At 33.8% G+C, this 72089-nt stretch overlaps 1 protein-coding gene across 3 annotated transcripts; it reads left to right on the forward strand.

Annotated features, from left to right (window-relative positions):
• The first annotated feature begins 14562 nt into the window (after positions 1–14562).
• On the forward strand, positions 14563–42613 carry LOC105045994 (DEAD-box ATP-dependent RNA helicase 20-like). Of its 3 annotated transcripts, XR_012141644.1 has the most exons (15): positions 14564–14925; positions 25072–25164; positions 25281–25445; positions 25605–25700; positions 34757–34831; positions 35220–35381; positions 37689–37769; positions 37969–38067; positions 39810–39905; positions 40714–40845; positions 40945–41019; positions 41230–41319; positions 41461–41535; positions 41773–42031; positions 42219–42613. XR_012141644.1 is itself a non-coding variant. In XM_010924458.3 (14 exons), exons 1-14 carry the CDS (start codon positions 14614–14616, stop codon positions 41947–41949), a joined length of 1728 nt encoding a protein of 575 aa, XP_010922760.2. In that variant the 5' UTR covers positions 14564–14613; the 3' UTR covers positions 41950–42259. The 3 variants fall into 3 exon arrangements, 1 of the variants encoding a protein (XP_010922760.2); XR_012141645.1 differs by lacking the exon at positions 39810–39905 and having other exon boundaries at positions 14563–14925; XM_010924458.3 differs by having other exon boundaries at positions 41773–42259.
• Positions 42614–72089: the final 29476 nt, after the last annotated feature.

Genomic DNA, 72089 nt, shown 5'->3' on the forward strand with positions numbered 1-72089 from the left:
CAATGATCTTGAATTTCCCTAGCCTACTAAACAAATTACTTATACATATCCGAGGATCTTTAATTACTACACTAGGCCAACTAAATATAGTGATCTTAAATCACTAAAGATCAGATCATCTTAGAATTTGGATCATCAATGATCTTACATTACCGTGGTGATCTCAGTTGAATCACCAAACGCCCCCTATGGATTTTGAATACATTAATTGGAGAGTCGTGTAAACAAGTTTTGCCCTCAGGTAAAGGTGAACTTGAATGTTTATTTATTTGCTCGTATGCTGGTTTTCGTGTATATAAATCTCGATCCGCTGAGCATTGTTGGAGGAATCCTTGAACAAAGGTATTTAGAACATAGACACCACCCAATTCTTAGCTGGATGGTACAAATTCTTGCCACTCTAGCCTAGAAGAATAAAGGTTTGATTCCACAGAGCGTCGACCTTGGGCCCGGGTAATAGGTTAAAACCCCTCTCCCCTCCTTAAAAATATAAAATAGTGACAGAGAATGTAGACAGAAAAACAAGGACAAAAAAGGTCTTGAAAAGCAATGCTTATAGTTACTTATAAAGATTAATACAATTTATGTGATGACACTGTATCACAGTTATACTATGATACCACAAAATAGTATCGGATGGTTTAAATTTACATGAAAGAAGCATGTTTTTGCTACCATCTTACTTGCAAAATATTACAAATCATCATAACCTATCACAAGAAAAAAACTATATAGTATTGTTGCTCCCTGTTCTGAAAAAGCAATATATAGAGAGAGATGAATATATAGAAAAGTTTAAAACGGCAAGATTTTATTGTTATGATGTTGATGTGGTTAAAAGACATAGCATAATATAATTATTTTGTCATGATACTATAATAATTTCATTTTTCTACTTAGTATTTCTCCATAGTAGGAAAAGAAAGATGTTTTTCTTCCATATTGCATGTAAAATATTGGTAACCATTATAATGTATCGGAAGGAAAAACTACATAGAATTGTCGGCGTGGCAAAGCTTGAAAATTTGGCTAAGACTTTATGGTAACATTGACATTTTGCCAATCCAAGTTCTTCATGATTTTAGAAATTTTATATTATAAGACACAGTTAAGCACTGATTATGTAAAAGTATATTTGTTCCCCTAAAGGGTTTTGTCACTTCACTGTACTAATCATCATGATTTTACTATATATGAAAAATGCATTTAAGCCATTCAGCTGGCTACGGACAACCCATATGGATGCCACCCCAACAAGAATTTCCAATTTATAAAAAATCCTTTGAAAGTAAAATCCCCCTTATCATGTATATTATCATGGAAATCTGATCGCAAATGTTACATACTCGGTATGTATCCTTATTTGTACAAAAAATGAAAAAAAAAAAAAAAAAAAGCATCTCGCTGCAGTTTCATTATTTGCATCATGGAGATGGAATTATCGTCAAGCAAAACAAATTGATACTGTTGCAGTTTGTTTCTAGTTGACGTCGAAAGACAAGAAAGCACGATACTAGAGCAATCTGCAGAAAAATTTGGATCGAAGAATTGTGCTCCGACGAGAATCCTTCGACGCTCAAGTCAGAATGCACAAACAAAGAAACAGAGTTTTTAGTTCTCTGAGATGGATTATTTATCTGAATCTTCTGGATTTGAGTATTTATAGAGGAAACGGTTATGTAACTATTTTTAAAAGATAGACTGGTCGAATCTGGTATGATTATTTGGTTGTGATTCTCAGGATCAAGTGATTACACCTGCAAGATTCTCAGGATTAATCAGTTGCACCCAGATAGGATTGACAGCTATGGTTAATTGGTGCCTGCCTTTTGAACCTAAGCCTGGTCAATTTGCTTCCAAGGAGAGATCCGAGAGTATAGTGTGCCGATTAGAGCTCGAGCCAGTTGCCAGCTGACTAGGAGTTGAAACTGATAGTTTTCCAACCAACGCTCAGATAGATGGATTAATCCGGAAGATTAGCCGACTCGTAGTTATTATACTGACCAGAGATTGTTTCGATATGCAAGCCGAGTAAGAATCGGATGTGACTAGAGATTGACCAATAAGTTCTCCGACCAAGGATCAGACCAAATCTTTTTCATCCAGGATTCAAGCAAAGAGCCATCCGACTAGAGGTCGGATCAAAGACTAGCCAACTAGGAGTTGGACCAGGCACACGCCGACTAAGGATCGGACGAGTCATAATCAATCATGTGACTATACTACTTAAGGTATGCACTCCGACTAGCTCTTTTAGATCAGAAGTTGGATCAAGAATATGCCGACGAGGGATCGGATAGAATAGCCTCCGACCAAAGGTGGGGATAAATATTTGTCGATCAGAGATCGGACAAATCACAACAATTAGGCACTTGAGAGGTGCTGATATAGATCCGATGGATCATAATGGATTTGAATCTTCATACATCATTGGTCCATTCCAAATTACTCCTAACAGATATATTAAAAGATTATTCATCCTCTCTAATTTAAGATTGAGTTAGGAAGATCGCAACTAATCTTTTTAGCAAGGAATAAAAGAGATCAGATATAAAGGTGGGTTGATAGTTGATCAAGATTAAAAAATTTCTAAAGATTTGAAAGAGAATGAGAATCAGAAACAAAAATTATCCTAAAGAACATATTATACATGCATTAAAAGTGATCGAGCAAAAAAAAATATATTATACATGCATTGAAAGTAATTGAGAAAAAAAAGATAAGTGAAACTCATCTTTGTGCACGTTGGTTCATGGTTGGATCGATCTATTGTTGGGTTGGTGGACCTTGAGAGAGAGAGAGAGACATGCGAACCTAATTTGATATTGAAGTGATAGGGATAAATGTATGCGCGTGATGCAAAGTCCTTTACCTAAATAATTTTAAAAAAAATTATTTATAAAAATAATATAATTTTTAACTTATTCATCAAATTAATACAAATCTTATAAAATACTATTCAAAATGATATTTTATAGTATCCACATCATCACCCCTTTTCATTCTTTTTTCATATGGATGATGAAAAAAAAATTCAAAAACACCATTTGAAATGACATTTTTGAAAACCCCATTTCAAATGACGAGTTTAATTATTAATTTAAAAAAAATAAAAAAAATAATAATTTTAATTTTAAATTTTAAAAAAATAAAAATTATAATTTTGACTCAAATAAAAATCATCATTTCAAATTAGTATCCTCATTTCAAATTATCTTTTTAAAAAAATATTTGAAAAAATAAAAATTGATGATTTTTTTAAAATAAAAAAAATTTAAATTTTAAATTTTAAATTTTAAATTATAATTGAAAAAAAAAGAAAAGAATTGAAAAAAATAAAAAATTATAATTTTAAATTTTAAGAAAATAAAAATTTTAATTTTAATTTAAATAAAAATCATCATTTCAAATTACAATCTCGTTTTCAAATTAATTTTTTTTAAAAAATATCTCAAAAAATATCTTAAAAAATAAAAATTAAAAATTACCATAAAAGAAGAAAAAACTGAGAAAAAATAAAAATTATAATTTTAAATTTAAAAAAATAAAAATTTTAATTTTAATTCAAATAGAAAACATCATTTCAAATTACTTTCCCCATTTCAAATTAATTTTTTTAAAAAAATATCTCAAAAAGAATATCTTAAAAAGTTAAAAAAATAAAAAATATAATAAAAAAATGAGAAAAATAGAAAAAAATAAAAATTCTAATTTTAAATTTAAAAAATTAAAAATTTTAATTTTAATTCAAATAAAAAACTTCATTTCAAATTACTTTACCCATTTCAAATTAATTTTTTAAAAAAATATCCCAAAAAAATATCTTAAAAAATTAAAATAATATAAAATACCATAAAAAAATGAGAAAAAAATTATAATTTTAAATTTAAAAAAATAAAAAATCTAATTTTAATCCAAATAAAAAATATCATTTTAAATTACTTTACATATTTCAAATTATTTTTTTTTAAAATATCCCAAAAAATATTTTAAAAAATTAAAAATATCATAAAAAGAAAAAATGAGAAAAAAATAAAAAAATAAAAATTATAATTTTAAATTTAAAAAAAAATAAAAAAATTAATTTTAGTTCAAATAAAAAATATCATTTCAAATTACTTTCTCTATTTAAAATTAAATTTTTAAAAAAATATTTATTATTATGATATATTATATTATATATTACATATTATTTTTTTGAGTTATTTTTATGTATTTTTTAATAAAAAAATAATTTAAAATGGGGATAGTAATTTAAAATGATAATTTTTATTTGAATTAAAGTTAAAATTTTTATTTTTTAAATTTAAAATTAAAATTTCTATTTTTTTCTCATTTTTTTATGGTATTTTTTATTTTCTTAATTTTTTAAGATATTTTTTTGGCATATTTTTAAAAAAATTAATTTGAAATATGGAAAGTAATTTGAAATGATATTTTTTATTTTAATTAAATTAATTTTTTTAAAAAAAATTAAAATTAAAATTTTTTATTTTTTTTATTTTTTCTTTTTTATGGTATTTTATATTATTTTAAATTTTTAAGATTTTTTTGAGATATTTTTTAAAAAAAATTAAATTGAAATGGGGAAAGTAATTTGAAATGATATTTTTTATTTGAATCAAAATTAAAATTTTTAATTTTTTATATTTATAATTATAATTTTTATTTTTTTCTCATTTTTTTCTTTTTTATAGTATTTTTTATTTTTTTAATTTTTTAAGATATTTTTTTAGGATATTTTTTTAAAAAATTAATTTGAAATGAAGAAAGTAATTTGAAATGATGTTTTCTATTTGAATTAAAATTAAAATTTTTATTTTTTAAATTTAAAATTATAATTTTTATTTTTTTATTTTTTCTTATTTTTTTCTTCTTTTATGGTATTTTTTATTTTTTTATTTTTTAAGGTTTTTTTGGGATATTTTTTTAAAAAAATTAATTTGAAAAGGGGATTGTAATTTAAAATAACGATTTTTATTTGAACTAAAATTAAAATTTTTATTTTTTTAAATTTTAAATTATAATTTTTATTTTTTTAATTTTTTTATGGTATTTTTTTACACTAATTTTTATTTTTTCAAATATTTTTTTAAAAGGATAATTTGAAATGGAAATACTAATTTGAAATGATGATTTTTATTCGAATCAAAATTATAATTTTTATTTTTTAAAAAATTTAAAATTTTTATTTTTATTTTTTTTATTTATTTTAAAATTGATAATTAAACTCGTCATTTGAAATGGCGTTTTTGATTTTTTTTTCATCATTCACGTAAAAAAATGATGAAAAAAAGATGGTGGCGTAGAAATTATAAAATATTATTTTGAATAATATTTTATATAATTTATATTAATTTAGTAAATAAATTAAAAATTATATTATTTTTATAAATAATTTTTTAAAAAAATTATTTAGGTAAAGGCCTCCATGATTCAAGCCATAGAAATCTTTTCAAAGACGGAAACATCCCATCACAAATGCATCTCATATTTTGAGACGTTGCCCGGTCTCGACTCCCACGACCCGCCACCTGCAGGCCTTGACGAGGCATCGGTTTGAAAACAATCTGAGTATTAAAAAGAAACGTGAGGAGGGGAGTAAAACACGTAGGGATACAAGAGTCGACAGAGATCATGAATTCTGGAAGGACTTCTGCGCCATGAGCTTGTCTTCTTCTTTCAGGACAAAGACCCGATCCGGAACCAAAGCCTGCATTCCCGTTATTTTGGTCACGCCATACGCTCCAAAGAATGCTGTTGTCACCATGGCCTAAGCAACTTTGACACGCTTCCTATGAGACAAATTTGTCCAGGTTGACCAACACAAAAGACCTCCAAAGGAAGCCATATCAGCTCAAAAAAAAAAAAAAAAAAACTGCAATTAAAAGAAGAGGTGATCTATGATTTCACCATCATGATCTCAAACCATGCGATGATATCCAATTGCAGATCAAATTATATCTAGTTGGTAAACCACTGCGAGCAAGCATCTAAGGAATATGAGGAGAAGCTTGGGGAGTTGAGACTTGAAATGAGAATGGAAATGGATAACTTCTATTTGAACTATTTTGTTAGACTAATGAGAATGATATAATCTACAAAAACTCAATCTTGACTCTCTCTAAGAATTTAAATCTCTATTTCGATTTCAATTTGAATTTCGATTTTGATTCTGATAACGAACCAAATGCTTTGAGGGATATGACTATTCTAATTCCATGTTGATTGTGATTCTGATCACGAATCAAACACCCCCTTGACGTATACTCCAAAAGAAAAAAACTATAGATTTGTGAATATCTAGTAAGAGTTGCAAGGGAAGCAAAGTAAGTATATACAAATGATAGATTTGGTGGACATCGAACAGGTTTTGAAGCATACAAAGTGTAAGGAATGGATTGATAGACAAGATGCTGTGTTCTTAATCCAATGATTATCAAAGTATTCTAAGAAAAATTTGTTGGATGCTATTTTTGGCAGTGAAGTTTGTGAAAAAAAGAATATCCGTTGATGCATTCGTGTAGAACCAGTCCAACTAGGGCAGGCCCAACCGACTTCAATTAAAAAGTAGAAAAAGAGAAAAAAAAAGAAGAGGGAGGGAGAGAGAGAGAGAGAAGAAGAAGAAGGGAGAGACAAGAAACCTAAACTTGTGAAACTATCTCTTGATCATGCCCCCAATTTGTTTAGATCCAGATCAGTTCTCTGACAATCGATATGGGCCATTTAGATTAGGCTCATGATCAGGTGTAGAACAAGGCCAGACCGATGGTCTCTCTCTTTGTCATGTTTTTTTCTCAAATTAAAGACTAATAAAATTATAAATTGTTAGTACCATAGCCTTCAACGCTAGAGAAACATCAGCTCTAGAATTAGGCCGTAAGTCGAAGATCATGATTTTTTGGATTTGATCGACAGTAAGTTTTCTTTGTTTTTTGAAATTTTTCTTAATATATATTATATATTTTAAATTAAAATTTATAAAAAAATATATTGAAATATTTAGATATTAGAAACATATTTATATTGTAAATGCTCTTATGAAAATGTTATTTAAAATTATGGATCAAACATAAGATATCTGACATGATTATCGCAAAACTGTAAATTTAAAATTAATTGATTCATTTGTTTTAATATTCTATGATATTTAGAAAGAATATTATACATACTCACCTTTGCATAAATTTTTGGAATTAAAAAAAATTTATTGCTTTTTGAAAATGAGATGTGGTACTTCAAATTTATGATTATTATAAAAATAAATATAGTTGTGTTATGAATACTGGTAAGAAGAACTTTCTCATTAAACTATAATTTAGATCTAGCTAATGGGATTGATTGCTGACCACACATCAGAAACTAATTTTTTTTGGATCTAGCCGATCAAGATTGATCACTGATAGAGCTAGTCCTTTCAAACTTAATCAATCAAGGCTAATCAATGGCACACATTGATATGTTGCATGTTTATTTTTATGACCAATTTCTTTATCCTATTATAAGATTAATCATGACTGTGTGAATCAAAGCTAGTTTTTTTCTAAGCCTAACCAATAGGGTTGATCATTAATATATGTTGATAGATCGCGTGTTCTGTATTCAGAGATCGATCTCTTTTGAGACTTATCATGAGGCTAATTATGACCGTAGCTATTAAAAACTTAAAGAAAATTTTATGTTTTATTGTTATGTATAATATATTTAAAAAAAAAATTATGTTGGTATGTATCTCACTATTATTAAATTTTTATATATTTTTTAAAAAATATGTTTGATCCCTCAAAGATATTAAAAATTTGCTCAGATCCAGAAGAGTATATGAGGCTTGGATTTAAGAAATGAGGAGCTTAAGAAATAGAAGACTTGTGATTAATATTTTTGTGGAGAAATTAATTAGATTTTCTCACTATTATTAGATAATTATGGATTATTCATTGAATTAATGTATCAAAGTATTATATCATTGTCTGAGTCTAAAATAATGTGAATATTTGAAAGAAAAGACATGCCTTACATGTCCTATAGAGTTGAACTCTAAGGATATTTAGTCATCTATCGTGCGCAAGACTCAAACCTCGGGCCGAGGCATGACAGATAATTCATAAACTTATCAATCAAGTGTTTGAGGTATTCATAGAGTCTATACAATAAAAAAAATGTGAGATTTGCATAGATTTATTTAAGTAGTCAATCCTTTTACTTAAATCTAAGGGCTATAAATCTGTATTGATAGAAATTATAAATTCTTTTGTATAAATTCTGATTGTATATAAAATGGGGAGTCCGCAAATAATGACATGTTTTGAAATATAGCTTCTACTTTTTAATAGAATTTTAGAAAAATTATAATGACACCTCTTCAACTTTGAGCGGGAAACATATTCATCTTTAAATTTTAAACTTTTTTAGTTACATTCTACAAATTTACTTTTTTACTGCAATGTGGCACAACCATCTATATCTACTAGGAATCACGAACATAAAATTGTCTTATGATCACATAATATGCTTTCTATTACTGAAATGTCCCTCCTATTTACGAATGGTAATTGTAGCCAATTCACTGAATACCTGATTCGATTTGAATGGGACAGGTTTTATGCGATTCGATAAAAATCCAAGATGGATATGAGTTCTAAAAAAGATATGGGTTATGATATGCCTCATTCCAAAACCAATCCGGTATAATCTTAATCTAAATCTCTCTTTCAAAAATATAATTATTTTATAATATTTATCTAATGAGCTTCTTATCCAATCCAATCTAACTTGTTGCCATCCTTATTTCCACTAATTTAGAATCAGGCTCTCATCCTCAAGCTCATGAAAAAGCTTTTCTTCTCCCTCGCCTGCACTTCCACTGCCACTACTGTCGCTGGCTTTTCAACGCTATCCAACTTTGCAGCCTTGATGATGATCATGGCCTCAGCGTCGATGGTTGGCCCTCATTGGACTTTTCAACTACTTAAAAATTTAAAATTTTTTAAAAATTTTTACCTTCTCTTCCGTCTCTCCCATGTGAGAATTATTCGTTGGAAGATACAAAATAGAAGAGGAGGACTAGGAGTGGGGACGGTGTGGAGATGGGAGGGACCATCTCTTGATTGAGAAAAATCCATGAGCCTTGTGAGAGAAAAATGTTCAAGGAATGGGAGCCCTTCCTTCCCTTATATTAATTTTTAATACAAACTGTGGAAAACTAGAAAATATTTTGCTTTTATTAGTTGTCTCTTTGGTCTCTAATCGGCTGCTGCTGGTATGGCACCGATCGATTCAGATGGGTCCGTGAAGTGTGCGATCCATAACGAGCGACACTGGTGGGGCTGCGTCATATCCTGTCTTTCACCATCTGACCTCCTCCCTAACATCGGGAGCATCCTTCCTTCTTCTTTGTTTCACTTTCTTTATTCTTTTATTGAACGGGAAGAATAGCTTAAAAATTTACTTATTCATGGGCATAGCCAGGGATCTTAATAAAAAAGATGTCATCCTTTTCTTTCTTTGTTGTTTTTTTCTTTCTTCTCTTCCATCTTCTAACTTTGAATCCGACAAAACTTCTGACCACACGATTAAGAGCCTTGTACTCCACCGACTGAGCCAGGCAGATTCTTTGGATTTGTGATGCTCCTCTCGAGATGATCTTCCTCAAGCTATACTCACTCAGTTGTAAAATGAACAATTTGGTTGCTCATTTCTATAATTATAGAACTCAAACATGGTCCATCGAGCCACCACCAAACACCAGTATTCCCACCATGGTTCAATACACAAACCAGCGTTGTCTCCTATCTAGGATCTCTCTCAGTCCATCTAAAGATCGTTTTGTTTGGAGAGCTGCTAATAATGGTGAGTTGTTCTCTTCATCACTTTATAAATTCATAAATCTTCGAGAAGTAACTTATCAATTCACACCTACGCTCTGGAGTCTTTGTATTCCACAAAAGATCAAATATTTTCTCTGGCTTGCTTGGCCAAAAAAGCCCAATGTGAGAGAAGCTTTTGGAAGCAAACTTGGCACCTACCTCGGACCTTATGTGAATTGTGGACAAGCACTAGAAGCAATTGATCATTTGTTCTCTACTTGTCAAATCTTCAATATAATTTAGAAGCATCTTTGTTCTTAGCTTAATGATCTATATTCGCAGTCAATATTTCATTATTTTTGGATTGGTTGAATTAAGCAAAATTTTTTTGGGCCCGTTCTTTTGCAGGTAAAAAATTTGTTCGAAAATCCATATTTTTCTGAATAAATATTTTTCAGATAATATTTAGATAAAAAAATAATTTATCTATGTTCTTTTACACATAGGAAAGTGACTTCGAAATTTATTACACATGTTCTTTTAAATTACTACTTTCCTGGATAAGTTGATAAAATTTATCCATATTTTTCATGATATCTCTTATATTTTTTAAATTTGACTAAGTTATTAAGCATTGAATAATGGAGCGTTGAAAATGAGGATGGGCATTTTAGATATGGCATTAAATGCCTATTTTACTGGATGATGGAAAAATGATTTAGCCATCTCCTAGATGGGTAAAGTTTTTCTCCATTTTATGGGTAAATATTATCCATGATAAAATAACTTATCCATCTTAAAAAGTATAGGAACATGGGTAAGTTGGTCAATGAAAAAATTGATCAATTTTTTCATAATATTTATTCATAAAAAAATAAACCTTATTTTTTATGGTATTTACCCATAAAAAAATGACCCTCTAAAAAAACAGGGTGTATCATTCTCATCATATTGGTAAGCATGGTATGATCCTGTTAGAAGGAAAGAAATGCTAGACCGTTCCTTAACAAATACAAATCCATTTCCTCCATTGCAATTGAAGCAATCCCATCCTTTTAAAAATGGTCTATACTCTGCAACTCTACTGAAATGGCTGAATTTTGTAAGATTCGGAAAAAAATCAGAAGAAACCGATCCCGGCTTTAGTTACTTTGACTTTGCATCCTAACATTAGATAATTTGGGGCTTTTTTTGGAAAATGCTGTGAGATCTGTTTAGGTTTATTGCCTAGATGTTTACAATTCTCTGCAACTTCATCTCCTCGTACCACTTGTGGTTTCTCAATCTGTTGATATATCACATGATGTATCACTTGTTTTCCCTCACTTTTTCTGAAAACTGTGTAGCCTGAACCTGTTCTTTCTCCAATAAAGTTTGGTGACTCTGTTGAGCCTCCCCTTGCACTCAAAAAAAAAAAAAAAAAAAAATCTAATTGAAAAGCAAATTTACCCTCTCGAAGACTCTGGATAATTTGACCTTTTTCTCACTTCATTAACGGTGTCAAGATCTAGATGGATGGTTGGGTTAAGTTCTGAGTTTTAATTTAAAAAATTCAAAATTTTAGGATGAATGTGTTTCTCATCCTAAGTTGAAGGGGTTCGTGATATTTTTTTCTAAATTTTTTAATGGCATTCAGATCCTTTATGTACAAATGTTGCATAATAACGGTCAAAATATTTGAGTTGTAATTGATTGAGCGGACCTCGTCAATACGTAGACACTCATGTTTGAAAGTCATATCATATGGATCCACTTTATCACAATTGTTGTGCTATATATCAATGGCCATGATTGGCAAATTGGGCCTGTCCGCCCCAAATATGAACAAGAGAAGACCTTAACTCCAACTATTTTTGCGGTCACCATAGGTAAAAAATTGCTAAGAAAAATATGTATGACTTTCTCAGTTTCTGTTTAGTTATTTTCTGATCCTTAAAAGCTCCATCATCCTATCATTTCATCAATTAAATGAAATAGCCGATGACTTTGATGTTTGTTCCTGGACAAACTTGACTCCCATTGAACCCAAAAATGTTTTCAAGGAAACACCGTTTGGATCTTTGTGCAACTTGAACAGATGGGTGGCCGCACCAAAGGAAAATAAATTTTGGAGTTCTCAATCGTGTCAAGTCGGAGCAAACTGGCAGGCACCGGGAGGGGGGCTAATATAGGATAGGTCAAAATGGATCAAAAATACAAATTTCAGCTACCAAAAAAAAATAATAATAAATAGATTATTTTATGAAATAAATAATTTAATTTGATCTATAAATAATAAAATTAAATTAAATAAATTAAACAGATTAAGTATTGTGACTCCTATCCATGGAGAATTTAAAGTAACTATCAGTTTCTATTTTTTTATTTTAGTAATTAACAAACGGTGGAATGATGGATGATTAATAATGTAGTAAGCTTGACAATAATTTAGTATTTTAGGCATATTATGGTTTGAAATTATAACAAACCAATTCAAAATATTGAACATCAAAATGCTGGTTCAGTTAAATATTTCATCATTCACACCTCTCCCATTTTCTGTTAGTTTCCATGTTCCTTGCTCTTTGCTTTTACTCCAATCCTACGAACTGGGATCAAAATTGTGCTGGGAGCATTTGGTTTTCAAAATTGTGCTGGGAGCATCTGGTCTCCAAAGAATTGTGCTGGGCGCGCGCCGGGCTTAAAAAAAAAAAAAAATCCCTATTATATATTGTAAAAAAAAATTATTATGCATTTTGCTAAAAAAATAAAAATTTGTATAACATGATTTGATGGAATACTAAATCTTGCCAAACCATCAAAAGAACATTTTCTCCCTGTATAGCACACTAAGCGCTCATGGATCCCAATTAGGTAGCCAGAAAATAAGCTTTAATCAACTGATCAACCATCAATTTGATATACTAGTACAACTCTCAAAAAGTATTGTTTGTCGGTGAGGAGGGTTTTCATAGAGAAAGATTTTGTCATCATAATCGATTAGATCCGAAATGAGATGAAGTAATTGGAGGTCCATCTGTTCTTTCGTGATATCTGAAATTTCCTTCATAATTTCGTCATGATGTCTGTTCGATATGTTTAGTAAAAAATGAACAATGTAGCAGATTGAGTTACATCATATGTAATGATTGTTCAAGATTGAACCTGAAGATAGGACGAGATCTAGTTGATTTTTTGAATTATACTCATGTTAAAGTGATGTGATTGCCTATGTATACTTAACCAAAAAAAAAAAAGCACTCTTCCATCCCCGTCATGCTGGTATTGTGCAAGGAAAATAAAATCTATATGACCTCTCTTAACATGATATCTCAGCCACCCATCCAAAGTCGGCTGAAGGGTAAGATGATCAGAACCCTTGCTTTAGGCCCCCCAGGACCTCGCCGCCCCCCACTAGTAGGCAATAGCCATCCACCTCCACTGCATCCACCAATGAGAAGACGAACGGCACTGCTCGGAGGCTAGAGGAATCCCCAAAGATGATGAGACTGGGTCACGGGAGTGGTTCTTGGTGAGGAGGCGGAGCTGCAGAAAGCACTGTCGGTAGAGAAGAGCGGGTGCCCATCGGGGCCACGAGTGAAAACCATGGTAGCGAGGATGTTGCCGCCCACTGGCGTCGGATCTGACGGTGAGATCGAAGAAATTGACAATCCGGCCAGTAGGGTTGCTGGAGAACTTGCACAGGAAAGCCTCAAGGCGGGTGAGGGTGTAATAATCTTGATTTTTTTAACCTCCTTGCAAAAAAAAAAAAAAGCGGAGAAGAGGACTCCCAAAAGGAGTCCACTTCTTTTCGCATCTCTGATGGAAACATGGCCGGTGAGAGTCCTAAATAGGTTAGGACCTACCTCTATAATACCTCCTCTCTTTCCCCCTTAGATCACCGTTTAGAACTCATCGAGAAATCATCACGATTAGAGGGTTGTTTTGGGGTTCTTCTATGGAATTGCTGTCAGAAAGAGCTTGCTGAAAACATCATGATGCCTGTCGGATCTTGGTAAGAAGCTTTTGCCCCTTTTTTTTTTTTTTCGAGTTTTTCTCCCATCGATCTTGATAAAAAAGAGATTTTATTGGATCTTGCTAGATTTTGATTTTTTCCCAAGTATAACCGACAACGATCACTATTTGGGCATCACCAAGGGGGCTGCAGCTTCACCATTGTAGGGGCTGGCCTTGGTTTTCCACGGACGTGCATGGGAGGGGAAGAGAAGGGGAAAGAATCCCCTATTTTGAAAAAGGAAGGAGAGAAGAAGAGAGGACTCTTCTCTCTCTTCTCTGATTTTTAATCAATTAATTAATTAATTAATTAATTAATTATATAATTATTTATTTTTTATCAATTAATTATAAAAATGTAATTAAAAATTTTATATCTCCAAAAACTAAAAGAATAAAAATTTAATAAAAAAATTATATAAATTTTAGTAGGAAAAAAAATCTTAATTTAGTATTTAGTTTAGGCCTCTGAGTCACCCCTGCACCCGTCAAGTACCCATCATTTATGATAAGATCTCAGCCGTCCATCACAAGCTCTCTCATATCATACGACGCAGTGTGATGTACCAAGCTCTCATAAAAATATCCATTCAAATATGACCGTTGTGATTTATACGCGACAAGCCAAGCCAAAGCGATGGCACACCGACAGAGAGTATAACATCGATCCCATCGAACATTCGTCTGATTCCAATCAAACGGCCACGTCACCGCGTGTCCATCCTGCACGCCGACCGCTATATAAACGAGCGAGGATTTCGCCATCCCGTTCAATCTCTAAACCCATCCAAGAAAACCAGTAGGAGAGGGAAGGATGTCTTATATTCCGCCTCATCTCCGAGCAGCCGCAGCTACTCCCACTCCATCCCCCACTGCGGCGAGCCCCTCAACGCACCACCGGAGCGTCACTGCGAAGCCTTCCGCCGGAACCCTAGAGGTCGTCCGGTCGCTCCCCTCCCCCATCCCCAGGGATGGCGCCGCCGCGTCCTTCGTCGTTCCCGGCCGCCGGCCCGGCGCCGACGGCGGCCTTCTCGCGTCGCAGCATTCGAGGGTGCTCTCCGTGCCGGAGCCCGTCTTCAATCAATGGAAGCCTTCTGATCGTGTTCTTGCCCTCAGTCCCGATCAGGTCTTCGTTTCACTACTCCTTCCTGGATGTTTCTTGTAGTGGAGCCGTTTTGTGCTGCGCTTAGGTCATGATTTTCCGCTTTGTAGAACATTTTGTAGGGTTTTGTTGGTCGGTTTAGATTCTCGGGTTCTGGGGTTACTGCCCTTAATGTCTTTTTCGGTCTGTCGTGTTTTTATGTTATATTTGGAATTCAGTGAGTTTACTGTTATCCTTCTTGCATATTAGGCTTTGTAGGTTTCTTGGACCTTTTTTTATCTCCTTTTTCGGGTTCTTTAGACAGATTAGGTTGTTTGTTCTTGGATAATGCTTTAATGATTAATCTTTTTAGAATTCTTGATTTTTTGTGTTCATCGGTATTCATTGAGCTTGGTGATACTCTTTTTGAATGTTTTTTTAATGAGTTTTGCTTGCTGGGTGTTGGTTCTGGCATGGGCTGTGTTGGTAGCCTCGTACAAACTTGGTGGATTTGTTCTCACAATAGATTTTTTTGGCATTGGAACATGTTGTTATTTTATTTTTATCTCCATTGCTAAATGTGGGTAGTCTTGTTCAAAAACTAATGACAGCTTCAGCATATTAGGCTGACCGAGCTCTTCTGCTTTTTAGTCACCCATGTTGTCCTGCAGGTTTGTTGCCTCATTGTCACACAGCTGAATGGGGGTGTTGATTGCTGTCAAGCATATTTACCATTGTTACTGTACTAGTCCAAATATGAGTGATATTTCCTTATTATTCTCGATACACTTCCCTTATTAGCCACATTGTTAGGCTATATATTGATGTACATATTGTTGTAATGGTGAACACAAGATACAGAGAATAAACATATACCTTCCATATATTCTCTCTTTTCCCATATTTTGTCATGGTATCAGAGCCTTTTAATGCAGGATGGTTCTCATAGGTCAAAGTAGGCATAATTGGGAGCAAGATGAAGTAGAATGGTCTGGATTTGAGCACATGAGTGTCTATGTTATAACCCTCTCCCCCAGCCCCATCCAAAAAAGAAAACAAAAAAAGGAGAGAAAAACAAAAAGCACATGAGCATTATAAAATCACCACCTCGAATTCATAGGGAATTTGGTGATCCTCTTTGTACATATAGCGATCCAAAGTGCTGCTTTTATTTCATGTAGTGGATATTTGATTTTTTTTTATTTGGGCCATTTTCTTTACCAGCATGGGTTCACATCTTTAATTGAACTGCTAACTCTGATTATCTGAGGGATCCATATCTCCTTTTCACTATCAAAGTAGATATTCTCTTATTTTCTTGAAGTCTTCATAGTGTCTTCACCTGGGAAGAATGGGAGTGAGATGCTTCCCCTCTTTTCTATATGGGCAACGGTAAAGTTTAATCATATCTCCTCCATTGGAGATAAAAATGATCTAAAAATTTAGCCATTTGGCAGATATTGTTAGCTTCATCACAAATTATTTTAGCATTTATTTTAATCATTTTGTTTTGCTTTTCATAACTCATCCACTAGTATGAAGATGGGTGTCTTTCCTTTCCTATCAATTGATTTTACTTACACATTTGCAATGATATACATTTGCAATGATATCCTCATTTATACATCATAATGTTTTCGCTCATAAGCATCTTGTTTGGAAAATATTGTACTGTCCTAATTGTCTTTAGTTGTCCTGCTTTTTATGATCCTCCATCTCATTGAGTATTCCTTGTGATATCCAAAGGCCTAATCACTCTCATCATCACTAAAGTGAGCACCACTATTACCATCCGCTAGGATGTCATGATTCAAGTGTATATATATATATATGTGCGTATGTATATGTATGTATGTATGTATGTATATATGTGTGTGTGTATGCATGCATGCATACATGTATACATACATACATGTATGTGTGTATGTATATAGATGCACACACACACACACACACACACAGAGACACACATACATACATACATATATATCAAGATTAAAATACCACATGCTTTACTTAGGCGAGTCATGGCTTGCACAGTAAAACATAATATTGCTTCATGTGTGATTCTCCTACTTATGTGCTCAATTACGTGGCAAGTGTAATGGTACAAAAAATATTCATGTGATTGTCTGTACTGATCCGTGCTGACTGGCACAATCGTATAAATTAGTAGGCATGATATATAAGTACATTACATCCATGTCTGCACTTGTTCAGCATAGTATGTGCCATATGGGTATGGATCAGCTTGTTACATTACCTAAATCCTTGTTGTATAATCAGCAGCATGTTTCAATTATGCTTCCTGCAAATGTACAAAGATGAAAAAAAAAACTATGGAAACATATTGCTGCAACTTCACGGCTACTAGGACACAATTGCTTAGAATTCCCTGTGAGTTATTGCTTTTGTATGTGTTTTTTAACTTGAAGTGGTGTTTATGATGGTTGCACCCATTGATGCAGGGAACACTAATATTGTTTCCGATCAAGTGACAGTTTAATTTTGACAAAAACAAGCTTCTTCTTTTCTCTTTTTTCTTTTTCCTCCTCCTGTTAAATGCTCTTGCACTCATCTTATACTTGAGCTATGAAATAAAGAACATTCTCATGATTAGAAATATCCATTCTGTTTGCACTACACAAAAGAAATGCTTGGTATGGGTTTGCCCATTAAATTTGAGTATATTTAGATTTGACTTAATTACAGAGGTCTAATTTCATTATGATCTCCCATATATCTCTTGGCAATTCCCTTGTTCTGAAACTCATCTTTGTCACTTAATTTCCATGATTTGGTTCTCATGATGCCTCATGATTCTACTAATAAGGAATAACTGTTGGTGTACTAGTCATTATGCTGGAGACCTTGATGGCCATGCCTATAAAAGATCCTAAATTGCATCATTAAGCTATTGCAATGGTCACTGGTTTTCCCATGTATTTTAAATCTTCGATCAAGAGTACATTTCTTGGAATCTTGCTTATGGTGTTGCAATTGACAATCTAACCTTCGAATGCCATTAATTCATAGAAAGGTCTCACCATGGCACCAACTTGTTTTGTGGTAAATCTGACAAAAAAAAATTCACGACTTTAATTACAAGCTTATGCATACATGTATCAATAAGAGATAAAAAGTGAATGCAGAGAAAATATTTTAGCCACTATAGATGAGCGGACAAGCCAAAGGAATATAATTCTATTGCAAAATTTTGTAGCAATATTTGGTGCCTTGGTGCCAGTGCAAAATAATTTCCATCCACTAACCTGATGTTTAAAAAAACTATATTCAACTATAATCATAACTTATGGTCATATCAAACAACTCAGAAAGATGAAGAACAGCCCCTTTTCTGCAAATATGTTGCCTGGCAGCTATGAAACAACTCTGCATTTGGTCTCATGTTCTTTTCTTGCCTGAGAAATTGTTCAGCAACTCATTTTGCATCAGCATCTCACGACTATTTTCAAGGCTCTATTTTAGATTTTTGTGTGCATTATCTGAGTATCACTATTAGTTTTAAATATGTTTTTGCCATATTGGTTGTGCTCAAGTTTTCCTTAATGTACTCGAACCTTAGTTTATTATCTTTTACTGTTCTACAATTGATTTATCTCACTGCCCTCACATTTGCTAAACTCATCTTATCTTTGTATCCTTTCATTATAATTCAACCTTTTCTGCTTGCTGCATAGTTGCTTATACACAGTGGCATTGGAGTTATACATAAAGTTTCATCAGCACAATGCACTACTAAAAACGACTATTAGGCCTTATATCTGAATTGGCTTTATATGCCATTTTCCACTCAATTCCTAGCCAAATGGTAATCTTTATATCAAGATCTTCGTTACTCTTTTATGTGTCACTTTACAAAACATCCTCTTTACATATATTTTAGTCTTCTTCTTTTTGCCATGCCTCCATCTCAATGTCCTGATACCTTTGAAAATTATTGGATCTGCACAATCTGTGTTGTCCGAAATATGGATATATTCATTATGACTGGTGCTGTTATCATATTTTGCAATATGCCTCGTCAATGAAATTATCTATATTATACACAAAGGTATCGATAAGTTTCTGTCCAGAAGCAATCAGGGCCTTTGAATCTAATGGAAGAAATTCTGACCATCAAAATTACTCTCTAAATAATTCCTAATATTAACAAAATTCTAAAAGATGGAAGAAAATCGTTTTAAAATTTCAGCTGTAGCTTCTAGCCACTTTTTGACCTATAAAATACTGGAATTTCACTGAGAGCTGTGAGATTTCATTTGTAAATCTTGAAAATTCCTTTTTAATGAGTCTAGGATCATAGAAATATTTGTTTCCAGAAAATAGGAAAAAATCATCCTTAGATTAGAACTATATTTTTCAGCCATGTTTTGACCTAAGAACCATTTGAAATTCAGCCATTAGAACTATACTTTTCAGCCATTTGTGAGATATCAATTATAGAACTTGAAAATGCCTTTCCAAGAAATCCAAATCTGATATTTTTATGAAAAGTTGTGCCTTCTAAAAGAATACATGTTTCACGTAGACTATGATAATTTTCAAACATTTGGTCTAATATGTTCTAAACTATAATTTTAATATGAATTATAATATAATAATTGTGTAATTTTTGTTATAAGTATATAATTGTATGAGAAGTGTGATGTGATACAATTGAGTAGCTTGATCTTGTGCAATATAACAATTAAAAGGGCATCTTAGTGCATGAGCTCCTTCCGCTGTGGGGTTCGGGGAGGGTCAAATGTACGCAGCTGTACTCACACTGCAGAGATATTGTTTCCATGTTTTGAACTTGCGATACCCAAGTCACAATGGAGCAACTTTACTATTTCATCAAAGCTTGCCCTTTTATGCAATATAACAATATATGTCAAATATTTCTATTTTAAAACTATAATTCTAACAAGATTGTCTAGAATAATATATTAATATAATTTTGGTGAACTTTCATGATTAAATTATTGTCAGTTTTTTAATTATCTTTCGTTCGTCCACATGTGCATTTGCATGTACATTTTTGTTAGTATGTTATAAGTCCATAGCATTTACTGAAGGTCTTCACCATGCCTCAATGCAAGGTCTGCGGAATCGGTATCAAGATTTGTGTTGGTCTGTTGGTGGTATGAGTCAGTATAGGTCCATATTGGATCGGATCGGCATGAACCAACACAGAAGCGAAAAAAGAAATCAGAGAGGAGGAAAAGAGAGAAAGAGAGGAAGGGGATGGAGAAGGGGGGAGGGAGTGAGAGGGTGGCTGGAGTAGACATCAGTGGTGGCCATAGATGGGCTGCGAACGTGCTTGGAGGGCCACCAAGACTTTTGTTTCCTTCGCTAATGCGGTTGAGAGAGAAAGAGATAGAGAGAGGGGGGAGGAAAAGAAAAGGAGGGAGGGGAAGTCAGCGGAAAGGCCGTCGGAGGGCCTCTGGTCAGTTGCTGTGGCCGTCGGGCAGTCAAATAACGGCCCGTATGTCCGTGGGCATGAAATAGGGGCGATCGCTCATATTTTATGGGATTTTTAGAAAAATCCTGACCATAGTGAAGCCGGCAACGGGTTTGCCGGCTTCAGTATTGTTCTGATTTTTTTAAAAATTTTTGAAACAATGAAGCCGGTAGAATCATTGCCGGCTTTATTATTCATCATTGTTTAAAAAAAAATGATGAACATGGGTGGTTGCCTCTGTTCCATGGCCGTGGCTCCGCCCGCGCCTTTTCCGCCGCCCGATGGCTACAACTACCACTAGCTGACTGTACCTCCCTCCAGTACCCTTGCTCCCCCCTCTTTCTATCTCTATTGATTAAATGCCCTATTGGGCAACATGGAGATACGGAGGTCTCCACGGACCCCGACTGTCTCGGCGGGCCACCGTCGGCCCTCCGGCAGTGTCATATCCTCTTTTCCTCCGCTCTTGTATCTCTCTCTTCCTCTCTTTCCCTCTCCCTCATCCGGTTTCCGATTTGGAAGGCCGAACTGTTTCGATTTGCGGCCGGTACGATTCAGAATGTCTCGAATCGGCTGGTTTGGAATGGTTCAGCAAATCATGCCTCAATGTTTTACTTTTTCGAATCTTGTTCGAGTAGTCATCTCTACTCCAAGTCTCACATTACTATTCTATCCTAGTTAAAGCCTTTCATTCCGTTAACATCATGTTATATTCTTTTGAATCTTATGTTGGAGATAACCACCCATCAAAATTTATTCTCCTATCTTCTTTCTAATGTACCTCTTCTCGTTGTTTAGCCTTAAGGACTCTCTTATAATGTCTATTCATACTATTAGTGACCGATGTGTGATACCTAAGAATATACATTCATGTTAACAGCCTCTGCTCAGTTGATTTTGTGATAGATGTATGATACCTGAGAATTACTCATAACTAGTGTTGTTTTATGACTTAAACATGTTTGCGTCAGAATTTATTCTTGTTTTGCCAATATCAGTTTTCAACACCAAGCAGCTAAGCTTAATTTAACCATAGTCTCCATGACAATCTATGGACCTATTACTGATTGCTTTTCGAGTCTTAGTTCGAAGCTCAGAAAATCAAACAACTCGCATTTTCATCGCACTGCTGTTAATGCAATGGTGCACCTTGGTTGTGGCACTGTCTATTCAATTATTGTTGACAATAATTGATGAGATTGGCAATAATGATAATCTAATATTATTTAGTTAGATGAGAAAGATCTATAGCTTTACACTATAGTCATGAAATTTTTTTGCCAGCAATATTTTCTGACTTGGCAAAATTAAAGGGCTGGTTGTTGCTTGCAAATCCATTTGCATGTTAGGGGATTTGCAATGCAGATAGACATGCTGCAAACCATTTGCAGTTGCAATTATTGCTTCTTGAGTTGCTTACAACTATTATTGCAAATGCATTTGCTGTTGTTTGGTTATATGGTTGAGATTAGATCACTGGTTAGATAGGATATGAATGAGGATGGTCAGTCGGTGGTGGTGGAAGATTGTGGTGGGGGGGGGGGGGCACGGCAAGAGAGAGAGGAGGTCAAGGTTATCACAGGTAGTTGCTTTGGTTTAGGCAGTCTTGTCTATTGCTTGGATAGCCTCTTTGCTTAGCCATCTTTCAAGTTACTTTGAGGGGTAGTTGTCTGGGCACCTAGATTGGTGCCTACATAGGTGCTTGGTCACTTGGCACCTACTTTTTTGCTGAATGGGTGCCTAACTTTTCTAATGTTATTGATAAATTTCATCAATCTTTCTGCATATCTTTTAACAAGTGTATTTACTATTGAGTAATTTGAGATATATTAATGAGTACCTATGTGTTGCGGTCAAAGGCTCATGGCTCGGCATGTGAATTATTGTCCGCTCTGGCTCATGGGTCTTACGATTTTGTCTCTTCGGATTCAAATCCACAAAGTGCCTTACGGGGGAAAGGTCTCAGTCAGAGTTTCCTTTGACTCACAATCAATGTGGAACTAATGATGCTGTCCCTCCATCACCACAGTCCTCTAGTCAAGGGTGAGTCTGGGTACGGATAAGAGGTATATCATAGTCCCATATTGGTTGTGAGTCAAGAAAACTTTGGCTTATAGGGGATAAGACCTCTCCCCCATGAGGTGTTTTTTGGATTAGAATCTAGAGGTGCAAAATCGTGAGGTCCATGGGTCAGAGCGGATAATTTCTCGTATGCTGAGCCATAAGTCCTTAACAGCAACATTGGCGCCCACCGTGGGATCGATGTGCCTTCGATGGACCATGATACACTTGCCCGTATCCAAACTCCTTAATGACTGGGGGGCTATGGTGATGGAGAAACAACATCATTAGTCCCACATTGATTGTGGGACAAGGAGGGAATCTGGCTTATAGGGGATGAGATCTTCTCTCCCCTTGAGGTGTCTTTTGGATTGGAATCTAGAGGGGCAAAACCGTGAGGCCCATAGGTCAGAACGGATAATACGTCACGTGCTAAGCCATAAGCCTTTGACCGCAATACTATATATTTATCATAGCACTTTAAGACTACTCTAGGATCAAAGCATAGATCTTGGGTCTTACCTTTTACAATAAAACTATCCAACAAACTGTCATTACTTAGTTTTAAACCAAGGTTCACCATCTTGGTACCGAATCTTGTATCGATAAAATTTTGATGTAATATTGGTATATGGTTCGGTATGGTACGGTAGTGTTAGTATGCTCCGAAATGGCATATCGGTACAAGACTGCTACGGTATGGTATCCGGGGGTATGGGGTGGTACGGTATTCCATGCTTTAAACCTTCCTCTCTGTCGTAAGTGGCAAGAAAAGAGGGTTAGATGGAGGTTAGGTTTATTATAAATGTGATAATTTGAATGTGCAAGGCTGTCACCGAATTTGTGATGTTTATCTTTAGATGCCTGTGTGCTACCTAGGCATTTAGGGAGGCCATTATTTAGAACCATCTAGGACCTTGGAGGTGGAAGATGGGTAAGAAGATGGTTGATGGTGGAAGGGGGAGAGGATGGTAGCGTTCAATAGTCAAGGATGGTGGTGGAAGAGTTGATGGAGATGATGTGGAAGAGGGGGAAGATGATGGGTAGTTGATGGTGGAGGAAGGAGACAGCGGTGGAAGAGAAGGACAATGGTGGGTAGTTGGTGCTGGAGGGAGGAAGCTGCAGAAGAGAGAGGTGGAAGAGGATTGGAAATGGTTTGACAGGGGGGGCCTTATTGAAGTGGTTGTTGGAGAGGGAGAGATCACATTGGTGGGGAGGCATTTTGAAGCCTTGGCCACCAAGGTGAGGGAGTATTCGCTTGATTGGATGGGATGGAAAAGGTTTCCAACCTCACTTGCATCATAAGTTGCAAAAGCCTTTGTACTCAATTTTGATTTCAAAAGTTTTTGCAATTTTGTTCCCCTTAGATGTAATTTAGTTGCAAATTTGGATGTGCAAGAAGTTTCTAGTGAAGGATTCTACTCTTTTACCTCTTAAAATTTGAGATGGTCACCCACGTGTTATTCAGTGCCTTAAGGTTGTGCAGGTTTGGTGACTCGTTGGTGCTAGCCCAAGCCTTCAAGCACTGCAGATGAGTAGTCATAATGATTCCTCCAAATGGTGGGCTATCGGAGTGGCTTATATTGCTTATTGGATCTGGTTGGCTTGGAACAGTCAGGTGTTTCGAGGGCACTATGCAGCTTGCTAGGTTCACTTTGGAGAGAGCCTTAGTCCAAGCCGCTGAGATCACCAGCTGTTCTTCAGAATGAGTGATGTTGATAGCTTGGGACGTGGGATTCCCCTTCTACTTTTGGAGCGCACTGATGGATTTTTATCACCTGGGAGTCTCCACCCTTGAGTTTTCTCAAGGCCAACTTTTACGGCAATGTGATTGGTGGCAGCGGTGGCACTAGTTTCGTCATTTGGGGTCCGAATGTGGGCCTGATCCTGGCGAGCAATGGTCACCTTTTTGACATTTCGGTTCTTGGGGAGCGAGTTGAGGGTGGCCTGAGTGGATATTATCTATGCATGGTGGATACTGGGAATAGATCAATTGATTACTCAGGGGGATTCTGCCATGATGATAGGATGAATCTAGGCTGGGTTGAAGCGATTCACAGCCATCCCCTTCTGTGCGATATTCGGAAGATCTTTATGGGTGCCTCTTTGGCGGTTAGGCATATCTACTGTGAGGTGAAATGCAGCTGATTGGGTCGCCTCCTTTGTCGCTTAGCACTTGGGGGATGTATTATCGCTAAGGCGTCGGCTACTCTTCTTGCTTTTAAGGATATTTTATTTTCTGACTTTGTTGGACGCACGTATATTAGACTAGTATGACTAGTCTGTGTCAATCACAAAAAAAAAAAAAAAAAAAAAAAAAAAAAGAGTTCTGGGCACTAGTGCTCATAGTGCTTTTGTTAACTTATATGGCTCAATTTATGATAGGGTTTATATCGGGAGAGTGATATAAAAGTGAACTCTTTTCTGACAAATTTCCATTGTATTTTACAGAGAAAATTGGTGTCAACATAAGTAGCCCTTTTAGGGTTGCTTTGACTTGATGTTCAAACTTATGCTTCTGACAATGCTTTTTCATCTTTAAGCAATTCCTATATAAAATCATATTGGCATGCAATGAGCTGTTGGAAATTGCATAAACCTAAACTAAGCATCTCATTTTTCTTTTCTATCCAGTGGATTTGATGCATCTCAATTTTCTCCAGATTGAAGAGGTTAGGTTGCGGCTAAATGTTGAAGTTGCAGTTTCTTCTGATTCCCTTCCTGCTCCTGCGCCCATTGAATCATTTAATGATATGGTAACTATAGCTATTTTTGCTCTCAGTGTTCCCTGCAATTTATTCAGTTATATGGAAGACCAAGACTAAATTGCCTCGTTGGGTAATTTACATAACATTGTCTATTTTGCCGACAGTGTTTGCACTCAAGCATCATGAAAGATATTGCTTTTCATGAGTACACAAGACCAACCTCTATTCAGGCACAAGCCATGCCAGTTGCTCTAAGTGGGAGAGATCTTTTAGGCTGTGCTGAGACTGGGAGTGGGAAAACTGCTGCATTTACTATTCCCATGATTCAGGTAGCAACAGTTATATTTTTGCTCATGAAAATTACTAGTGCTTTTTTATGCTGTACATCTTTTCAATATAGTTTATTCTATTCTATTCTATTATTGCGCATTCATGCATCTTTGTTTTCTCCGAAGATCATTTGCTTTATTTATTGCACTTTTTTACAGCATTGCTTGGCTCAACCACCTCTCAGGCATGGAGATGGACCATTAGCATTAGTCTTGGCACCCACAAGAGAGCTTGCCCAGCAAATAGAAAAAGAGGTTTGTTATAATTTTCTTTTTCACAAAGTGGTGATTTTTTTACTGAGACAGCATGATTACTTTGTCACTTGTGCTCCAATAGGCACAGTTTGTATTCTTCTGAGTCCTGACCTTTGTAATGGTATGATATACATCTGCACATAATGCACTTTCATGCTTCTTTTTTAATAATGAATTGGTTGTTAGCATGTAGCAGCCAGTTGAGGTGGAGAGGGAGTTCCTATAGGGTGGAGAGGGAATTCTAGTCTTGCATATGGTGTTATTTGAGAAATTGATGCATGATAATTCAGGATTAAGCTCAAGAGACTGGTTCAGCTATAAGCTATCAAGTAAGCCAAATTAGTGGTATATTGGTGCATATATTTGTGTCAGATGTGTTCTGATTGTGGCCTAGTTTCATAGAGGCCATATTTCCTTTGCTTTTTTTTTAAAAAAAGGTCTAGCAGTCATACCAAGTAATGCTATTTCTTAAAAATTTGCAATGTACGGTGATGAACATCGGATTTTAGAAACATTAAGAATTAGATCAAATCTGTATTTCCAAATTTCAAAAAAAAAAAAAAATGATGGGTTTGGGTTGGTAATAGTGTCATAATTAAGGAGTATTTTATCAGTCAAGAATTTAAAAGCTTAGCGTGTTGTTAGGATTTCATGTGTAATGTTACAAAACTATTATAGTTCATCTTTATAGGACATTTTGGATAGCTTCAACTTTAGATAGTTACAGCAAAATGGGCTAATAATGGTGTCTGTGGGCTTGACCTCAGCCATCCCATGCTTAATTTTGGCATGCATTGGAACCAAGATTTTTGTAACCAGTATCAGGACCAATGCTGGTTCCGAACCGATACGGTACGGTACCAGTACCGTAGGGTACTGACACTCGGTATAGTTAGGCACGCTGATTTTATACCGACACAATTTTTTTTTTCATTTTTTAAATTTCTTTTCAATCCAATCATTTTTTTAATTTTTAAGTATTTTAGATCCAAATTAATGTTCATTTATGTGATATAATGTTTCTATCACTTCAAAATAAAATAGGAGAAATCTAAAAAAATACATTAAATATATTTAAAGTATAAACTATAAAAAATAATGTACTAATTTCAAGATCTTAACTGATCTAATTTCTCGTGGAGTGTCTATGATGTTTATAGATATCTGGATCATCTACATAATTAAGAGGAATATCAATCCATCTTTCTAACCAAGCAGCATTGTAGTCTTGGATGCTCATCCCATAAGGTATGTATGTTGGATTGTAAGACATCTCAAATCTTTCGCTCAAGCTCCGGCTCTGAGAGGTATATTCAGATTGATGGTACGGTTGTAGAGAGATCCATCCAAATATACGAATAGTAAAATTCGATCTATAAGATACTCTGGATTGCATAGGATAGTAGCCACTGGAAGATGATGCCTCGGACGTATCATTTTTGTATCCATATGGATCATAAACTGCTTGCAGATAATAGGATCCATAATGCGACAATGAATCTAATACATCTATGGATGTTATTTCATGTGTGAGATCATCTGCAGCCGTATTGTATGCTGAACGACCTCTAGGAGTTCATATGTATGAAATCGTATCCTCGTGGACTCTATTAGCTCATGCACCATGGTCCCTATCTTGTGTGGCATGTGTAAATTGGGACTCATCGATGAATCGAAGACCATCCTATGGCTGCGTCTCACGAACGATGGTCTTCTGTCGTCTACTTCTTGGTCATCAGATCTATGACTACTGTCATGATCACTCTCCTTTGTCTTTGAATCTTAGTGAGCTAACACCACTCAATGAGGCTGCAACTATCTTTTCTTTATCTTTTTATTGAGCAGTTATTTGACTTTCCCTCATGCCCCTTTGTGATTGACTTTGCTGTGCTTGGGAGGATGGATGCCTTCTTTCTGATTGACATGACCGGCTTCGTCTTAATAGTTCTCGTACAAATCTCTAGGAGGATATCTCGAACATGTAGTCACTGATGAATGACTCTCATGTGGCCTCTCAGGTCGTGGCTGATCAGCTGGAATCTTATGTGAAATATTTTTATTTGTCTATTATCTTGTATCCATCCTAATCTCCCTAGTTATCAAACTAGCTGATCGTGGAGGAGATCTCGGCTCATCAAGCTCTGGCTCCTGTTGCTGGCTTGCAAGCCATTCGATCATCAGATCTTCATAATCAACACATAGTCATCTATCGTTGGATCTGTATACTTCAACGTACTTCCTCCTGGATGCATTTTAGCCTCAATATTAGATTATAGTGAACGTACATAAGATCGTTGAGGTGCTTCTATGTCAGACGGTTTCTCTGCTTGCTATGGATGAGGAGTGAAAGTGGATCAATTGCGCTCACAGCCATTAAAAGAGACCGTTTGGAAAAAAATATGGATAGCCATACTTTTCAAATTATCAGCGGACTATCCAAAATAAATCTATCATTTAGCTGTAAAAATATTTAGCAAAATTACGTATCAGATTATATGAAATTAGTAGGCATATAATGCCAACAAAGTCTTATCGTTATTGATATCTAATTTATTTGGATTCATTTTTTTCGCTTACGATAGTTGATGAGACTTCAAAGCTGTCTGTCATCTCTTTAAATTATTTTGTCTGCAAAACATATATTTGATAAGTTAACAAATATATTATTGATTGTAGATCGAATTCAGTTAAATGGTGTATCACACCTCAGTTAATTAATATACCTCTTGTAGACACAGATGCGATTTTTAGATTGGGCACCATCTTATATATCACATTATGGAGTGCAATTAGAAGCTCGTTATCCATATCTATTTTAGGTATGTTGTATTGGAACCTCGGATTCAGATGGTAAGTTGCAGATAAATTTTACAAATGATTAAATAAATTTATGCAAGTACAAGAGAAAAAATTATTAGAGGATTCTTGATTTTGTATTTATCTGCTAGATGCAAATCGCTATCCATTTGGTAGTCCCATAATCGCTTAATAATTCTGATATATTTTTAGATATTTTTCGGATCGATCATACCGATCTGTTTCTTTGTCCTCTCCATCATTGATACAAGAAGTCCATTTGGGGGTATCTTTTCTGTCCACGGTCTGAAGTATCTCGTTTAATGACTTGATAGCCTTCACTATCTTATCAGTTTGTTGCTAGAATGACTGATTCATTATCAAATTCCTTAAATGACTTTTTTTAATGCCAGTCTTCATATATCTGCTCTCCTGCCACTCGACATTGACAAACATCTGACACGACTGCTTTCTTATCTAGAAGGCTATCAAGTGCTATGTAGTTTGTAGCAAATTATTTGACATCCAGTCTCAAGATCTTTCCTCTAGTGTATATCTGCATCAATGACAGGATCCATGTATGACTGTAGATGAATTTAGTAAGTCTGAAATAAGTTCATTGCCTGTTGCACCCTACGAAGCTTTTCAATATCTATTAATATGAGGTCAACGCAATATGTAACACATGGGGTTCAGTAAATTTACGGTCGCTCCTTCATCGCAACTATCTGGTGGTCTTATAATGTGGTCCATTATCTGTAATGATCTGTATGACATTCTACTGCCCTATCGCAGTAATCACGTCCTGCATTAGTCTAAAAATGTACGTAGCATCGTGCATCTTATCTGAAGCATCAATTGATTTATAAAAAAATATTTTTCTATCACAATATGTCAAGAAGATGATACTCTGTTTGGTAGGATCGGTTCAACCATCACACATCACTATCAGTCCATATATGGGCCATTTATTCTTATAAGAAAAATTCATCTTTGCAGGGCCTTGTTAGTATCAAGAAGCTCACCATAAATGGTCCTAGGTGTTGGAGGATCTATATCCGGGTCGATAGTTTTTATGGCTGAAATGACAAATTGATAGTATGTGTTGTCTGCTGCATTCATTGGAATGTGGCTAAAATGAAATCCTGATCCAATCGCTCGCCATATATTCTTCTTATCCTTCTTCAGCATTTTATCAATCCTCTGCTGCTTTGAATCCTTATTGAAGAAAGCTTGTGGATCCAAATTATGGATGGTGGCTCATGTTGGAATTTCTCTGGAAGACTTGTTCCTATTGTCAAAAGTTTCCAACATAGATGACATATTGTGCCTGCTTCTACTGACGGTCTCCCTGACTGGGATCCTCCTGAACTCGAACTCTCCCACATTGGTTGTAGAGCTGGATCCTGATTCATAGCATGATGGTCCAAATTATTCTCTATATCGGGCCATCTTTTTCAATCGGTATTGATTATCCAGTTTCATCTGAATGGGAGGTTGAATCTGTGCCTCATCATTTGGAGCGGAGACCTTTGACTCTATGTAGTGATAGAAAGATGGCTCTATGGCTCGATAGTCCACCTTCATTTTTTTCTACTTTGTCTTTTCCTTTGCTACTTTGAAATTAGTAAAGTGTTTCTTCATCAGCTGTTGGATCTCCTCAGGGCATTTTCGGTGCATGGCTACATCAGAATAACCGTCAGTTAAGTGCTGCTTCAACTTAGTCTTTTTCTTTGAACTCTGTGTTGCACTATTTACATTTTCAATGGTGCCGAGTCAAGAGCATCTCGCTATGATTCCAACCAGTGTCACGCTTCGGATCCTTCTTACTTGATGGATTCATTTATGCAAGTTTAACAAAGTACATCAGTTTAATATGTATGTAAAAATAATAAAATTTTGTCATCCTAAAAGAAAATCTAATTTTTAAACTTTCGAAAATACATTTGAATAATATATTTCATACTTCTAATTTTTTATAATTTTTATTGATATCTAATTTTCTCATATTTATAAATAATTTTAAATCTCATAAATTTAAAAAAATATGTTATATGCTTCAAATAATACTTCTGAATTAGCTAAAATGTATTGCTAATTTTATATTTTTTAAAATTGATTATATATTTTTTATTATTTAACTAATTAAAAAATATTTTTAATTTCAAAAATTTTAAAAATTTATTTGAGCTTAGATTCAAGTGGAAATGTATCATGGATACTACATATATCTTTCTAAGTTCATGAACATGTGTTAAAGGTTATTTATTTTTTAATTTTATTTCAAATTAGGTTTAGGCTATTTTGCGTATCATGCATCAAAATCTTCACAATTGGACATCAAGTTTATAGTGAAAGCAGCTTAAACCATCCTAAACGATATTCTGATTTTACAGTTATTTTTTGAATTTTATTTTTTAAATAATTTTTAATTAAAATATATTTTTAATTTTAAAAAATATATAATTAAAAAAAATTAATGATTTTACCATCATCATATAGATCGTCCAAAGATCTACAATATATCATGAAATCATACCAAAATCAAAAATTTTGGTATGATTTTTCCCTATGTTTCTATTTGTTGCCGTTTTTTGGTCACAAAAATGTGAAAAAAATTGAGTGAGGAAATGTTGAATTATCTTGAATCTGGTTGAAATATATTGATTCCTCAATGAAATTGTGAAAAATACAGATCATTGGGGTGGTTTTCTTTTTTCTTCGGCTCACAACCAAGTGAAAGAAAGATAGAGACGCAAATGCTTCTTTGCTTTTCCTATCCATCTTGAGATTCTAGACACCCCATCCCATCCCCCACCCCCACCCCCACCCCCACCCCATCCACCCACCACCCACCCACGTGCGGCTCGGTTCGGGGTCGAATCAAGTCGAGCCGAGCCAGCCCGAACCACATGGTTTCGTGCGGTTCAGGTTTTTACTGCACCGAACCGATCGGTTTGGTTCAGTTTGGGGTATTTTCTTAATTTTTGGGCCAAACCAGATCAGCTTTCAGCCGGTTTGGTGTTTGGTATGGGATGTACCAACCAGTTCGGGTTGGTACAGAATTCCATGACTTGGAACTATTGTCATGTGGATACTTGGTAGGGTTGCCAAGTGTCAAAGTATCCTCAAGTATCAAACACAACAACATCTAAAAACCTAGCATGGGGACATGGTATTTGTTGTATACGTGCACATGTTTTAGTTTTGATGATTATTTGGAAAAGAGAAACTTAGAATCATAGATGCTATCTAACAATAAATTCAACATAATATCCTTAAGCTTGCAAGTTGTCCAATTTATTCATCAGTTTTTTTTTTTTTTAAATCACTCAATATATGTATGTTGGGATACTTAAAAAGTGTTCATATAACCACGATAACTTTATATTAAAAATATAATGACATCTTGCTTAAAGTGTTGATGTACTTAATTTATATTAAAAATATAAGGACACTTCAGTGGAAGTGTCCAGAAATCATTTAGGACATTTCACTTAAAGTGTCCTGACACCTAAAACTAACAGTTTCCTACATGACACTCAAAATAAAGGTTCCAACTTCCAAGTGTTGGAAACTTTTCATTGATGACAACACGACATTTCAAAGTTGAGTGTCCAGTTATGTGTTGTGTCATGCTGTTCCCGAGTATCCAAAAGTTTCAACATTTCCAGAGCTTAAAAATGAAGTGGCTAGGTAATATAGATTGGAACCATAGCCCGGTCTCAACCCAGCCTGAAAATGCCTAAAACTTGGCACAAGCTTGATTTTCTGGCAGTTATGGGCTAGAATTAGAGTGCCACCCCAGTTCATATTTGTTTTAGTCTTAATCTTGTCCTCGAACTCAATTAGGCTTCACATTCTCAGGCCCGGCTTGGCCTGAGGGGCCTCATTGCCCAAAGCTCACACAGGTTTTTCCACTAGTTCCAGGGAGGATCCTCGACCCATTCTGGCTAAGGGAGAGACATCGCTATGGGCTCTGTTGTGGTTTAATATTGGTGAAAGATAAAGATGGGATTGGATGAGAAGTGAAGCTACATTAGTGAAGTAGTTATTGAAAATGCTGAACTGTGGAGGAAACGACCAAGGAAATGTAATCAACTTTTAAAACTTGCTATCAGATTGCTACTTGAAGCAAATATTAAATGCAGTGGGTGCTAATTTGACCACTGAGGATCAAAAGCTTCACATCTAGATCTAAATTATGTCATCTTGCGGGGTGAGATAAAGCTTTACAAATGGTGCTGCCTAGGTGGACCATGTTGGTGCTGCTTTTGACAGTTGTGGGAAATGTCATAGATTAAGATCAAACTTGCTGCTATAGTGCTTTGAAGTCACACCATTGCAACATGAGAGGAGTTTCAGTAGTAGTGGGTGGGTTGTAGAATTTTATGGTGGCCTAGGAACATGTGATGACACTTTTGTGGGAGAACTGACTTGTCTTTCTCCAATGATAACTTGGAACTAAGACTGGCCATGGGTAGGGTACCCTCAAAATTTACCCTACCCATACCTGAACCCATTTAAAATTCTACTACCCAAACCTATCCCAAACTTGATTAAAATTTGCCCAAAAATCCCAAACCCACCCCATAAAAAAGTGGTAAATCCATTGGTACCCGAACCCACCTGATTAATCTTTATTCGGATGGAATTATTTGGTTTGGTTGGGTACATGATCTAAAATTACCTAAAAAAAAAGAGAAAAGCGGGGGGAATAATATAAACGAAAAATGTGCATACATAATTCGGCAAATGATCTAAATATAAATAAGTTTTGTAGCTTAAGGGTAAAGATAGAGGCTAGATGTCCTTGAGGTTTGGGATTCAAGTCCCCTCACAATATATATGTTTAAAAAAATAATAAAAATATATGTTATACATAATCCAGTTTGGGTAGCGAGTACCTGAGGTGCAAATCCCAAATCCGTCTCGAACCTTAGTGGCTTTTAATTTTAAATCCCAAACCCATTCCAAACCCTATAGGTTTTTCTAAACTGGCCCTATTAGGGTTCAAGACAGGTCAGATATTTGAAAAATTTGCCCGACTATCATCCCTACTTGGAACTTTGCTAGCATTTTTTTTTTCTCTTAGCTGCTATAAGATAGTTATGAGGGGTTTGTAGAATCCTTTCATGTTATTTGCTGTAGTAGCATGTTGTTTATATAAACCCTACTAAAATCATCCATGTATGGTATGGAGCAGTTTTCTGAACCTTGGTTGACTTGCCTAGGTTGACCAGCCTTGTCTGTTACCTACCAACCTTAGCAGGTTGGGTTGAATCAAACCAAACAAACCCCCAAATCCATTCATTCCGATGACTCTAATGGTTCGACTATTCGAATCATTTGGTTGAATTGGGTTTAGCCCATAAAGGTTAATTGCCACCTACATCATAGAGGAAGCTTTCCCATGGCCATGGATATTGCCCCATGGAAGAAGCTTTAGATGATGAGGGTCATTGTGATTGTTTGACATTGCATGACTATCATGCAAGAAGGGAGGGGATGGCTGGTATCTCATGGCCTTGGAGTGGCACAACTCAGATGGAGTGGGTTGTGGTAATCTCATCCTCTCATTTATCTAGTTTCAGCTGCTACACCAGAGAGGTGGGGGATGGAGGGATTGTTTCAATTTGCAAGATGAGAGGAAAATATGGGATTGGTTCAGTGTTTGATGGGAAAGTGGAGAGAAAACTGGAGAGGTGTTTACTAATTGGGTCGACCAGTCACCTTGCAGTTGACCAGTGGTCAAACCAGAAACCAGCGACCTGCCTGTCACAGTGACTTGGTCTGGGTCACCAGATTTAGAACATTTGCATGGAGGATGCACTAACCTCAATGCTAATCATTTATTATCAATGAAGGGTTCACTTATTGCTGATTTTTTTTTTTCAAAGATTAGCTATAGTAGATATTTCCTAGGTATATAGATAAATTGGCTTTTTTATTAAGCTATGCAGTCTAATCGAAGCAAACTATACAATGGACTATAAGTCTTTTCTTCTATTCATATGAGCAGCAGTTTGTAGCACATGCAGCCACATGCATGTATAGACATGTATGCATATCACTTCTAGCATTATATTATCTCATCTTTTACATGTAGGGTTTATATGTAGCTGAATATCAAAGAAAGCAGCATCATTCTTGGTGCTACTGGTGTTACACATGACACAAATTGCTTTTGAATCTTAAGATAATATGACATTGAGTTCTGACTATGAATTATATATGCAACTGTTTGTCATTGCTTGCAGGTCAAGACTTTTAGTAGATCTCTGGAAGCATTGAGAACAGCCATAGTTGTGGGAGGCACAAACATTTCAGAACAGGTGTAATTCTTAGATAGCTCATGTCATAGTAGTGCTTTAAAATGTCAATTTGCTTATTATCATTTTGGCTTGTCAGGGCCTAGTGTCTTAGCACACCGGACATTGTGATATGGAATAGACTTATTGACTACCTAAAAGCAAATTGCAAATATAAATTACAAGGACAGTTCAATATATTTCTAGGAGTGAATACCATATGGCATCTATGTTTATGCGTGCGCATGTGCACGCATGTAATATTTCAATTTGTTGCATTTCAATGTCCTTTCCTTTCACTATATATGCCTAAAAATCTGAGAAACCTCTGAAAAACCTTGGAATTGCTGAATAGCTCTCCTAAATGGCTACTGAATTAATGTTATACCACTGTTGGCTATTGCTAATGCAGAGGTCTGAACTGCGAGCAGGAGTGCATGTTATTGTAGCTACGCCTGGAAGATTTATTGATCATTTGCAACAAGGAAACACATCTCTCTTAAGGATTTCATTTGTTGTTCTAGATGAAGCTGACAAAATGCTAGACATGGGCTTTGAACCACAGATTAGAGAGGTAAAAAAACTTCTAGTTTTTCTCCTGCATATTTTCCTTTTTTTTTTTTGGCTGCAATATGTTTGCAAGCTGTAAAAGTGAGACACAGTCCTGCCTGCTATCATTGTAATTTTTCATTCACCTTTTCCCTTGGCCATCTTATATTTCTATACTCTATAAATAGTACCAGAAGGACATATTTATGTCACATAGGAGGGCTATTACATCAATGCATCTGTTGCTTTGTTTTGCATATGCATAAAAAGTCCTATGCTTTTTGAATGACTAAAATATTGAATCTTATGATGTTGTTTTTTTAGGTTCTTTCTACAGATACTCTAACTGAATTGTTCTTTCTATGAATGCTGCGTGCTTATGGATTTATTTCTAAGACAAGTTTTAAGCAAAATGTAACTTGTTGAGCAACATTCACAGAATAATTAATTGAGCAGCATCCAAAGACATAAGGTTGCTTGCAAGAGATCCCACATGGTCTTTTGGAGTGTCTTAGAGGAAGAATAATTATGGTAAACTAGTGTGCCTACATGGTGGTTGACGAATCTCAAGTCAGAGATACATGAATGCTCTCTTTGTTTTCTAGTCAAAGATCCTGATGATCTGGAAATGAGAAGTCAATAGAGCAATATCAGCTTTAAATATTCTCAAAAAGAGAACTGGTGTTGGATCGATATTTTCATCAAAAAAGAAAAGAAGGAAAAAAAAGCAATAGGATGATTCTGAAACAGTGTTAAAATGTGGTGCATGAGGCTGCATATGTGTATGCTATCCCCTAATTGTACTGAATTCCCTCTATGTACTAACTATATGTAGGCGGGCCGCATATGGGCTGACAAGATGGTTTGCTAGCAGCAGACACATATGCAGGAGGATTAGAATTTGTGGCTGCAAGTGTAGTCTAATTATTGCATTATATATGTGGTCCTTTAAGCATTGTGTGACACATGTGGCCACACTTATGCAGTTCGATGCAAGTAGGACATGTACAAATTGATGGTTGGGCTGGCTGTGGTTTTCGGATGGACTGGATGTGTATATTAGTAATTGCTAATTTGTTAATTATGCTATAATTGTTCCTAGTAAGAATTTAATGGTCAGCAATAACTCTAAATTCTTCTATTATTTATAAAAAGATATTGCTAATATTATTTATCGTATTTAATATATTTGTTTATCTTTAAATATTTAAATGCCAATTGTACATTGCCTGCAGACTACTTATGTGCTATGCAGTCCCTTAACCACCTGAAATACTGCTAATGCTTTTTAAAAAGAGCTGGAAATGCCGATTGACATTCTTGAAAATCTTGAAAGGAAGGTGAGTTTTTTCAAGATGGATTGTATCACATAGGGTTGTAGGCAGACCAAGTTGTTCATGAATAGCCCGAGCTTAGCTTGGAAATAGGCATTTGAGCATGGTTCTGCTAGGAAATTAGCTGAGCTAAAGCATATCTAAAAGCTCGATTAATAAATGAGTGGAGCCTGAATACATGAGGCTTGTAAGTATAAATAGTAACTTGGCTCAGCTTGGTAAGAAAGCTGAGATAACCGAGCCAAGCTTGAAACCTGTTCTTAAGCTTGGCTGGAGCTCGAATACCCCTTTCTTATATAGAAATTTCAGGAGTGGGCAAACTGTTACGTTGTATACCTTTTTTTGGAATTAGTTCGTTGCCTATCTCATTCAACTAATCTTCAGGGAACAGACTATCTACTATCCAAACTGGTTTCTAGTTGTCACTGACCATTTTTGTTTTTCTGAGCAAGTTTAACAGAATCTATTCTTAAATTCTATTCTCTGCTATTAGGCTTAATGTCTGGATTGTTTTGATCTACATTTTTCTTCTTATTTATTTTTTAATTTTCACTTATTGTTACTAGATTGACGTGCTAATGCTCAAATGACAGACTTTTCTTTCGTTATATTCTTTGTGTCATTTCAAAATTTGAATGTTGATATATTGCTTGCGCAACATTTACAGCTATCTTATACTTGAAAACTACTTATAATGTCAATCTATATGCAAAGGATTCAGTATTGCGTTGTTTCTATTTGTGCCATTTGAATGTTCAGCTCTTATGTTGTGAAAAAGATTTCTTGTCATGCACTTGACCTAAAAGTTCTTTATCTATAATGACAAACTTCTGTTTCTTCAAAGCGGTGTTCTACATCCTTCTTCAGTTACATTTTGAAAGTGTTACAACTTACAACCTCTCTTGGTTTTAAAGTAGACTTTTGGCAGGTCATCTAGCATACAGTGTAATACCTTACATCATGATGCCTTTTCTAAATTTATTTTTTGTTCTTTTTAGGTGATGCGTAATCTTCCGAGAAAGCACCAAACGCTGTTGTTTAGTGCAACTATGCCTGTAGAAATTGAAGAGCTTGCGCAGGTAACCTAACAGGATGCTGTTGGATCCTTAAAATGAGGTTGATTTTGTTAAGATTTATAACTTGTTTAGTGGATCAGCATTTTGGTTTGTTTTAATCTAATTGTGACTTAGATACTGGATTCCACCAATTTGGTTTGATTTTTAATAGTTGATGCTATATTTATAATTCTCATGACCTCTTGTTTGATGCAACTTGTAGGAATACCTAAGTAACCCGGTGCAAACAAAGGCAGGAAAAGTGAGTAGCCCAACTGCAAATGTATCTCAAATATTGGAGAAGGTTGCTGAAAGCGAGAAGGTTAGCTTATCTTGTTTGTTAGGCAATTGCTATAAACAAGTACTTTTGCTGTGTCTCTGATTCCTGAGTCTTGTGGTTCGGCTTGCCTTGAAACCAATTTTTTCCTATCACCCTGTGAGTCGATCTTGATTTCATTGATTTTTCTTGTGCTTGAAAAGTCTCAGATCAGGATTCTTTTTGCAACCAGAAAACTGATGATATTTCCACATATCTGATAAAGCTGGGTGGTTAGGATTAAACAAGTTTTATTGTTATAAGCTTATTGTGCATTTTCATGAAGCTTGTTTTATGCAACCTTACCAGCCTGATGTTTAACTAAGCATTTCGTTGCAGCCTTTCAGTTTTATGCGGAATTGTATGAGCCTTTAGTGTTTGTATTGCATGATGAAACTACATTTTATTCACTGATGATATTAATGCTGTGGTCAAGGATAAATAAGTTGGTGGACAATTATGAGATCACCATTCAAGCAATTATCTATGAAGCTTCTACTTTCACAGAATTTAAGAAAAGAAGCAGGGACCTATGGTGACTGCTAGATTAGGTCGACTAGTTATTGTTTAAAGTGATAGGTATAAAAAGAATTGCATTTCAACACATATTTCATCAATGAAAATGAAGAAAAAGATATAACACTCGAGGTGTCTTGACACTCTGAGCAAATATTGTTTGATACTTGAATTAATTAAGAAATAAAGTGTCATAAATTTTACTAAAATGACTTTTGATAGGTTGCTACAACGTTTGTTTACTGTTGACGCTTTTGGCTGATGGAAGCAAGACACTCCATTTCAGGGTGCCAAAAAAATGCTGTGCTGTCCGTAGTGTGTTCAAGTATGTAGAAGTATTAGAACTCTTGAAATCTTAAATGTGTTTGGTAACATTGATTGATATGCAAGAAAATTTCATTATCTCTATTGCTGCTTTCACTTGATATTCTTTTGAAAGTTTGTTACAATAACATTTTTTTTGAAGATGAAAGAAATTATATTATCACATGGTTACTGAACTTAATCAATATGCCTCCATTGTTAATTAAACCCTAACCAGACATCTATTCAATTTAAGAATAGCCTGATGTAACTAACCTTGTCCATTCCATTATTCCCTTCATTGTTTCTATCAGAACTATCATTTTCTGATATCGTCAAGAACTTCTGTGTGCAAGTAAATGTATCTCAAAGCTGATTTTCCTTTCTTAAAGCAACTAAGACAATCTTGGTTTGTTGTCGTGTACAATTATCACTAACCAATGCTATTTGGATATGCTATCACCAACCAATCCTATTTGAACATGTCATTGCATAAATTATAAGTTTAAGACAACCAAAAATTAGGCCAATAAGAAAATATGTATGTGGTTGCTTTTGCATACATGGGGCCACCCTATATCACATGTTAGATGTATGAAGTACAGAATGTTCTGTTTATCAAATCGTGTATATTGATGATTTTGCTTCTTTATTGAGCCTCTTTATTTGGCTTGTAGCACTTTATTTTGTTTTCCCTGATACTCCATAGCTCTCATATTTGATCATGTGATTTTTTTTTTTACTGTTTGATTTTTATCTGAAGCACCAGAAGATTGCGAAGTTTATGATATCCTTTCTATAGACAACTTACATCATTTTGTACGTTATCTGTTCAAGGTGCCTTTGGAATATGCTAAAATTATTGTTCCTGATATATACTTCTTATTCTTTCTATTTATGACATAAGTATTATTGCAAACCCTGTCTAGATTGATCATCTTCTGGCTTTGCTTGTGGATGAGGCATCTCAAGCAGAAAACTTTGGTCATGCCTATCCTCTTACCATCGTTTTTGTTGATAGAAAGGTACACATGGTTGCACATGTTTATTTCTTCATTCTGGTTTTTACATGATAGAACTTAATATTGCATTTTTCATGAATTAGAACTGCTAAATCTTTCCAAATTTCCAGTTATTTGTTATAACTTTCTTTTGTTTGTTACATTAACCAGTTCAATGAGGTAAGACTAATGAGTTATGTTTCAGTAAAACTTCTCTTGAATGAGAATAAAATTGTAGCCGTTGGAAACAAATGCTTGAGAAGTCTCATTTGCGCAAGTTGTGGATCTTATTGCTCCCTTCTAAAGACTGGTTACTGTTAAATGCAACTTCATGCTTCATTCCTTTTATTAATGTTACATATTCAAAGTTCATGACTGATATTTACGTACTGTTAACTTTGTACCTGTTGAATTGTTTGGACTGATGAATTTGGACAGCACTGTTTCCATTAGCAAATTTAATTTTCACTCTATGGCAGCTGATTTTAGTTATGTATATTCCTGGTAATATCAGTGTAGTGATTAGTACTTTGGTTCATGCATGCTGGTCTGTTATTCCCCCATGATATGTATTTCTTCATGGAGTACAGGGGTGCCCTTTTGGACCAAGGAAATTTTCAAGAGTAGGCCTAGGTTCTGAAGTAAATAATTCTTAAGAAATCTATTACTGAATGCTTGTTAATGTTAGTGTGGTGCCTCTCATCACGGAGCAGTTTTGATATTCTGGATACATCAGAATTGCTGCTTATACCTAGAATACTTGTCGGTGTGTATGGTCTCTAATCTCTATACCTATCACACTTTTCATTGGTTTGACCTTGCTGTCCATCAGTCAAGATGTCAAGAAGTTGCAGAAGCATTGGTAGCCCAGGGTTTGGATGCAGTTGTCCTTCATGGCGGTCGTACTCAAAGTGAAAGAGAGTCAGCACTTCGTGATTTTAGGAAGGGCTCTACCAACATTTTGGTAACTTCAATTGCAGTACACTTTTGACTTTCTCATATGATCTTCAACTTTAAGGACATCTCCCCTTGATTTATTCCATGTAGTTTCTATATTTTGTAGGTTGCAACTGATGTGGCCTCCCGTGGTCTAGATGTTACAGGAGTTGCTTATGTTGTCAACCTTGATCTTCCGAGGGTATGTGATGCTGATCTTTTCTAAACTGTGATAAGAAATCCTATACCCTTGTCATACTTGTTTTGGTGATGAAATGGAACTTCTTGTTTGCCCTTTTCTCTGGGGAAAAGAATAGTGCCATGCTGTGGTTTAGTTGTGCATCCCTTTTCTCTTCCAAGTCTTAATCCATATTTTGAGTGGTGCTCTTAATCTACCCTACTTAATTGACAGACCATGGAGGATTATGTCCATCGGATTGGAAGAACCGGTCGTGCAGGTTCCATGGGTCGAGCTACATCCTTTTACACTGATCGTGACATGGTCTGCCTTTGCTTCTTCTCTTCTGTTTCTTTTTCTCCTGCGATCCTTGCTTTTTTATGTATTATTTCTGCTAATGCAATATATTTAGTCTTTACACAAATAAGCAACTGCTCTTGCTCAACCTTCTCTGTGATTCTTCAGTACCTTGTGGCCCAGATAAGGCAAGCCATTGCTGACGTGGAATCTGGGAACTCTGTTGCATATGCAACTGGGAAGGTATGATCATATATATAGTGCACGGAATATTTTTGTTGCACTTAACTTCTATCATCAAATCATACAACTTCTGGATTTTCTTTGATTCGCTATGGTTAGATGCTTATTTTTTGAAGTATTCTTTTTTATAAAAGCAAGATAGTTGAGACCTGCCTATGTTTTAATTAGACAAGTTAAACCTTTCTTGAAAAATTATATTTTCAAATTTGAAATTCTATGCTTTTGGAGTTTGCTCAGATTGCAAGGAAGAAGGAGAGGGAAGCAGCAGCTGTGCATAGAGAAGCTAGACTTGCATTGTCTAGGCTCTCATTGAATGGTCCTGCATCCATAAATATTGAGGACAAATATCGATATATGCTGACCACAACATCGCTTAAAAAAGAAGGTGCTGCAGATGATGCATGGAATGATTAAGAGGGTATCTCCTTCCTTGCGTACCCTCATAGGATTAACTATATCCCCAAGTTTTATCTTCAGAGCTCTAAACTCAAAACAAGTAAGCATATTGAACATGCATCGATCCTTCCTAAAATAGTTTTTACTTTCTTATATTCTATCTATGTATCTGATGATTCAAGTGGTTATTTTCTGTAACCATAATGTTCTCTTTGGAGAAATTTGTGCAAAGTTAAGCTGATGTTTTATGCTAACAATTGTTCATTTTTTTTGTTATATTGTTACAGCTGTTTTGTTGGATGGGCAAATGATGAGTTAAAAGATATAATGATTGTGAATTTGGGATATAGTGCTTTATGTGTTGAAATTGACAGCAGCTTGTTTTGAGTGCATTAGTATTTGTCCCCTTTTGTAGTCACTCAGTCAATGAAGTTGAGGAATTCTCCTGGTGTTGGTTATATGATTTTGTGGTTTCTATCTAGTTAATGGGTGTTCCTTATTTCTATCAGTATTGTTTTTGTTATCAAAAACAAGAGGAAATATACTAAATTCATGTGAAATGCTGAAAACCACTAGAAGCTAAATTTCAAATGCCATTTATAATGCTTAGCAAGCTAAAATGACCAATGACGGTGTATAGATATTGATTTTTCTTTGCAATAAAGGCAAATGTATGTGAATACATGCTAAAGTTATTATTACTCAGTATTAGCTGTGATAAATGAATAAGAGGCTGAAGATAAACTTTGAGAGGACCTGCAACCCTTTGTTGCTTTATGCTTTATATGGTTTATTGAGGCTTGAAGCTGAACTTTGTATTTGCTTCTCTTCACTTTCCGGCATTTTCTATTTGCTTCTTCCTGTCATATTTTGTTATATTTGAAGGTGATGCTGTTTTGCGTTCTCTAGGTTCATTTCTGAGAATTTCTCATGTACTTTTGATATGCCAATCCTGTCAATACCCTGTCCAATAATTAGCATGTCATTCAATCAATTGTAAGATTATGAAGTAATTTTCTGGAATATACCTTAAATAAATATGTTAAACATATTTGGTTATTTTCACACATCAATGTCATACCATAGATCAGTCAAAAGTCCAGACATTGCCAAATAGTTTTTTGAAATTACTGGACTTTTTAGTTGCTTGCTGACCATGTTCTCGTTTCCCATGATTAAAAAAATTATGCTTAATCTTTAGAAGTTAGATGAGAATCACACAGATGGGCAGATGCATCCTAATCCTTTCCAAATTTCGATTTGTAAGCATTATTTATTGAGTGAGATGGCCTGTAAGAAATGGATTTATCTATAAGATGCACTGAGATATATAGCCCCTCTTGCCGCAAAAGATTCTCCGGAGCCAACCCCATATTTATGGGAAAAAATTGCCATTTGTTGTTGTTGTAAGGCCACGTATTCAAGTTGCTTTAATAATAACCGGACCTATTTGAAGTGGAATCTTACCCATATTATTGTCATCCTGAGGTTCATAGTCATGCAGCAGTATGTATTGTTAGCCTAACCTCATCCACAATGTTAAGGTACACGATCATTTCAGACATCCTTGTCAGCAATTTCGAACAGATATTTTTGACATTGTACACAGGTCTAGTTGTAGTTTATACTCCCACTAATGTAGTACATTTAAAATATTGTGACCATTAAATTAGCATATAAAATGCTTATAATAAATTTGAAAGTTGATTTCCCATGCTTAGGTTTAAAAGAAAAGTAAACCGTGTCGTGATGCATTTAATATTATAGTTCCCTCTCATAGTTGATGGTACTGTTCAACATCATCCCTCGTGTTCTTATCCATTTTTTGTGGAGATGAAGAGTTCTTGTTCTTCCTGTTCGGTAATATTGACAATGGTGGTTGTGGTCTATATCAGCATGGATGATTGTTGTACAATCCGCAAATCCTTATTGAAGAGCATCTTTTGTATGAATTTGAGTCTAGTGTCTTCTGGTAAGAATTTGATGCTAAGGTTGTCACTCTGATTAGCGTGTAGAAGGTGAGCTTGATTATTTTAATTCTTTTCCCAAGTGCTTGCTTGGATTTAGTTCTTGTTGAAAGTCTTTTCTAGACATTTTCGAAGTAAACTACTCTTTTAGTCCTGCTAAAGCCATTTCAATTATTCTTGCCTTCTCGTTACCTGTTGTTTTGTAAAATTGTGCTTGATTAAATGGCTCTGTATGTCATTCTCAAGAAACAAATACCCAAGATCTGTTTTTGAAGCACAACTTATGCCAAGCTACGAAGTAAATTGCAATCCTCCCTTGTACCTCTTTAGTTGTTTTTCAAAACATGGTGCTTGATTAAATTGGCACTGGTGCCATGCTCAACAAACAAGTACGTACTGTACTTTTTATTTTTTATTATTTTTTAATTATTTAGCATGACAACTACTTATACCTGCCAATGAAATAAATTTCCGCCCTCCCATATACAAAGTTTTGAAGAGCATCTGTGATCCAGGCGTGCTACAATGGATTCCATTTAGCATGGGACCATAATCCTGTAGTAGTGCTTTCACATTGGAATGGAAACTAGGAAACCAACGCAGTATGAAAGGGGTGGAGGGTTGATAACTAGATTTAGAACTCATCATACTACGAAATGAATTGGGGGTGAAAGTAGTATGGATATTATCTGTTCAGATCTATTTTCATATCCGAATTAATTTGAATAGAAATTTGAGAATTCATCAATATCCATATTCGTATTCATATTTCTAAAAAAATAGATATGGATATAGATAGATAACTATCCTATCCGTATTCGAATATTCGAATCTACGTATAATTCTGTATAATTTTATATAATATTTATTAATTTTAAAAAATATTTAATTTTTTAAAAAAATATATAATCATATAAATATGTTATTAATTTGATTTATTATCTATTTAGTAATATTTTTAATTTTGTAGTCATAAAATTTGATTATCTACGTTATATTTGTCATTATATCCATATTTTTAATATCGAAATTATATCTGTATTCGTTTAAAATAAATATGGATATTAATTTTTACATTCGAATAATATTCGTATTCGTATTTTTCAGAAAAATAAATATAAATATGGTTATGTTGGTATTCGATCCATATCTGATTCGATTTTAGTCCTAAAATGAATCCACATCTGATGCTGGAGGAGGACCAGGGAAGATTGGCAAATGAAATTCATAAAGCCAGCTCTAAATGTTTGAGGCAATATTTGATGATTATGGTTATGGTTCTCAACAGTGGTCTCTCCGGAGTTCTTATTCGTTTTGATTGTCTAAATTCTTGGTGGGATTTCTTGGAAGAAAATCATTATGATTTCCAAACAGTGGAATCGATGATAAATAATCTAAAGGGTGCATATGATCCGTTCTCCTTCAATATTAATATGGAAAGTACTATATGTACCTCGAAATGCAATTGAATAGGTCGTTAACCAGGTCATCCAGGTAGTATATGCTAGTTGTGTAATATTTATCAGTCAAACAACGGTTCAAATTGGTGTGTTATACTTGATCGGCCAATCCTCCGGTTAATTTTATTTAATGGGGTTGAAATAAAGTTAGCTACAAGCTCTTTTTCTTTTCTCTCTTTACTTTCACCTTTTCCTCATCTTACTCTCAAAATTTAAACGAAACAGTTAATAATTCTATGGGTATCTGATTAACGAGTGGTCGCTAATGGTTTAATCTATTTACCTTTCTAGTTAACCATTTCTTGTCCAAACGTAGCCTTGGTGAACAGCCGAAGTTAAACCTTTAAGCATGTGGGCTAAAAACAGTATTGGACTACATGTAGTTGCCTGACCCGATTAGTGAAGTTTTCTGCAATATTACTCGTCATCAAATGTGCATGTCAGCTACAATTGATCACCATGCGTAGGTAGCTTTAATTTCAATAGGAAAATATTTGTAACGTATATAACATTTGCAGCCTTTTGAAAATGCTTGCAAAACTTATCTGCATCGACGGTTACCAACTTTTTCTCTATTCTTCTTTATTTAGCTGCATCATTTTAAAGCGAGCTTGATGATTTTATCCTCCGGCTAGCAGAGATGGAGCCTGGGCTACTCATGGTATGTGACCCATTTTGATGTTCACGGATGTTTCGTGGAACACATGCACCCTGTTAGGTGCTGTCACATCTATTTAAATGTTCTCAACTATTTCTTAGCTCCCACCATTTTTTTTTTTTAAATTTTCATATATTCCTAACCTCGCTTGGACCATTTGGTCTTTCCTCTTCCTCTATTGTCGTGTTCAACAAACTGTCATTGCCACAGAACAGGACCACATGGAGTCCTCCTCCATCACGGCCTCAGATTCTCCGATCGGACGCGGTCACTGCCAAATAAATCGATGAAAACTGCCAAATAAATCGATGAAAACTTCCTGTGCCCCCACTGCTGTTTTTACTTGTGCCAGATACTTCCATTATTGTGCCAGCTGGGCCTAACAAAGTTGGTTGGATCCTCTCTTTCCTTGTGGGAGAGAGGTCCCAAGTTCCAATGGTGATGGTACTTCCACTGTCTTTCTCCAATCTACCACAAATACTTCAACCTTATCGGTTTGTCCCAATGTTTGCAAAACAGCAATGCCGTGGTACTTGCAATAGGGCCTGCCACAGCCGTGCAGCGGGGAAACAGAATATAGCGGATGCTGCTGACGAAGGACTTCAGAGTGCACGGTCAAATGCAGCTAGGGCCGTTGGGTAATTGAATGAAGCGAAATTCTTTGCACACCGCATGCGGTGTAAGAAATTCGAGCTGATCCGCCGCGCCTCCTCTTATTGATCCATACGGATCCGAGCTGGCATGATCGCACGAGACATGGCCTACGTTAAATGTCGGTACAATGGTTGGGAGTGCGGCATCTATTATCAATGTGACGTATATTAATATCCGGTTAGTTTTTTTTTTTTTTAAATTTTGAGCGAATGAAGATGCTCTTTTCCCCCATTTATTTAGAGAGCATGTTACTGCTTGAATTTTGCTCATTTTAAAACGTTCAAAAGCTATTTCTGATGAAATTCTTCCTCACTCTCAAAAATGCTCTAGGTGTCAGGTCTAAAAAACCAGATAACATTTGAGGTTGAAGTAAGATTCTTCCTTACTCTGAAAAGTACTCTGAGTGCCGGGTATATCATCTATTTTGGCCTGAGATTGAAGTAAGCAATTGAAAACTTCTTCTATTGCTTCAAGACAAAATATCATCCCTAACAGGAAGAGAAAAACCGTTCGTTGATTATTTTTTATAATTTTTTTATAGATCTTTTATTACATTAACTGTTTTGATAGTTAGAAGAATTTAATGCATTAAGAAACCATATAATATCCTAGGATGTCATAAATTACTTAACTCAGTTACATCTAGAATATCAAAAGTGTTAACTTTGTTCAGTTAGTCATATTTAGACAATGGATAGTGAAAAAGTTCTGGTACGAAGGATCAAAATATTCAATTTTTTGTTTTGTGCATGGATGTTATAATTTTTGTGAATAGGTGTCATAATTTTATGAAAGGATGTCATAAGTCCAATTCTCATATTTTCAGATCAAGTTGTTGCCGTGCCGTATTATGATATCCTGGGAGTTATATTTTAACCAATAGATGATGAAAAGTCTTGATAGGAGAATTAAAACCTTCAATTTTTCTTTTTATGCTGGGGTGTCATAAATTTCTGAAGGAGTGTCGTAATTTTGTGAAGGGATGTCATATGTACAAATTTCATATTTTCAAAATTTTTTTATCTTTTAGCTATATTATTACTCTTTGGATGTCATATTTATGACAATAGACAGTTGAATAACCCTGGTACGGAGGATCAAAATCTTTATTTTTTGGTTTTGTGCCGAGGTATTCATATTTCTCATATTTTCAGCTCCAGTTATCTCAGTGCCATATGATTACACTCTGAGTATCATATTTTAGCCAATGGATAGTGAAAAAGCCCTGGTACGGAGGATCAAAACTGATTGTTTTTCATTTTATTCCGGGACATCATAATTTTCTAAAGGGATGTCATAAATTTTATGAAGGGGTGTTATAAGTCCAATTCTCATATTTTCAGGTCAAGTTATTGTCGTACCATATTATGATATCTTGAGAGTTATATTTTAGCCAACGGATGATGGAAAGTCATGATAGAAGAATCAAAATCTTCAATTTTTTTTTTTATGTCGGGATGTCATAAATTTCTGAAGGGATGTCATAATTTTGTGAAGGGATGTCATAAGTTCAAATATCATACTTTTAAAAATTTTTTATCTCCTGACCGTATTATTACTGTCTGGGTGTCATATTTTAGCCAATGCATGGTGCAATTATTAATATCCTCTAGAGAAAATGTCACCTAACATTTTTGACATCGATGTTATTGATCTTGTATAGAGATTTCTACAAATGATATTGAAATTATAGATTTGAAAAATATCCAACATGATTAGTTAGATGAGGTTGCTGGTGTTGTTCAATAGAATGTACCTTTTTCTACTATCTCGAATGCAGACAATGATTATGTTGATCCTCACATTAGAATCTAGTTTAATTTAGGAAATGATGTGTACAATTTTTACAATGGATATATAAGAAGAGTTGGTTTTATAATGAGAACCATGTGTAGTAGGTCCAACAACAAGAAAGAAATATGCTTCAAGCACCTAGCATGTTGGAGGCAAGAAAAATCTAGGAAAATAGATAATTTCATGAATCCTAGAGATACTGGCAAAATTGATTGTAAGGCATCGATAAAAGCAAGACTAAATTTTAAGAATGGTAAGTGGACATTGGATGATATTTTTCTAGAACATAATCATTAGCTATCCATATCAACCATCGGTTATCTACGGTCCCATCGAAGAATTAGCACATCAGAAAAGTTAGAGATTAGCAATATGCATGCTGTGAATATACCCAAAACTTAAATATACTCCTCCATGGCAAGAAGGAAAGGGGGTAGAAGGCAATTGAATTTTACAAAGAAGGATTTTCATAATTTCATTTGTCGAGAATGTCAGAGTCAGCTAAAAGAAGAAGATATACAATTAATGGTAATCAACTTCACACAGATGCAAGTTAAAAATGCAACTTTTTTTAATACTTTGGACCTGAAAGACAATGGGCAGCTCCGGACTATCTTCTGGATCCATCCAAGGTCAAGAATGTCAAGCATTTACTTTGGTGATGTACTGACCTTTGACTCAACTTATCTGACAAACACATATCAAATACCATTCTGTCCATATACTGGAGTTAACCATCATGGATAGTCCACCTTGCTTGGTTGTGCATTGTTCTTAGATGAGAGGACTGAGATATTTAAATGGATATTCCAATTATGCCTGGATGGAAATAGAGGTCAACCACCCAATACTATCATAGCCGACCAAGATAAGGCAATCGAGGCTGCTGTTAGGGAGGTTTTTCCCAATGCATGGCACCAATTTTGTTTGTGGTCTATATTGAAGAAGATCCCTGAAAAGATTGGCCACATATGCACAATCAATCCCAAATTTATGTTTGAGTTTGATGAGGCAATATATAACAGAGTTATGATATAGGCTTTCGAGGAAAGGTGGGCACAACTCATGGAGAAATATGAAGAATGCAAGATTATAGATTGGTTAAATGACCTTTATGAATGTTGGGATAAATGAGTTCTAATTTATCTTAAAGATATATTCTCATTACAAAAAAAGAAGATTTTTATGATGAAATTATTTACGACATAAATATTTTCATCATTAATAATTATATTTATGATAAAAAATTAAATTTATCATAAATAATAAAATATTTATAATAAAAATAATTTTTCATAATGAATAATTGCATATTAGCAATGAAAAAATATTTCATCGTAAATATGAATTATTTATGATAAAATTTTTTATCATAAATAATTTATCATTTATTTTAATTTTAAATTTTTAAATATTTATGATGAAAATATTTTCATCATAAATAATTTAAGTATTTATGATGAAAATAATTTTTTCATCAATAATAAATTTATTTTCAATGAAAATATTTTCATTATGAATATTTAAAAAAATAAAAAATTTAAAAAAATTTAAAAATTATAGATTATTTATGATGAAATTATTGCATCGTAAATAATTGAGTATTTACAATAAAAATAAATTTTCATCATAAATAAAGTTATTTATGATAAAAATATTTTCATCGCAAATGGTTAAAAAAATAATCAAAAATTTAAAAAAATTAAAAATTACTCATTATTTGTAACAAAAATTTTTCATCATAAATAAACTCTTTTTACGATGAAATTTTTTTTTATCATAAATACAAGATTATTTTTGACTAAAACATTTTAGTCATCAATAGTTAAAAAAATTAAAAATTAATCATTATTTATGATAAATTTTTTTTGTCATAAATAATTACTTTTTATGATGAAAAATCAATTTTCATCATAAATATGAGATTATTTTCAATGAAATTATTTTCATTATCAATAGTTAAAAAAATAAAAAAATTAAAAAAAATAAAAATTGATTATTATTTATGATTAAAATATTTCATCATAAATAAGCTATTTTTATGATGAAAAATAAATTTTCATCATCAATATGAGATTATTTCAGATAAAATTTAAAAATTTAAAAAAAATCAAAAGTTGATCATTATTTGTGACAAAAATTTTTGTAAATAAGCTCTTTTTATAATGAATTTTTTTTATCATAAATATGAGATTATTACCAACAAAAATATTTTCATCGTCAATAGTTAAAAAAATTAAAAATTAAAAAAAATCAAAAGTTGATCATTATTTGTGATGAAAATTTTCATCATAAATAATATCTTTTACGATGAAAAAAATTTCATCATAAATACTGGATTATTAACTATAAAAATATTTTCATCATAGATAATTAAAAAAATTATAAAAATCAAAAATTACTTATTATTTATGATAAAATTTTTCATCATAAATAATGATTATTAATGATAAAAATTTTATTTTCATCGTAAATATATTTATTTACGATGAAAATATTTTCATCGTCAATATTTAAAAAAATTAAAATTTAAAAAAATTATAAAATTTAAAATTTTAATTTTGTGTAAGACAACTGCATTTATTTTTTGTAGCAGCTGTATACGTCTTTTATCTTTTTACATGATAAAAAAATAAATGTGAGTTATGATCCAGACCGAACTTTTTATATGAAAAAATCATATGAAAGTAGGTGATATTCGTGGATCCAGATCGAACTTTTTATATGAAAAAATCATATGAAAGTAGGTGATATTCGTGGATTAGAATGGATAGATCTTTTTGAATGAAACGAGCTATACATTTATTTGCGTATAAAATTCATCTGTTCATCATTGTCACTGTTACTAGTGAAATCAATGAATCTTTCTGATAAAGTGTCTGCCTTAAGCTATATGAAAAAAAAAAATTTTCATGCAGAAATCATATAGTTAAGCAACGCATTCTAGCATGATTTTCATGATTTCAAAAGGTACCGTACTTGTCGAATCGATCGACGCTCAAATGTATCTCTATAAGAGTTCTAATTATGAGAAAACAAACAATACGAGCACTCATCTTCCTAGCAACACAAAGTATAAATATGAGCTTGTACTTTATAACACAACTTGTACTACCCATAAGTCTACTTTGATTCTAGTTAACTGCTAGATCATTGATGCTCACATAATTTTTGACGAATTTCTCAATCTCTATCCTTACACGCATGCAATATATGAGCTTCTGGAATGAAGATTTTGACTTTTGAAATGAGAACTCCAAGAAAAAGATGAGCTCCTTGAAGATCGAAGACCTCAAAGCTATTGATCTTCCATAATGTCCATTCCATTACGAAAATTGAAGAGTTGTTCTTATAACAATTATTAGCAACGCAAATTGAACTTTTCGTTACAATTATATTTTTTATGTATGTAATTTTTTTTGTAAGAAAAAGCTTGTTTTGGAGAAAAAATCATAAATTAACTATTTATATAAATTTTTATTGATTAATAAAAAATTAATTTTTTTGATGAAATTATTTAAAATTTTTTTAAACCAAATATTTTTTAGATTAAAGAAAATTTATTTTATTTTTCATCATGAATATTTTTTAATGTCATTTTTTTTATTAAATTTTTTGGATGAAAATTTTTTTTGGTAGAAAAAATCTAAAATTAATTTTTTATAAAATTATTATTGAAAAGATATTTAATTATTAGTGACATAAAATCAATTTTCATCATAAATAATATTTAAATTTTTTTATAAAATTTTTTATGAAAATATATTTGCGACATAAATTTACTTTTCATAGGCAATCATATTTTAAAAATATTATTTTAATCAATTTTTGTGAACAAAAAATTTGTTAAAGGAAAAAATTGTTAGAGGAAATTTTTTTTTTGATGGTAATTGTTAGTGACAAAAATAAAATTTTTGTTGCTAATAATTTTATTAATGATGAATTTTTTTTTCCATCGTCAATAAATTATTTTTAAATGAAATTTTTTTAGAGAAAAAAAATTTTTAGTGAATTTTTTTTTTTGATGAAAATTATTGATGATGAAAATTAAATTTTTATTACTAATAAATTTAATAACAACAAAATTTTTTTCATTGCCAATAAATTTTTTTAAGAGAAATATTTTTTTTAGTGGAAAAAAATTTTTAATGAATTTTTTTTTGTAGAAATTATTGACAATGAAAATCAAATTTTTGTTGCTAATAAATTTATTAACGATGAATTTTTTTCATCGCCAATAATTTTTTTTAAGAGAAAAAAATTTTTTAGTGAGAAAATTTTTTTAGTGTAGATATTTTTTTGATGAAAATTATCGACGATGAGAATTAAATTTTTGTTGCTAATAAATTTATTAACGATGAAATTTTTTTTATCGCCAATAATTTTTTTTAAGAGCAAAAATTTTTTTAGTGAGAAAATTTTTTTTGGTGGGAATTATTGACGACGAAAATAATTTTTCATCGCTAATAATAGTGTTAGCGATGAAAATTTTCATCGCTAATAGTTTTGCATTCATTGCACGTTAACTCGATGTTCCTTCGTGCGAAACCCATTTCCTTCTCCCCTCTCCCCTCTCCCTCTCCGAGCTCTCCCCTCTCCCTCTCCGAGCTCTCCCCCCTCTTGCTATCAGCAAGCCTGTCTCCACCATCGCCGTTCGCACCATTGCTGCACCGCCGTTGCCGTTCGTCGGAGGTAAGAGTTCTTCCAATCCTTTTTTTTGGATTGATCGGGCCACCGGGGGGCGGAGGTGATTGCGCAGGGGGGCGGTGCCGTGGGCAGCCGGGGCCGCCATGGGGTCTGGGAGGGGGTCGGCTAATGGAGGGGGTTGCGGGGTGGGGGTGGGCAGCCGGGGGCGACATGGGGGTGGGGATGGGGTCGAGGGGCAGATGGGGGCGACATAGGGGCAGGAAGGGTGTCGTGGGCGGCCGGCGGTGCCACGGGACCGGAGAGGGGGTCGGTTGGTGGAGGGGGTCAGTCAGGGGCGACACGGGGGCGGGGATGGGGTCGGTGTACGGTCGGAGGTGACACAGAGGCGGGGAGGGGGCCGTGGGCTGTCTGCAGTACCATGGGGTTGGGGAGGGGGTCGATCGGGGAGGGGGTCGGTCGGGGAGGGGTGGGTGACGGCGGGGAGGGGGTTGGCCGGGGAGGGGTGGGTGATGGCTGGGAGGGAGGAGAGAAATGAGGGGAAAAAAAAATAAAAAAATAAAAAATATTAATCAAATATTTTTTATTTGATTAATAAAAATAAAATCTGGATCACGATCCGAATTGGATTGAGGTCGGGATTCGGGTCGAGATCCCGATTCGGATTGGGATCCAGATCGAGATTTGATTATTGGATTCCAGTCATGCAGTGGAAAGTGATTTTTAAAATTTTAAAAATAAACAAATCAATAGCTTTATCAAATAAAATTATCGAGCTGAAATCCATACCCTAGAATCACCTTGCCGATATCGATAAAACAAAAACAAGCATGCAAAAGAGATAGAATTTTTACTTTCACTAAAAAGAAAGAAGTGGTATATTGGTGTTCTCCATGAGACTCCAAAGTAGAAGTCCTCCAATGGTGATCCACATGAAAGTTGGCCAAGGTCCTTGCTAATCGATGCGCTACTGTAGCCTTGTCTTTTCAAGAACACTGCTGGCTTCGAACTCATAGACGATCGTGCTAAAATCCAATCGCCTCCAAGCTTGCCACCAGGATCACATCAAGAAGATACTCTTTAGATGTCTCACAATCTAGGATTTGATTTTTGGCTTTAACACAGGAAAAAAATCAAACTCTAGGGAACACTAGCAACTCTTGCTAAATTTTTCACCACCCTTCTTACAACTTTTGCCACTCAATTTTTTCTTATTTTTTTCTCAAATTTTTTCTATAATTTTCACATTCCTAATCTCTAGTTTCAACCCAAAATCATAGTAGCTAGCCATGTGGGATGTCCCATATAAATAAGAGACCAAGATACGTGTCATGGGATGAAGGGGCGCCAACCTTTGGCGCTCCAACTTCTCACGAGGTGAATAAATTCACCATGTAGAATTTTTGATGCATGAGATACTTGTAATAGAAGGACTCCTTTTGTGTGCCATAAATATTCCACTTAATTTTGGCGATAAATCAATGGATATTTGGTTGAGAATTTAAGACAACACGTATTAGTTAAGAGCCTTCATGAAGAAGGACTCTCCAACTTTACATGCTGAAAAGAGGTGGGGCGGCATTTATTTTTGGCGTGGCTTTTGGTGGGTGTAGAAGAGTCCTTGTCCACTTAAAATTATTTCAAGTTGGATAAGGATCCAATTTAAATTGACCCAATCCCATTAGGTCCAAGGCAACTGGTCTAGATTAGTTCAAACACTTTGATCTAAACCAATTTAAGAACTTGGGTTATACAATGTGCTAGCATAACAAATTAACTAATAAAATTTATATTAAACTCTAATTAGATCAGATTAAAATCAAATCTCAAAGTGTGTAACCCGTTGGGTTCCAAATATAGTCAGCAGTGGATCAAGACTTTCGACGTAATCCTAATCTGATGAGATTAGATCACTCGAAGAGTCTCAATCAACTTGGACTATTTCAAATTGATTTCAGAATTAAACTCTTTTAATTTTAATAAATTCATAAGTCAAGATTGACATCAGCAATATGTCATGACTATCCAAAAGATTTAAAATTTTGATAAAAAATTATTAAAATATTCTTCAGTGGTAAGTTACCATGTAATTCAATCTTTCAGTCAAACAACATCCCAGATGAGCTGTGGATATAAAAATATTTTAAACCCAATCATTTATCTTTATGCATCTCGATCTGAAGGCGATGATTCAGTTGATGATACATTAGAAATCTTTTTCTAATTATCATCCTGCTTTGGCCAAAGACTTCCGAATCATCGACCTATGAGATCACATAGGATGTTCGCTCTGCTTATTAGGAGTGACTGATCCTTTATTGATCACTCACAACCTTCATGCACTCTTCACCATATCCAGAACACCCTATACAAGGATTAAAGAACCAAGTTAGGAAGTGGACCAAAATATGAATCCAAGTGCACAAGGTACCATGGTAATCTCAGGTCAAAGGATCACTTACGCAACTTTCACTAGAGAAACATCAGTTGATATATAAATAAGACTTCATCTGATATTCTCTCGTAGGTCAATTCAGTGAACTCATTCTCTAATGAGCATCCAATTTTTTGTATTAGTATCACCACACCAGTGGTTGTGAGATCAACCATCCTCATTTCTGAGCATACATAGGACATGCTAGTCTTACTGGTATCATTGATCTCCAACTCAATGTACCAATGACTAAAAATATTTTAAGTCAGGGCAATCAAAGATTTAGGTCTTACTGGCGTGATCTCATGAGGGCCCTAATACCATTATCCAGATCTATAAGGTTCATTATAATCTAAGAACAATAAGATGCAACATATAATAAATCAAAAATATCTATTTTATTAATAATATAAATATCAATTACATGAGTTTAAAAGATAAATTATAATAAACATCCTATCACATCCCATATGCGATGGGCTTATAGGGTATTATTCTTTCAATCTTTCACTTGCACTAGAGCAATCACCCCTATACTTGATATCCATGCTATCAATGTGACGGTCAAACTGCTGCATTGACAAAGCCTTAGTGAATGGATCCGCTATATTGTTCTTGGTGTCAACTCACTCCACGATCATATCGCGTCTTTCGACTATCTCTCGAATGAGGTGGAACCGTCTTAGGATGTGCTTGGATTTATGATGAGACCTTGGTTCTTTGGCTTGAGCAACTGTCCTAGTATTATCACAATAAAGAGGCATTGGTTGTTTAATTCTTGAAACCACATCCAACTCTATGATAAATTTTTTCATCCAGACGGCCTCTTTAGCAGCCTCACTTGCAGCAATATACTCAGCCTCAATGATCGAGTCAGCAACAGTTTGTTGTTTGAAACTTTTTCAACTTACTGCACCACCACACAGAGTGAACATATTTTCAGATATAGATTTGCTATCATCCGAATCAGATTGAAAACTAGAATCTGTATAATCTTCTAATTTTAAATCAGATCCACTATATATCAGAAAAATATCTTTAGTCCTTCTCAAGTACTTGAATATATTTTTTCACAGCTTTCCAATGATCCTCCTTAGGATCAACCTGAAATTAGCTTACAATGCCCAAGATATAAGCCACATCAGGCCTGGTATATAACATAGCATACATAATCGATCCTACAGCCGAAGCATAAGGAATAGAACTTATTCTATTTTTTTCTTCAGGTGTCTTAGGAGACATCTTCTTAAAGAGTTGTATGCCATGATCTATGGGCAAGTAACCTCTTTTACTTTTCTCCATATTGAACCTCTTCAACACAAGGTCAATGTACCTAGACTGGGACAAGCTTAGCATCTTTTTTGATCTATCTCTATAGATCTTTATACCAAGTACATAGGATGCTTCACCCATATCTTTCATGAAAAATTTTTGTGATAGCAAAGTCTTGACTGATTGCAACATCGGGATATCATTCCTAATGAGCAGTATGTCGTCCACATACAGGATCAAGAAGATAATAGCACTCCCACTAGTTTTCTTGTACACACAAGGTTCATCTATATTTTTGATGAAGTCAAATGATTTGACAGTCTCATCAAAATAAATGTTCCAGCTCCTCGATACTTGTTTTAATCCATATATGGATCTATTCAGCTTGTATACCTGATTTGCTCTCTCACTAGAGACAAATCCCTCTGGCTGAGTCATATAGACTTCTTCCTCAAGATTTTCATTGAGGAAGGCAGTCTTGACGTCTATCTGTCGGATCTCATAATATGGTATGCTGTAATAACAAGCATTATCCGAATAGACTTGAGCATGGCTACCGACGAAAAGATTTTTTCATAATCAACACTTTATTTTTATCTGAAATCTTTTTCCACTAGTTTGGCCTTATAGGTATTTACTTGGCCATCTGCTCCAATCTTTTTTTTGAAGATCCATTTGCAGCCTATTGGGGTCACACCCTCAGACGCATCAACCAAAGTCCAAACTTGGTTGGTATACATGGAGTCCATTTTGAATTTCATGACATTGAGCGATTTGTCAGATCACTACTCATGACAGCTTTCGAATAGGTCATGGGATTATCATTCTCAATGATGTGGGATGTATTCTCATTCTCAATGACAAACCCATACCTGAGTAGTATATTACGTACTCTATTCGACCTTCGAAGAGTAGGTTTGTGTAGTGACTGTGCCTCAATAATGGACACATCTGGTTGAAAACTATTTTGTGAATCCTAGATGGATTGTAGATTTTGAACTTCCTCAAGTTTGACAGACCTCCCACTGCCTCCTTCTTAGATAAATTTTTTCTTCAAGAAAATGGCATGCCTACCAACAAACACCTTTTGTTAAGTAGGGTTGTAGAAGTTGTATCCTATACTCTTCTTGGGATAACCTACAAACTTGTATTTTTCTGATCTAGCATCCAGCTTATGTCCATCAAAATTTTTCGTATAGGCTGGGCAACCTCAAATCTTAAGATGCTTAAGATTGGATCTTTTTTTTTTCATATTTCATATAGAGTGTTAGAAACAGATTTAGAAGGTACTTTATTTAAAATATACACTGTAGCTTCGAGAGCATATCTTTAGAAGAATATTGGAAGATCCATGAAATACATCATGGACCGCACCATATCTAATAAGGTGCAATTCTTTCTTTTCATAATTTTATTTAATTGTGGAGTATAAAGAGATGTCCAATGAGAGAGTATTTTATTTTATTTTAAATAATAAAAAAACTCACTAGACAAGTTTTCTCCTCCTTGATCAGATTAAAGAGCTTTAATACTTTTATCAGTTTATTTCTCAATCATTCTTTGATACTCTTTAAATTTATCAAAGACTTCGGATTTATATTTCATTAAATACACATATCCAAATCTAGACCTATCATCAGTAAATGTGATGAAATAAGAGTATTCATCTCTAACTTGAGTCGATATTAGACCACATATATCAGTATGTACAAGGTCCAAAATGTCACTCGTCTTTTCTCTATATCCAGTAAATGGAGTCTTATCATTTTTCTCATGAGACAAGATTCACAAGTTTCATATGATTCATAATCATAAGGATCAAAAAAATTATCTTTGAATAATTTGTTAATTCTTGACTCATTTATATGGTCAAGTCGGCAATGCCAGAGGTATGTGACATTCATATCCTCTCTCTTTCTTTTCTTCGTATTATCAATATGAAATATATTATTATTAAGTGAAAGAAATAAAAGATCATTATCAATAAAAGTACTTCCATAATATTCATTAGAAAAATATATAGAACAACCATTATTCTTTACATTTATTTTAAAATATTATTCTAATAATAATGGTGTAGAAATAATATTTCTAACGATATTTAGAATATAATAATAGATCTTCAATTTCAAAATTTTATCCGAAGATAACTCCAAATTTTGATTCCTATGACTTCAGTCTGAATGGACTCTCCACTAGCGTCGAATAGCTCGAAATCACCTTTATTCAGACTCTTTATTTCTTGTAGATTCTGCAATGATTTGCAAAGGTGTGAGCCACAGGTGGTATCCAATACTCAAGAATCTGATATTGAAGTACTTAATGATAAATTAGTTTGTATCACATACAAACCTTTAGCAACATTTGTCGGTTTCACAGTTGTAAGGTACTTCTTACAATTTCTCTTCCAATGGCCCTCCTTGCCACAGTGATAGTAAGTGCCTTTGGTGGAGACCTTCTTCATCTTCTTCTTGGAGATACCAGCCTTAGGATTCATCTTTTTCTTAGAACCCTTCTTTGCCTTCTTCTTGCTGATCTTATCAACAAGAAGTATCGGAGCTTTTTCACCCTTGAAATGGCTCTCTGCTATTTTCAGCATGTTCAGTAGTTCTGACAGGCTGATGTTCAGTTTGTTCATATAATAATTTATGACAAACTGAGAAAAGGAGTCAGGAAGAGACTGCAGGATCAAATTCTGTCTCAGTTCACCATCCATGGCAAAATCCAGCTGTCTCAGATGAATGATCAAATCAATCATCTTCAGGATATGCATTTGCATAGAAGTATCTTCAGTCATGTGGGTACAGAATAACTGCTTTGATATCTCATATCGAGCAGTTCGACTTTGTTCTCTATATAACTCCTTAAGATTAAGGAGGATAAAGGGAACATCCATGTCCTTATGTTGCCTCTGAAACTCGTTGCTCATGGAGACAAGCATGATGCATTTGACAGTCACACTGTCATCTTTCCACACCTTATATGTGGCTCTTTCCTTCTCGAAAGCATCTTCCCCAAAGAAATCTAGTGCAGGTGTATCCAGAATGTAGGAGACTTTCTCCTGAGTAAGAATAATTCTCAGGTTCTTTAATCAGTCGACATAATTAGGTTTGGTCAACTTGTTTGTATCTAGGATGCCTCTAAGTGAAAGTGAGGATGCCATGTGTGTAGTTAATCTATAATAAAAAGAACACAATATAAGCGGATGACTCATGATGACATTCACAACTAGACTAGAACTTTTATCTAATTGTGTCTCTCACTATTTTATCGAACTTCATAGTCCTTAAATATGAAAATCAAAAAATATACTAATATTTCTTAATGAGGTTTAGATCTCTATTCTTTACAAATACCTTGTGAATAGCATAATAAGTATTCATGAGTTCAAGAGTAGGTAACTCTTTGCCAATTGTACCTCTATAATTCTCAATATTTTTCTCTCTGACCTCTAGATCACATATAGCTTTGTGGATAGCACAACAAACTATAGTGTTCTAGTTAAATTGACCCTTTAATCCCATATGGTCATACTTAAACAATGCTGTCCTTGTGGATAGCACAACAAAGCAATACTATTTAAAATATGCCATATGCATCAAAATATACTTGATCAATATCATATCAATTTTTATAGTAAGCCTTGTGGATAGTACAACAAGCTCACTAAAATCTTGACATGCTCTATTGATCAAGTTCGAAGGAAGATCCTTATAATGTCTGCATCACTAATCAATCTAAGTTTGAAATTCAATGAGATCAAATTGACCAGGTCAGTAGGTGAGAGGCATCCTGTAGCTTTTCTTAGACACCAACACAGTTGATCAGGCCAGCATACGGACCTAATTAGAAAATCATCTTTCACACTTTTCTCGACACCAATTAATCTAATAAATTTGACTTTTGATAAAAAAGTGATTCTCGATATTACAACTTAATATAATTTTTAAGAGGAACTTTGAACTGATCTCGGTACATCCTAACTACAACTACATAAAATATACTATATATTATGCAATATGGCATGTAAATATACATCGCAATAGCAATCATATAATCATGCTAAAAATTTAAATAAGGGTGTATTAGAAGTCATAACATATGACAAGCATATTGAAAAATAAAGCAACCCCTAATCATATTAGGCATGCATATCACTCTTAACCATACATCGATTTAAGCATGAAGCTACCATGATAAAATAAATTTCAAATTATCAAAAATTTATAATTTTAATAATTAAAATTTAAAATAATGGTACATATAAAGTTAAAAATATTTTTTGAGATTAAAGATCAATGCTAAAAATCAATGCAACATATTTGGTAATATATGATCAATAATAATTCTATGCAACTATTTTGTACTTGTTTGATCGAATCAGACAAGGATGGCTTTGATACTACTATTGAGTTCTGACCACATAGTAAAAAATAATTTTTAAAATTTTAAAAATAAATAAATTAATAGCTTTATCAAATAAAACTATCGAGTCGGAATCCAAATCCTAGAATCACCTTGCCAATATCGATAAAACAAAAATAAGCATGCAAAAGAGATAGAATTTTTACTTTCACCAAAAAGGAAGAAGTGGCACATTAGTATTCTCCACGAGACTCTAAAGTAGAAGTTCTCCAATGGTAATCCACACGAAAATTGACTAAGGTCTTTTCTAACCGGTGCGCTGCAGCAGCCTTGTCTTCTCAAGAATACTATCAGCTTCGAAATCATGGTATGATCACGCCAAAGCCCAGTCACCTCCAAGCTTGCCATCAGGATCAGGCCAAGAAGACACTCTTCAGATGTCTCACAATTTAGGATTTAATTTTTGGCTCCAACATATGAGAAAAATCAAACTCTAGAGCACACTAGCAACTCTTGCTAAATTTTTCACCACTCTTCTTACAACTTTTACCACTCAATTTTTTCAGAACACCTTCATGCACTCTTCACCATATCCAGAATATCCCATACAAGGATCAAAGAATCAAGTTAGGAAGTGAACCAAAATATGGATCTAAGTACACAAGGTACCATAGTGATCTCAGGTCAAAGGATCACTTACACAACTCCCACTAGAGAAATATCAATTGACATGTAAATAAGACTCCATCTGATATTTTCTCGTAGGTCAATTCTATGAACTCATTCTCTAATGAGCACTCATATTTTTGTATTAGTGTCATCACACAAGTGGTTGTAAGATCAACCACCCTTATTTCTGAGCATAAATAGGACATACCAGATTTACCGATATTATTGATCTCCGACTCAATGTACCAACGACTAAAAATATTTTAGATCAAAGATATCAAAGATTTAGGTCTCACTAGCATGATCTCATTAGGGCTCTAAAACTAGTATCCAGATCTATGGGGTTCATTATAATCTACGAATAATAAGATGCAGTATATAATGAATCAAAAATATTTATTTTATTAATAATATAAATATCAATTATATGAGTTTGAAAGATAAATTATAATAAACATCCTATCGCATCTCATATGCGATTGGCTTGTAGGGCATTATTCTTTCACTGATCAGGATCTGAGTTGGGATTCGGATCGCAAAGGGTTGGAGAGGGTGACGGCGTCGCGAGGGGTGGATAATGGTGGTGGCGCTGCAGGAGTGAGGGTCATGGGATCTGAGTCCGGGCGGTGCGAGTTGGGTGACAGCACCGGCATCGTGGGAGTGAGAGCTATGGGTGGCCGAGTCTAGAGCTCGTTTAGGAAAAAATATTTTAAAAAATTTTTTTAAGTAAAAAATATTTTAAAAAATAAAAATTTATTTATTATTTTTAAGTAAAAAATATTTAAAAAAAATAAAAAATTATTGTGTCCTAAGGATTAGGTTTCATGTTATTATTTTACATTAATATTATTTTGCATGCTCAACTACTTATAGTTTATTTTATATTTATTGCATAAATTTTTTAGTGTTACTGCTGAAATTTATAATTTTTTTTGTTCCATTAGCACAATGCACATTGCTGTTGCTTATTATAATTTAATTATTTTATATACTATTTTGTATGCTTTTGCTTATGATAATTAAATATAAAAAAATATTTTTATTTTAGAAAAAATTCTACTAAAATTTTTGATGAAAAAATTTTAATACAGAGTTACTCTTTTTTGATGATTTACAAATCTATCTTTGAATGTATGTTCAGAGATGGTAGTTAAATTACATTAAGCTGTAGATTTCTATTCAAGAGTCGATCTTGATCGAGATCGATTTTGGGATGTCCCGTATTCAGATTTTTTAAAAAAATAATAATCTTATTATTGTTAATAGTTGATATTTTATTTCATTATGTAGTACTCTGTAGTTATTTGTTTACTGTTCTCTGGATATATGGTGGATAAGATGCGTAGGTACCATATTCACATCGTATACTTGGAGAACCATGGAGAGATACTGTCAAAATTTTTACAATAATAAAATAAAATATTGACTAATAACAATAATAAGATTATTATTTTTCTGAAAGAGATAAGACCACATCTGTTAGTAATGATTTGAAATGGATAGGATCATACATTTTTGCTTCATTAAATTAGTGAAAAGAGATTTTCTGTGTTACTATTCAGTTTGTATTCTTTAATGCATGCTGTTTTGTATAAAATGATCCGTATTTGGATCTGGATAGGGATTTGGTCCAAAATTCGAGTCGAAATTCGGATCGAGATCCAATTCGGATGAATACCACTGAAATTTTTTTTATTATTAATAGTTTTCGTGTTTGTTGTTAGGTGGATATCAACAAAAATTGGATGAATGCTAGAAGATTTTTTTATCTGAATATTGAAAAGATGTTCGAGATTTTATTGACTTTGCACGACATAAGGCTAACAGTGTTAGTCAAATAAAGTATCAATGCAAGAGATGTATCAATATGGTATATCATCACATAACACTTGTTGAGGAGCATCTGCTACGTTATGGTATGGATAAGAAATATACTTGTTGGATATGGCATGGAGAGGATGATTTGAATGTTATGTGCGATGATGACGATACTGAAGATGATAGTGATGCTGCTGAGCCTGTTGAATATAGTGGTATAGAAAAATTATTGGATGATTTACATCAACGTGTTTGTTCAAATGTACGCATGAGTACTAGTGCATCTGAAGGCAATTCTGATCATGAACACAATATCCAGCTTGAGATAGAAATGACTTCTGAACAGTTTGCAAAGTTTGTGAGTGATGCACGAGAGCCACTCTATCCAAATTGTATAAAGTTCTCCAAGTTAGAGTTTTTGATAAAATTACTTCATATTAAAATCGTGAACCGTCGAGTCAGAAGTCATTTGATCAAAATTTGACATTAATTAAAGTAGCTCTTCCCGATAGAGAGAGACTTTCGAAATCGTATTCTGAAGTAAAATTATATATACAAAAATTAAGACTTGACTATATTCCTATACATGCCTGCAAAAATGACTGTATATTATTTTATAAGGATAACGAACAGACAACTGAATGTCTGAAATGCAGTGAGCCTAGGTATAAAATCGATAACAGAAAAGAAAAGAAGATACCTCAAAAGATTTTAAGGTATTTTGCATTGATTTCAAGACTTCAAAGGCTGTATATGTCCATAAAGACAACAGAAGAAATGAGATGGCATCATGAGCAGTGAATTTCGGAAGAGAACATACTTAGCCATTCGACTGACTCTATAGTGTAGAAAGACTTCGATGTAAAGCATCCATACTTTGCAAGTGACCCGTGCAATATCTGACTTGTTCTAACAATAGATAGATTTAATCTTTTTGATAATTTAAGTACTTTCTATAGTATATGACCTATAATGTTAGTTGTATATAATATAGCATCTTGGAAGTGATGAAAGAATCATTTATTTTTATGTCACCGTTGATTTCAGATCCGAAAGCACCAGGTAATGAAATTGATGTATATCTACGATTATTAATCGATGATCTGAAGGAGCTATGGGAAAACATAGTACAGACATATAATTTTGTGAGTCGAAAAATTTTAAATTGCATGCTTCGATTTTATGGATCATAAATAATATTTTTGCATATGAAAATTTATCTGGATGGAGCACCAAAGGATATTTGGCATGTCCAATATGCAACAAGGATGCATCCTCTTTACATTTAAAGTATGGATGAAAAATATGCTTCATAGGTCATCGATGGTTTCTACGTAGTAATCATTCTTGGAGGATCCATTACAACCAATACTTTGATGGTAAGTCCGACCAGCGTCCGCCACCTAAGGAGTTAAGTGGAGCAAAAATTTTAGAACAACTTGAAGTCATTAGAAACGTCCAATTTGAGAAAACATCGGATACTTACAAGCGGAAGCGTACTGAAGCTGAGCTGAATTGGACGAAGTGAAGTATTTTTTTCGAACTACCGTATTGAAAGTAGCTACTATTTTATTATAATCTAGATGTAATACACATATTGAGAAGAATATTTATGATAATATCATCGGTACTGTATTGAACATCTCAAGAAAAATAAAAGATAGTGCAAAAGCTCGCCTTGATTTACAGAAAATGAGAATTCAGTCAGAGTTATATTTAGTTCATCGAGGTGATAGATATTTTATGTCACCTACGTGTTATTCGCTGTTTGACGAGAAAAAGAAGAATTTCTGTGGATGATTCAAAATTGTAAAGTTTTCTAACGTATACGCTTCAAACATATCGCAGTGTGTTGAAAATAACGACGGCAATATGTATGGCATGAAAAGTCATGACTCCCATGTGATGATACAACGTTTGCTTTCTGTGGTCATGCATGGCTATTTGGGTGGTGATGTTCAAACTGCATTAATTGAGTTAGGAATGTTCTTTCAAGAACTGTATTGTCGAAAATTAAATATCAATTTATTTGAAAAATTTGAGAAGGATATCGTACTCATTCTTTGTAAGTTAGAAAATTTTTTTTCACCATCTTTTTTTGATGTTATGGTGCATCTGGCTATTCATCTTCCAAAGAAAGCTCTTTTGGTCAGACAGATACATTATCAGTAGATGTATCCTATTGAAAGGTAAAAAAATTAATGCACTTTGTCATATCAGTTATAAGATATAAATATATTTTTAAAATTTAAATTTATTTTTATTTACAGATTCTTATATACCCTCAAAAAGTATGTGCGCAATAAACCACAGTCTGAAGGGTCTATAGCGGAAGCATACATGGCTACAGAGTGTATCACGTTCTGCTCGATATATTTTGATGATATTAAAATAAGATTCAATCATACAGATCATAACGCAGACTGTGAATGGAGTGACAATGAACTGACACTATCTATATTTAAACAAATGGTTCAACCCATTAGTAGAAGGAGATATGAATTTAAGGATGTGAATGAGCTATCTAAGGCGCACTTCTACATTCTAAATAATTGTGAAGAAATTAAGATTTCATTGAGTAAGTACCATCTTAGCATACTGTTTAATATTCTAAGTAATTTTTTTATGTCGATGTAAAATTAAAAGTCATGACTTATTACAGTGAGCACAAGAGTATACTATACAGAGAGAATAATACCGATGCTGATAATCGACATAGGAGAGAATTTGCAAAATAATTTGGTGATCTTGTAAGTTGCACTAGTAATATATTATTTTTAATAATTATAGAAATAATTATTTGAACTAACATAATTTTTTATGTTATGGTGTAGATGAAATATAAGTATTTCAATAAAAAAAAAGTGCGACTGATGAGTTGTATGATTTAGCATGTGGTCCTGATTGAAGAGTTAACTACTAGACATGCTGTATCATTGGAGGAATGAGATTTTACATAAAGAAGTTTGAGATGTAATGACAGATCCAGAATAGTGGAATTGCTATGATAGGATATGAAGGAGAAGAAGAGATTGAATATTATAGTATACTGATAGATATCATAGAACTAAAGTATAGGTTTAGTAATTTTGTATTCTTGTTTTAGTATAAATAATGGGATATTAACAATAAAAAGATCGATATTTATATCGATCCGTACTTTATCAGTATAAATTCTGTACGAACATGATTTCAGAATGAGCCGTATATATTAGCAACTCAAGCGAAATAAGTAATATTTTTGAAGGATCTAAAATATCGAGGTAATTAGTATGTTGTACAAAAAATAACATCTAAAGATATATATGACATATCAATCTGATTAGAGATGGATGAAAATTTAGATTTATATGAAGAGGAAGCTTTTCAAAAAGAAGAACAAATATTAGCTGAGCTTTTTGTTGATGAAAAACTTGTAACAGCTCCTTTGAATAGGGCTAATTTGCCGCCCAATGAAGTTAAAGCTGATTTTGTATTTAATCTTAATGAGTCAGAGGGTGATGATCAGTTCGTAAATGATGATGAGATAGAAGATGACATATATATTGATTATTATGATTCGGAGGAGGATCTACACGTCGAGAAAGATAAAAATATTGATGAGTATATCTATATTCTTTATTCAATCTTCTCTTTCAATAATGGTATATGATATAATTCTACTCATTAGAATATAATTTATTTTTTATTATTATTATTCAATATTATATTCATTTATATGTCAAAAATTACAGGTATGGTATCAGGAGACAGACGACGATGTTCGCATTCGCAGTCTACCTTGGAGGTTGAGATGCCTTCACCGACTTCCACTGCCGCACTAGCTTCGTCACCAGAGGGTCCAGCATTGGCAGGTCCCAGTGGGGCAGGTCCGAGTGAGGTGGGTCCGAGTGATATTATTATATTTTTTATATAATAAAATTTAATTTTTTTATTTGGATAGCTATCATACTAATAATTTATTTATTGTTGTTTCATGCTAGTCTCCACCAGTAATGAGGCAAGGACAAGGTCCATCGAAGAACCTCGCTCTAGAGCGTTGGAGATGCGAGCACCCGAGACAGCATCTCTGTATTGAGATACCATCTGACTACACCAAGCCCATTAGGGGATAGTGCGAGCCGTGGCAGATCGAGTTGGGTATCATATGCCGTAGCTATGCCCCCGTGATATTTTTTGATTGGCATCACGTTGTACCGACTCAGAAATAGATTTTTTACATCCAGTTACAAGTAAAATAAATTATACTATGAATATTTAATTAGCACGATATTCTTCTAATATTTCTTATTGACAGGATATATTTGATATTATTAATTTTGAGGAGGATCGCATGCGGCAAGCTGTGGATGCTCATTTATCTTTGCATTTCAAGGAGTATCACCACCATATCCATCAGCATTGATACCATGTGATGTAAGATGATGGGGTGGAGGCAGCACGACAGTGGCTCTATGACAGCATAACTGTAGATGATTGGGCTCTCATATACCAGCATTATGAGGATTCGACATATCAAGTTACACATTCAAACTTCTTTTTTTTAGAGTTTAACGATTGAATCATTTAATCTTAAATTCAGTTTATTACCTACTAATTTGACTGCTAACTATACAGAGAAGATGTGCCCAAAATACCATGAATCAGACGAGACAGATCGTATTGCATTATAGGGGTTTGAGATCGTTCGCTCGTCATATGAAGCATATGGTAATTTCTAATTAGCATATTTTATTTTTTTAATTATTTAAAAAATTTTTAATTAATTATTCTTAAATTGCAGAGAGATGCAGAGTGTGGTGAGCTTTCTGGTAGGATTGATATCTTCCAGCGGTCCACTAACGACGGTCAGGGGAGTGGACAACGGAGAGCCAGGAGCTTTTTATAAGTTTTTTTAATTATTTTTTTCATTCACAGTTTAACTTTTAATATGAAATTAAAATAGCTATAATTTTAATTTTTAAGATCGTATGATAGACATCAGATCCCAACCTATCCTTGAGAGCTCGATCGTACCCACAGATGATGAGATCTGTGATTAGGTGCTTGGTATGAGACCCTATTATGTTAGAGGTCTAGGGCATAGGATCATTGCTCCCTCATCCTCATGCTCGTTTAAGGCTGACATCCATGCTGCCTGTGATGCTCGACTGGCGGAGGTGCAGAGATAGGCTGAGCAGCGAGCTGATGAGTTGACTGCACGCATCGATGAATACTAGTGGTTTCAAATCTAGATGATGGAGTGAATAGCACAGATGGAGCAGATGATATAGTTGATGAGGCAGCAGCAGGTTGGTTCGAGCTCATTCGAGCGCTCCCTTTCTCTAGCTCATTCTCCTTCTGCAGATACCGACATTTGACGGCCTATTTATGTAGTTTTTTATTTTTATTTTAGACTTTTTATAATTTTAATTTAATATAATAAAATGATAAAATTTATTTATAAATTTATTGTATGAATTTTTTATTTTTAATTTATAAAAAATATTATAAATATAAATTAAATATATATATTCATAAATTATTTTCTTAAAAAAATATATGCAAATTATTAGCTACAGAATTATTTTTAACAAAATATTGGTTATCAAAAAATATATTAGCGATAAAAAATTGATCATAAATAAATTTTTTAATAAATTTAAAAATATTAAAATTTTATATTAAATTAATAATGATGAAAAAATTTTCATCATAAATAATTAAAAATTTATTATCGATAAAAATTTACATCAAAAATTGTTATATTTATGACATAAAATGTATGTCACTAATATTTTTTTAAATTTGAATTTTATAAAAATTTTTAATTAAGATAATAATGATAAAAATATTTTCATCATAAATGATTATTAGTGATAAGAATTTATGTCAAAAATTATTTTATTTGTGATAAAAAATTTACATTGCTAATATTTTTTCTAAATTTGATTTTCATAAAAAATTTTAATTAAGTTAATAGCATCGAATAATATTCATCATAAATAATTATTTTCTTATTAGCGATATAATATTTCATCATAAATTATCTTTTTTTATGACTAAAATTTTTTATTATAAATAATTTTTGAAAAAATAATTTTTGAAAAAATAGTTTTTTTAACGATAAAAATTTTTCGTCGGTTATATCAATTATTAGCGATGAAATTTTTTTTTCATCATTAAAAATTATCAATGAGGGTATTATTTATGATCAAATATTAGCGATGATAATTTTATCGCTAATAACTATTAGCGATGAAAATTCATTATTAGTGATGAACTTTTTTCATCACTAATATCTTATTTTGTTGTAGTATCTTCGCAGGTTTATATGACATTATGTTTAATTTATGTGCATCTTTGCAAATTTTCAGCATATGAAGATATTTAATACTTTTTTTTTAATGATCTTGTACAGGCATGTCATCTTCACAGTGAAGTGAGAGCATCAATCACTTCTTTGATGGATTCATAAATTTGAAGCCTACACTCAAAGAAATTATCGATAGGTACGAACATGCTTTGGAAAAAAGATATGAAGCAGAAAATGAGCAAGATAATAAATCATTGCAAAGAAAACTTTTCTAAAGATATCCTTAGCTTTTAAGAGGGAAGCGGCAGTCAAATATACAAGGCACATTCAAAAAATTTTAGAATGAGATCCTTGAAATGGTTGCATCAAATGCAAAATTAATTGAAAAAGTTGACAACTATGCTGTATATTTTGTAAAGTTATTTGAGAGGATTGAAGTTGACGGAATAAGCAAGAAGATTATAAAAAATTATGTCATTTCATATGACAACCATTTGGAGGAGGTCAAATGTCAGTGTCAATTTCTTCAGTTTAGTGGATACTTTTGCAGGCATGCCTTATTAGTTCTTCATCAAAGCAAAGTATTTCGTATTCCAGATAAATACTTGAAGAGATGGTGCAAGGACATAAAATACCAATTCAATGATTTCGATTGCAATATTCAATTTTATGATAAAAGCATTAGAAAATCATAGTATACCCTCACATTATGTAGATTAAGATGTCCTACTTTATTTTTATAAAATCCTATTATATGTCATAAAATCTTATTATAAATGTGATATTCTATTGATTGTAGATATACTTTGATGAGTCATAGGATGATGAAGCTTGTAGAGATAGTCTCCATGTCTGAAGATGCATTTGATTTAGTGATGGATGATCTAATACTATTATTCAGAAGACTAGTGGATACCAATTGCGCAGCTTAGTCAAGTACACAACTTTTTATTCAAGATCCTAATCAAATTGCCATGAAAGGTCATCGAACAGAGAATAGAATTAAGAGCGGACTCGAGAAGTTAAAGAAAAATATGAACAAGACTTCTATTGATAAATTTTTTGAACAAAATCAAAAAAGGTTTGCAAAAAGATAAAGGAACACTTTTCATCAAGTAGCAGAAGTAGTCTAACAAACAATTAAAAGCACTATACCATATGCCGATCTATATTTAGATGAATTTGATGCTTATGTATGAAATCAACTAATGCAAGAGAGAGCATAATTAGTTTAATTTCCCTACAATCTTGTATAATTTTATGATATCCATAGAAATTTATAACATCATGTATTCAACATATGATTTACTGTGGTAAAATTATGATATGTTGTTTTAACATGTGATTTCAAGAATTAAGTTATGGCATCCAAGACTAATAGAGAAAAAAGGATGATGAATATATACGGAAACATAATTATGATATCTTTTTTTAAAAATTATGATATCTCTTCACAAAAATTATGATATCCTTGCAAAAAATACTAAACTGAAGTTATTAACCCCTCTTTTCGGGTCTTTCTATCATCGTTTGCCTATAGTATGACTCCTAGGATGTTATTATACGGTATGGAGAAAAAAAGATGATGAATATATGAAGAAATAGTATTATGACACTCCTTAAAAAATTATAATATCTTTTTACAAAAATTATGACATCACTGTAGAAAATGCTAAACTAAAGTTATTAACCCCTCATTTCAGGTCTTTCTATCATCTTTTGCCTATATTATGACTCCCAGGATGTCATAATTTGGCATGAAGAAAAAAATATAATAAATATATGAGAAAACAATATTATGATACTCCTTAAAAATTATAATGCTCCTTCATAAAAATTATGAGACCCCTGTAGAAAATACTACACTGAAGTTATTAACCTCTCCTTACAAGTCTTCCTATAATCTTTTGCCTATATTGTGACTTTCAGGATGTCATAATACGGCATGGAGTAAAAAAAATAATGAATATATGACGAAATAGTATTATGACATCTCTTCTTAAAAGTTATAGCATCTCTTCACAAAAATTATGACATCCTTACAGAAAATACTAAACTGAAGTTATTATCCCCTTCTTTCAGATCTTTCTATAATCTTTTGTCTATATTATGACTCCTAGGATGTCAT

Source organism: Elaeis guineensis, chromosome 5, assembly GCF_000442705.2.
Source record: "Elaeis guineensis isolate ETL-2024a chromosome 5, EG11, whole genome shotgun sequence".
Classification (NCBI taxonomy): domain Eukaryota; kingdom Viridiplantae; phylum Streptophyta; class Magnoliopsida; order Arecales; family Arecaceae; genus Elaeis; species Elaeis guineensis.

Bases quoted from the DNA above. Each gene is read 5' to 3' on its own strand.
- LOC105045994 (XM_010924458.3), top strand. From the start codon at position 14,614: ATGTCTTATATTCCGCCTCATCTCCGAGCAGCCGCAGCTACTCCCACT. The intron at 14,926-25,071 runs GTCTTCGTTTCA...AATTTTCTCCAG, and splicing joins TTGCCCTCAGTCCCGATCAG to ATTGAAGAGGTTAGGTTGCG. The intron at 41,020-41,229 runs GTATGTGATGCT...CTTAATTGACAG, and splicing joins TCAACCTTGATCTTCCGAGG to ACCATGGAGGATTATGTCCA.